This window comes from Salvelinus fontinalis, chromosome 25 (assembly GCF_029448725.1).
Source record: "Salvelinus fontinalis isolate EN_2023a chromosome 25, ASM2944872v1, whole genome shotgun sequence".
In the NCBI taxonomy this organism is placed as follows: domain Eukaryota; kingdom Metazoa; phylum Chordata; class Actinopteri; order Salmoniformes; family Salmonidae; genus Salvelinus; species Salvelinus fontinalis.
The window spans coordinates 677,192-749,280 of NC_074689.1; the positions used below are offsets into that span (position 1 = coordinate 677,192).

At 42.5% G+C, this 72,089-nt stretch overlaps 2 protein-coding genes across 9 annotated transcripts; one reads left to right on the forward strand and one right to left on the reverse strand.

Annotated features, from left to right (window-relative positions):
* Positions 1-9,950: 9,950 nt before the first annotated feature.
* On the reverse strand, positions 9,951-31,042 carry LOC129822719 (inositol monophosphatase 1-like). 5 transcript variants are annotated; one of them, XM_055881054.1, is made up of 9 exons: positions 30,906-31,042; positions 21,428-21,502; positions 14,502-14,635; positions 14,071-14,175; positions 13,738-13,783; positions 13,500-13,608; positions 13,109-13,217; positions 12,692-12,843; positions 9,951-12,462 (listed from the first exon to the last, which is right to left on the reverse strand). In XM_055881054.1, the coding sequence occupies exons 2-9, from the start codon at positions 21,488-21,490 to the stop codon at positions 12,344-12,346; spliced, it is 837 nt and encodes a 278-aa protein (XP_055737029.1). In that variant the 5' UTR covers positions 21,491-21,502; positions 30,906-31,042; the 3' UTR covers positions 9,951-12,343. The 5 variants fall into 5 exon arrangements, with proteins under 5 accessions (XP_055737029.1, XP_055737027.1, XP_055737025.1 ...); XM_055881052.1 differs by having other exon boundaries at positions 30,893-31,042; XM_055881050.1 differs by lacking the exon at positions 30,906-31,042 and adding an exon at positions 30,729-30,884.
* LOC129822718 (uncharacterized) lies at positions 27,200-50,144 on the forward strand. 4 transcript variants are annotated; one of them, XM_055881049.1, is made up of 18 exons: positions 27,200-27,288; positions 33,663-33,920; positions 34,187-34,261; positions 37,885-38,115; positions 38,820-38,960; positions 39,195-39,431; positions 39,640-39,744; positions 39,978-40,223; positions 40,408-40,503; positions 41,682-41,906; positions 44,780-44,894; positions 44,979-45,002; positions 45,450-45,493; positions 45,591-45,830; positions 46,026-46,151; positions 49,294-49,536; positions 49,624-49,728; positions 49,885-50,144. In XM_055881049.1, the coding sequence occupies exons 2-18, from the start codon at positions 33,885-33,887 to the stop codon at positions 49,912-49,914; spliced, it is 2,319 nt and encodes a 772-aa protein (XP_055737024.1). In that variant the 5' UTR covers positions 27,200-27,288; positions 33,663-33,884; the 3' UTR covers positions 49,915-50,144. The 4 variants fall into 4 exon arrangements, with proteins under 4 accessions (XP_055737024.1, XP_055737022.1, XP_055737021.1 ...); XM_055881047.1 differs by lacking the exon at positions 27,200-27,288 and having other exon boundaries at positions 33,107-33,920; positions 49,297-49,536; XM_055881046.1 differs by lacking the exon at positions 27,200-27,288 and having other exon boundaries at positions 33,112-33,920.
* Positions 50,145-72,089: the final 21,945 nt, after the last annotated feature.

Here is a 72,089-nt window from a genome sequence, read left to right on the forward strand (position 1 = left end):
TTCGTCCTCAGGAATCCCAGAAAAAAAATGATTTTCACGCATGCTACGACTTTGTATTTCTAGTAGCGACTCCTTCATCACCCTATTCTCCCTGAGTAGACAATTCATGTTGGAACTGTGGATTTTTACCTTGGCTGTGAGTGCCTTGTTCTCTGCTTGGAGAGTTAGAATTTCACAGTGGCTAAACTCCAAACTCCCCCTCAGCTCTGCTACCTCCTCACACAACTTTTCCAGTGTTGCATGGATTCCAGCCAGAGCATTAGCCTCTACTTCAACAGTAAGTACATCGTCTGTGTCTGTAGATGAATCTGTTTCTCTTTTTTTGTCAGGTTAAAGATATTTTCACTTTCCATGATGGCGTATGTTGTTCCTCCATAGCATAAAGCTGTTGGTACTCGTCAGTTTCCTTAAGGATCTCCTTAGTATCCAGGTTGGCTCTTTACTGCAACCAGTTGTTTTACAAAAATATAAAAATGAGTCTTTCCCACGACAACGACAGGTGTCTGTAATACACCCAGCTAGCACTCGTGGAATCCACGCAAAAAAATGAAACACAAACTTGCAGTCCCAGCCATGAAGGCTAACCGCGTCGTGGAATCCTTAGTAACAAAACTTTAGTTCTGAATAAAATCGATTTAATGAAAAATATTTCATATAAACAACAAACCGAGTGTATACAGTACAATGTTCTGTTGTGTGCTCTGATGACGTATCAGCCTGCCTGCTTTGATTTTGGGGTCCACTGAAGCAGAAAGTTGGGCTCTTAGCACATTCCCTGCATGGGAATTAGATGGAAGCTTTTTCCTCCTCCTCTGACTGACTGACTGTCAAAAAAAAAAAAATGCTGCTGCCTAAAGCATCCTTGATTGGGAGCTAATCGTAAGAAGATCCTTAACTGCTTTGGGATGTTTTATCATCAAGTAATTATGAACTCCTCCAATACACAGGTGCTCAATATAACACATTTTACGGAACATGATTGCCTCAATCAAATATCTTTTGTGTTTCCTAAAATACCCTTTCCATTTTATTATAATAAACTCAACAGAAAACACCTGCTTTGCATCTTGAAGTGTTTATAGCAGTAACCTGGATCTCTTGATCAACCGCTGCAGAGTTTTTAAATGGGGGGAATATGTCTGATATCAAAACCAAACTGGATGTGTCATTTGAAAGACATGCAATATCTCTTTTGCAACATCATAGACTTCATCTGCGCTACAGAGAGACATCAACAAGTGGTAGATAGGCTCATACTTGAAAAGCAATATTTCAGTGTAGTCATAGACACTATACAGTATGTTGTTTCAAATCAAATATCAAGGGCAAGGAATACCAGCATGCTACAGTTGGCTAATTTACATTTCTAAGCTACTACTTAACATGTCTATCAATCTTCTTATTCAAACGATCTTTGAATACAAATGTGCAGTGACAGATTTGGCCAGACTTATGGCCAATGGCAGTCTGTTTTGTTTATTTTGTATGTTTCAATAAGGTTGCTTTGTGTATAGTGATGAGTAAGTGAAGATAATATGTCTATTGATCTCTCTGATTCTGAACGTACTGCTGCCAGTTTGGGAGCCCTCCTATAGAATGTTTTTTTCATGTTTTTTTGCCGTACAGTTGGTTAAGAGCATCTATCTAGCGCTGTGTCTCTCTCACCTCTCAGTTTCCTCCTCAGGAGCAGAAAACAAGTTGACTCAGCAGCTCTGAAGAACTTTAGAAGATGCAATATCATTTAGACTTAATGATTATGACAAACTACCGATAATACAAGTATTATTCATTATCCTTGTGATTTAAAACAAATACTAAGTTCAATGACTAGTGTAACGTTGTTAGGTTTTCGGGGCTATTCAAAATGGCTGATACACTACTGCTCTCTAGTGGTTGGAAGCTCACTGTGCGAGTCAAGGAAGCAAATATCTGAGAGTTGAAACACTAAAGACTAATATTAGTTGCTGGGCCAAGGACAAGAGCACTGGCAAAAATAGCACAGCTCCAACTGCAATGCTGTCTTTAGGTTTTCAAACATTGGCAATCTCAATTACCCCTCTGCAGACCAAATTATCTACATGGTACGGAAAAGTATTAGGGCCAAGTGAAGAGAACATTTTTATAAACGGTGATGGGTGGTGGTACTAAAGTTCAAATGGAATGTTGTGAATAAAATGGCAGTATTTTGAGAATAGTATTTTGAGAAACTTCAAGAATACAGTGGCAATATTTCGAGAATGAAGTCTAAATTAAATTCAAGAATAAAGTAGAAATATATTGAGAATAAACTTGACATTTAATTTAGAGAATTCACATTTTGAGAATATAGTCGCAGTTATATTTCAAGATTAAAGTAGGGGATTAGGTTAATTGCATGCCTCCCTGGCTTCCTGTTGCTGTGCAATGTGAAAATGCCTTAGATGACCTGGTGAAACTATACTTAATAATTGGCTTTAGTAACAAGCTGTACTGTTAGATTTCAGTGCAGCCTTTGATATTATTCACCATAACCTGGTATGGCTTTTCAAACTCTACCATATCGTGGATTCAGATCTATCTAATAGAACACAGAGGGTTTTCTTTAATGGAAGCTTCTCTAATGTTAAACATTTTACATTTACGTAATTTAGCAGAGCGGCTTACTGGGGTTAAGCACCTTGTTGTTCTCTTAGGGATTCGAACCAGCATCTTTCCGGCTACTAGCCCAACATTCTTAATCACTAGGCTACCTGCCACCAATATAAATGTATGTGGTGTATCGCAGGGCAGCACTCCTGGTACTCTACTCTTTTCTATCTATGGCTGTCTAGCAATGATCAACAACTAACTTGACAGAGCTTGAAGAATACTCCAGGGGGGAAAATACTCTATGAAACTTACCCAGAAAGACTCACAGGTACTAAAGCAAAACTTGAGTGGTTTAAGGGGAAACATTTAAATGTCTTGGAATGGCCTAGTCAAAGCCCAGACCTCAATCCAATTGAGAATCTGTGGTATGACTTAAAGATTGCTGTACACCAGCGGAACCCATCCAACTTGATGGAGCTGGAGTAGTTTTGTGTCACAACCTCTAGGATTACTGGGTGGAGGAGTCAAGCGCAGAGAGCAGGTTAGTTCAGAACGTGGATTTTTATTCCTGACGACAGTGAAAACGGTCATGCCCAAACACACAGGCGCATGAAAAATACCAGTCCAAACACACATGACTAAACTGTCCGGAAAAATAGCATCCACCTAAATTCCAACACCAACGAACAGAAAAACAAAGATAACTAAGGCCAGGGCGTGACATTTTGCCTTGAAGAATGGGCAAAAATCCCAGTGGCTTGATGTGCCAAGCTTATAGAGACATACCCCAAGAGACTTGCCGCTGTAATTACTGCAAAAGGTGTCTCTACAAAGTATTGGCTTTGGGGGGGTGAATCGTTATGCACGCTCAGGTTCAGTTTTTTTGTCTAATTACTTGTTTGTTTCACAAGAAAAAATATTTTGCATCTTCAAAGTAGTAGGCATGTTGTGTAAATCAAATGGTACAACCCCGCCCCCCCCCCAAAAAAGCTATTTTAATTCCAGGTTGTAAGGCAACAAAATAGGAACAATGTAAAGGGGGGTGAATACTTTCGCAAGCCACTGTATATAACATTCTATTGGTTGCAAGAATTTTGTATAATAATTTGCAATGAAAAACTCAATTTTGTAAATGTTTTGATACTAAAATGAAACTGGTATACTTTTCAATTTATCACAACTTTCTTTAACCCATTTTGGTCTTTAATGCAGTGCCAACAGACAAGTTCCTTACCTTCCCCCTCTTCCACTTCCCTCCTCCATTTTTTAGCTATTCTGTAATCAATTTGGTTGTAATTTTGGATGGAGCAGACATTTCCATATATTTTTGTTAACTGCATGTGTGACATAACTCCACCGGTCCTATTTATGATATAATTGACAAAAATTATACAGTTTTTAACATTTGTTTTATTTTTTTCAAACCTAATATTTGTTGTAATATCTTTTCTGGTGGATTAAACAAAAATGTCTTTCTATGGCTTAAAAATAGTTATATTTTGTAGATTATTTCATTTTCAAATAATTGAAAGTGAGAGGTTGTAATCTGAATAAAGGTAAAAATGACATTCTTGAACACTGGGTGAGACATTGTTACTAATCTGCTAGAGGACCAGTTCAGATTTAAGTATATAGTTTTTGTATGACTGAACCCTTTAGTGAGAGGTCCAACGCTTTAATTAATATTTAATAATTTCTTCCCTCCGAATTCATATTCATCATATAAATAGGCCAGTTTAATTTACCTGGCTTGCCGTTCCAAATAAAGTTGAACATTTTGTGCTCATATAATTTTAAAAAACAGGTGTAGGCAGGGCCATAAGCCAGCAGTTGTTCCCCAGCCAATCGCAAACACGTGGCCGACAAAGAAATTCGCTTCTGCTGCAGCCTTCGCTGTAAAATATAACGTATAGCGGAGGTGCTTTGCAGGGAGGTATTATTGCCAAACCTGTGTCAGCGTGATTTATTTTAGAGAAAATACAATGTTTCAAACCTTGTGTGTGTGTATCATTCTGCCTTGTGTGTTTTTGTGTTTCATGCTGTGTGTATATATAATGTTGGATTTGTGTGTGTTGTCAGAGTGTCGGGGACGTTCTACAGGAGTGGTTTGCGGTGGAGATGAAGTGTAACACTGCACTGCGTCTGGTTGCCCTGCACATGCACGAGAGACTGAATAGTATAGGCTCCACCCGGACTTCTATCAAGAGCATCACGTGAGAGACGCACGCACGCACTCTGGATTACTGACCTCTGCTTGCCCTTGACCTGTCGTTTGCCTGCTCCCGTTTTTGTAATAAACTTTTGTTACTTCGAAACTGTCTGCATCTGAGTCTTCTCCTGAGCCTTGACAGTACGAACTGGCCCCATGTGGTGGGGTTGGCGGAGACAAATATTTTAGATCAAATCAAAGATATCTTAAATCATTCCCCCCAAATTCGTGAATAAAGATTACTGACCTTCGTCTTGAAGACTGGGAAAAGCAATGTTGCCTGGATCCCGTCACCGTCTCTGCCGACCTTAGATATATACCGGCCTGTTATGGAACCCTAATGTCAGGGGACAGATCTTTAATTTACGGGTCATCAACCCGCCCGTGCACGGTTTTTCGGCGTGGTACCATCGGACGGCAGGGACAGGTATTCTTATGGCTGCAATCCCGGTAACGGGATGATATGACAACAGCCAGTGAAAGTGCAGGGCGCCAAATTCAAAACAACAGAAATCTCATAATTAAAATTCCTCAGACATACATGTTTCTTATACCATTTTAAAGGTAATCTTGTTGTTAATCCCACCAAAGTGTCCGATTTCTAATATACTTTTCAGCGAAAGCACTACAAACGATTATGTTAGGTCACACCAAACCACAATAAGCACAGCCATTTTTCCAGCGAAAGATAGCAGTCACAAAAAGCAGAAATATAGCTAAAATTAATCACTAACCTTTGATGATCTTCATCAGATGACACTCATAGGACTTCATGTTACACAATACATGCATGTTGCTTTATAAAGTTCATATTTATATAAAAAAATCGGAGTTTACATTGGCGCGTAACATTCACTAGTTCCAAAAACATCCAATGATAGTGCAGACACATCGTTTCAACAGAAATACTCATCATAAATGTAGATGATAATAAAAGTTATACACATAGAATTATAGATATACCTCTCCTTAATGCAACCGCTGTGTCAGATTTCAAAACAACTTTACGGAAAAAGCAAACCATGCAATAATCTGAGACGGATTTCAGAACAAGAGTCAAATTAGCCGCCATGTTGGAGTCAACAGAAACCAGAAATTACATGATAAATATTCCCTTACCTTTGATGATCTTCATCACAATGCACTCCCAGGAATCCCAGGTCCACAATAAATGCTTGATTTGTTCGATAATGTCCGTTATTTATGTCCAATTAGCTACTTTGGTTAGCGCGTTTGGTAAACAATTCCAGTCACAAAGCGCGTTCACTAAAACGTGACGAAATGTCCAAAAGTTCCGTAACAGTCAGTAGAAACATGTCAAACGATGTATTGAATCAATCTTTAGAATGTTGTTAACATACATCTTGAATAACGTTCCAACCGGAGAATTACATTGACTTCAGTTGAGCGATGGAACGGAGCTGCCTCTCACGTGAACGCGCGTGGTCACCTCATGGCAGTGGTTACTCATTCCTGTCTCCTTCGGCCCCCCCCCCTCCCTTCACAACAGAGTCATCAGACAAAGTTCTATTGACTGTTGACATCTAGTGGAAGCCGTAGGAAGTGAAAAGTCCATATCTCGCTGTAATTTCAATGGGAGCTTGGTTGAAAATCTACCAGCCTCAGAAAAAATCCAAACAGGAAGTGGAATTTCTCAGGTTTTTGCCTGCCATATGAGTTCTGTTATACTCACAGACATAATTCAAACAGTTTTAGACACTTCAGAGTGTTTTCTATCCAATACTAATAATAATATGCATATATTAGCAACTATGACTGAGGAGCAGGCCGTTTACTCTGGGCACCTTTCATCCAAGCTACTCAATACTGACCCTGCAGCCATAAGAAGTTAACTACTCAGTCTGCAACCCAGAATTTATAAGATACTGGTTGAAATGAATACAAACAGAGGCCCAGCCTACAATAGTCAAATGTTTATTCACGAGAGCACTCTGAAGTCCATTATACAAAGACATCCATTTTATAGCTGTGCACATACTTCCACACAAACAGTAGACATCCTACGCACATACATACAAGTTCAAATCTTAAGCTACGCCTTGCTCAGACAGTCTGTGTTTTTCCACTATACAGATACATTGTTTCTTTAATCTGCAACATGTTTCATAATCTTCTGCAAGCCTAACAGTTTCTCCCCTCCACGGGTGGAGACAGAATGTCCTGTAAGGAACACAGTGGTCCAGCTTGTCTGTTGATAGCTCCTCTTACCATTTGTTTCCCACATGCACCCTGCTTACATACTAAAAAGGAACAAAAGGTCCTTGTTCTAATTCTGACTAGAACTACACACATCATCAGATTACAGTTTTATGATTCTAATAAATGTCATACAATTATATGGTTTCAGGGTGGAATATTCTAATCATTAATTTAAACATATAAATTCCATTATCAATCACATCTGGCCGTGATTGGGAGTCCCATAGGGCGGCGCACAATTGGCTCATTGTCGGCCCGGGGTAGGCAGTCAATGTAAATAAGAATTTGTTCTTAACTGACTTGCCGAGTTTAATAAAATAAAAAAACGGATGTTGGGTAGTATATTTATTGAATATTATCAGAATCCCATCAATTAAAATGGCTAATTTGGGTGCAATTAATAAGCTTAATTTCTTCAAGATAACATTTTTTTTTCAACAATATAATATTTCAGTGTTGCCAATCTTACCTGTTTCTAACTACAGAGAGAATTTCAGAACATTCTGATGGTGGGTGTCATGGCTTGCTGAAATGACTCCTCAGTATCTAGTATGTTATCATGCACAATTATGTTCTAGAAAAATTACAAAAAAATATACATAGTCAAATCTTTACCCACATTTTGTTGGCACATTGAGCAGCCCCTGATCAATGTTCTACAAGTGCATTTTGTTTTCACATTTTAAGTCCACTTTCCCCAACACTGAAGATAATCACCTTCTTCCCATGTAGGCTTTAGCACTATGCTGATATACACATTATTTAGCAAAACCTATTTCAGCAACATATGCACATTCTTATGTTGGCAGCTGTAATTCATTCCTGAAGAAATTGGACAAAAACTTACCTGAGAAAAGTTGAGCGGGGTCCTCAATAGGTAGTCAGTGGATGCTGCTATCCTCAAATAAAGGTGTGAATACTCAAAGAGGAGATATTAAGTAGCTAGCATGAGACTATGCACAGGAAAAGTACCAGAACCGTCCCTACACACATTTCCGCATAGGCAACCCATGATGGTCACCAATCTGAAAAAACAACTCTCGTAAAAAGGAGACTTGAAACAACATGATGAGTAATGTGAGTAAGCTACTGAAAAGGGTATTGGTGGTATGGAAAATGAGGTAATACATAAAAGCATCCAGGTATAATGTATTATGATGCAGTTATAATGCATTGGAAACCATGTCAGGAGCATCTACGACCGCTATGTAATGTCTAGACTTGCACGCATAAGTCAGACACACCCAGACATGTAAACTGTCTTTTCAAGAGCTCTGTTAAGATGGTACTGCTGGATGGCATGTTAAAACTAGTCTCCATTCTAAATGCAACATGCATGTTATTAAACCCAGTTGGAACTTACATCATATTATAATGCATTATATGGGGAATTCCATGTTCAGTTCAACTGACTTGAAATGGAGTCAAACCCAACTTTGGTCCACACAGGTTTATGTATTATTTGTACCATTATTCTAGCTGTTTTCTGTGTAAACCGTGGGATTTGTATGAGTTTGGTCCTAGGATGTGTCCTGCTTCCTGACTGTGCCAGTTACAACGTAGGACATGTCTTGTATTGTCTTTTGTGTGAACATCAATGCATGCAAAGAAAATCAATGGTGCCAACAAATCCTCTCCATCATTCTCAATGTGCGACGCTCTTGTAATTGTTTGAGCAGGAACAGGAATGATCAAACCCAATAACTGTGAAGCAGATGGATTGTGTCATCGCATGCTCGTGGCCTGTTTCTACAAGAGAGATACAGTGCAACTTCTCCAGAAGTGAATGGGAAATAATGATCAGAAATCCCATAATCTAATGCCAAAAAGCCATGCAAGCAGTCTTTCATTCCTGCCCCCTTTGACGTAAATGGACCCATGAGACTAAAGAGTAAAACTACCTTTAAATCATGCCACTCCTCAGCTATAGAGGCCATCTGAGTCATCACAGATGGCCCCTATAGCACAAAACTGTGGTACCATTTATTACACAATAGTTCCACTAATTCCAGAGCATTAGGCTCTATTATATGAAAACTAGTAGAGTCATCCTATGTGGAGTACACACAATATTGAATAATTTATCCTGTAATGCCCAAAACACAAACAAGGAGAGGCTTAAACAACTAAGTAAAGCCTCTTTTCTTTCAATATCCAATTGCAACTGTGTGATAAACAATCTTCATGAATGCAAAACTATCTGTGCTGGTTGTCATACTAGTTGTGAAGAAACAATGACATGAATCCTCCATTAAAGGGGAACTGCCATTGATACATCAATTTTGGGACTTTTAAATTAATTATAGCCAACGATTCTTTAATAATATAACTTACAAATGCCTCATGAACTTAGTTAAACTGTTTAACCCCATCAGAACCCAAAATATTAACTTTTGAAAACAAAAAAGGTGGAAGGCTGAACTGCATATTGCCCCTTAAAAGTAAATAAGCACTTTACAAATAAACACTTTACAATTATGGTATGTATTACTATGGCAATACATATACACTGAGTATACAAAACATTAAGAACACCTGCTCTTTCCATGACAGACTGACGAGGTGAATCCAGGTGATCCCTTATTGATGTCACTTGTTAAATCCACTTCAATCAATGTAGATGAAAGACAGGTTAAAGAAGGCTTTTTAAGCCTTGAGACAATTGAGACATGGATTTTATATGTGTGCCATTCAGAGGGTGAATAAACAAAATATTTAAGTGCCTTTGAACGGGGTATGGTAGTAGGTGCCAGGCACACTGGCTTGTGACAAGAACAGCAACGCTGCTGGGTTCTGTACTTATTTCTAGAGGACATTTAGTAGGGCCTATGTTTAGACTGGTTCAGACACACAGCGTTGCCACACCTTGCATAACTCAACTGCATGCATGTCGAAACACACATGCCCATATGTCCTGTTTGCTGTGCACAAAGAAGATTGACATCACTGACAGTTGGTGTGAATGTATGTTCTTTATAAAATAATGTATTGACCCTTGATAAAACATTCCAAAATAATTAAATGTAAACCTAATTCAAAGAGCTTATTATCAAGACCTTCTATCCTCAGGTTGGCTGTAACACAAATTGGTTTTATCAGGCGACAGTTCAGACAGACAACGTGATTCTTAGCCTTCCCGTGATAACTAACCATTGCTACATATTCTCATCTCTTGTGACTTTCCTGTTTGGGCATGGGCTTTTTTAAATTACCGATTTATGTGATGTGAAGATCTTTCTTCCACCTCGCTGTTAGCACAGACAACAGCGACTACATAAAGGAACAAAAATACAAAACACTATACCCATCAGTTATTCATAAAGAAATGTGTGGCAATATCATTATTAGTATAGAAATGACATTTTTTTTATTTATTTTTTTACTTCCCTCTTCATACATCCTAAGAAAACATTACAGAACATCACTTCTCAAAACATGTCTTGATTTAGTCACTAAATCATACAAAGCTACACTCATAGTAAGATATCTGCAATACTCTTTATGGCTTATAAGCTAACGTCAGGTATGTATGTATGGTATGTTCTCTGGGAGTGAGGATTCAATGTATGGTCACTCCAAATATGAGAGGTTTGTAAAATAATAAAATGTGGGTAACAAGTTATTGTGAAAGCATTAACATTTTATACCAATACCTGCAATAAATAAATATACCTCACAGTACATAACATATCAAGTATTTAGCACTGTAGTAGAGTAGGAAAATAATTACTTACAATTCAGATCTAAATAAATACAGATTTCCCTATATATATATTGTGGAAAGTCAATGGATGTCTTTGTAACTCAAGATTCTAAATCAGTCAAGGAAGCCATATACTGCTGAGGTTCGTGTTATTTGTTCAAGTTATAATACAGTTACTTAAAAGATGCAACTTACACTACATGACAAAAAGTATGTGGAGAACCTGCTCGTTGAACATTTAATTCCAAAATCATGGCCATTAATATGGAGTTGTTCCCCCTTTGATACTATAACAGCCTCCACTCAGCTGGGAAGGCTTTCCACTAGATGTTGGAACATTGCAGCAGGGACTGGCTTCCATTGAGCCACAAGAGCATTAGGAGTTAGGTCATGCACTGATGTTGGGCGATTAGGCCGGACTCGCAGTCTGCATTCCAATTCATCCCAAAGGTTTCCGATGGGGTTGATGTCAGGGCTCTGTGCAGGCCAGTCAAGTTTGTCCACACTCATCTCGACAAACCATTTCTGTATGGACCCCCCTTTGTGCACGGGGGCATTACCATGCTGAAACAGGAAGCACAGAATCGTCTATAATGTCATTGTATGCTGTAGCGTTAAGATTTCCATTCACTGGAACTAAGGGGCCTAGCCTGAACCATGAAAAACAGCCACAGACTTTATAGTCTGTTGCTACAGACTTTAAAGTCTACAACTTTATAGTTGGCATAAGGCATTGGGGCAGGTAGCGTTCTCCTGGAATCCGCCAAACCCAGATTCGTCCATCGGATTGACAGATGGTGAAGCGTGATTCATCACTCCAGAGAACACGTTTCCACTACTCCAGAGTCCAATGGCGGCGAGCTTTACACCACTCCAGCCGACGCTTGGCATTACGCATGGTGATCTTAGGCTGGTGTTGCGGCTGCTCTGCCATGGAAACCCATTTCATGAAGCTCCCCTGACGAACTCGGCGGTCCTGTTCTGTGAGCTTGTGTGGCCTACCATTTCGCGGCTGAGCCGTTGTTGCTCCTAGACGCAATGGTTCACAATAACAGCAATTACAGTTGACCGGGGCAGCTCTAGCATAGCAGAAATCTGACAAACTAACTTATTGGAAAGATGGTATCCTATTACAGTGCCACGTTGAAAGTCACTGAGCTCTTCAGTAAGGCCATTTTACTGCCAATGTTTGTCTATGGAGATTGCATGGCTGTGTGCTTGATTTTAAACACTTGTCAGCAATGAGTGTGGCTAAAATAAACAAATCCACAAATTTGAAGGTTGTCCACATACCTTTGGCCATGTGGTGTATGATTGAGACAGAAAATGTCTTGGTCTACAATGACCACATTTCCTAATCTTGTTCTCACTTAAATACCCCCCAAAAATGAGATACAAGTCAAAGCCCTTGAGGGGCAAACAGTCAATTAAATGAATAAAGTTGGTCTTCATTGATAGGTTTTCGCAAATCCACTGAGGTGCATTCAGAGAAAAGTTAATACCACCAGTTTAACAATTAAGGCGCAGAGAGGATCCTGACTCATCTAAATGTGTGTATGTGTGTTCTGCTGGGTGCTTCCTGCTGGGTGTGCATGCACCTGCAGCCATCTGTCATTCCCTCTGTGCGTGCATGTGATGGTACTCTATCCCTCGATGTCGTCCCTTCCTACAGGGAATGCTTTTATCACCTGGGAGATGCGCTCTGCGATGGTTCTGCTGCTGGCAATGATCAGCCTCCTGGACATCAGGTCAAATGGGCCTCCTGGGTAGGACAACAATACAATAGATCCATGTTATAGCAAGTGCCCAGTACTCATTTTAACCTCATTGAGAACTTTAAGGTATAATTAATTAAAATAGAATTAATAAGATCAATAAAATAATTTACTCATGACTTGGAGGCCTTGATCATGTACCATCTACAATCCACACCACATCCTGGTTACAACTATGTACAGTAGGTAGCATCGCTGCAGTGCACAGTGAATCACCTGAGATGTCCATGATGACACCCCCAGCCTCTCTAATGATGGCAGCTCCTCCAGCCATGTCCCAGCAGTGGATGCCCATGTGGTAGTAGGCATCAGCCGCTCCGCACGCCACCAGGCACATGTTGACTGCCGCACTGCCCGGCGAGCGGATGCTACGGGAGCAACATTTGCTTGTTAACCTCATACATATCTAAACCACTGTAAGTCAAACAACAATCATGTGTGGCTCAATGGGTAGAGCATAGCACTTGCACTTTTGATGCACTACTCTAAGTCGCTTTGGATAAAAACGTCTGCTAAATGGTATATATTATTATATTACATCTCTCTTTCTGTGGCCTTATTAATGTTTGATGCATTGCAAGCTCACAATATTGAGATGATGTTTAAACAGAGAGTGTGGGAAGTAATGTTTACCCGTGTACAGGGATGGTGAGGATTGTCTCGATGTTGCCCATCATGGTTTTGAAGTGCTCTGGATCCTTCTTAAAGCCCATCTCTGTCAGGACCAAGGACTTGGTGATGTCTACACAGAGAGTGTCATGAGTTATGACTACTCATTGAATCCATTACACAACAAACTAGCATAACGCTAACCAAGCTAAATCTCATACAATCAAATGAGATACAATTCATCTGTATATCTTCCTAGTGTTATCATGATCAATTGACCAGACCCTCGATCAGCACTCCTACTCTAGAACGCTTTATGAATACCAGCCCTGATGTTTGGTACTTGGTGAATGACTCTCCCTAGTTGATATTATCTCAATTGGCTCAGCCAGACAGACAAGGCTGTACAACATACCTTCCTGCCCAGACACTTTGATGGGTTCTCCATTACAGAATGACCCTTTCCCCTTCCGTGCTGTGTACATCTTGTCCTCTTGGCAGCTGTAGACAATGCCAAACTCTATCTGAGTCAAAGACATTGCATAGAGAGAAGGATGACTTCAAATGCAAAGTCAAAACCTGCTGAGTTCCTGCTACTCAGTTATTACTGTCTTATAAATCTCATGACGTTGCCAAACACAGAAAACCTTTACCTCTTTCTTCACAGCAAAACCAATCGACATAGAGACAAAGGGGAATCTGAGGTAAAAGAAAAGAGAAAATGTGTTAAGGTATTAAATAAGTGAACTCCTAGAGGAACTAAGCACATAAAAATCTATTTCTATTAAAACCCTTGAGGTCACGCCAGGAAAAATCCGGTTAAAAATAAAAAATTTAATATGAAGCCTCTTATGCCCCCCCAAAGAATACTATTGATGTAGGAGGCTATAGCTTCTTTGGTTATGAGGACATTAGATGCTTTCATCATATGTTAGGCTATATAATGGGGCATGTTTGCAATACAGAACTGTAACATTGTGCAGCACCTGTGGACAAAGTTGGTGGTCCCATCAATGGGGTCAATGATCCAGGTGGGATTATCAGTTAGGTTGCTGGATGCTCCCGCCGCTACAGACTCTTCACCTATAAAACTGGTGAAAGAGGAATTGGAAGAAGATGGTGGATAATGAATATCAGAGACAGAAGCACAGTACCACACCTTTCAGGCACTTAGGAACCAGACCTGGATCAAATACAAATAATTGATGTGTGCTTGACCTGCATGCAAAGTGGGCAAAATGTGCACTTTCGGGACTAATGAATCGGGTTCCATTATACCACGCAAGCTAAATCAATTTCAAGCATTTTAGTTATGCATTTGACCCATGTCTGCTGGGAACAATGTCAAGAAATAGACTCTCGAAAGCAGCAAATGGTGGTGGTTCAGGCTTTAAAGCCCTGCAGTGAGCTACTGTACCTGTGTGTGGGGAACTTCTCCTTGATGGAGGAGATGATGAGTTGCTCCACCTTCTGGTCGGTCTCAGTGACCAGGTCCACAGGGGAGCTCTTCTGCATGATGGAGATGTCCTTCTGCAACGCTTCTTGGATCATCTGACAGAGAGAGATTAGAAAGAGAGAATGTCAGCCAGCTAGTCTCATGAGGGATTAATTAATAGGGATGATAATAATAACAATAATTGTTTGAATCAAATTTTATTGGTCACATACACATGGTTAGCAGATGTTATTGCGAGTGTAGCGAAATGCTTCTAGTTCCGACAGTTCAGCAATATCTAACAATTAATCTAACAATTCCACAACAACTACCTAATACACACAAATCTAAGTAAAGGAATGGAATAAAAATATCTAAATATATGGATGAGTAATGACAGAGCGGCATAGGCAAGATGCAACAGATGGTGTAAAATACAGTATATACATACGAAATGAGTAATGCTAGATATGTAAACATTATTAAAGTGACATTATTAAAGTGACTAGTGTTCCATTTATTAAAGTGGCCAATGATTTCAAAACTGTATGTAGGCAGCAGCCTCTCTGTCTTAGTGATGGCTGTTAAACAGTCTGACGGCTTTGAGATAGAAGCTGTCTTTCTGTCCCAGCTTTGAAGCACCTGTACTGACCTCGCCTTCTGGATGGTAGCGAGATGAACAGGCAGTGGCTCGGGTGGTTGTTGTCCTTGATGATCGTTTTGGCCTAACTGTGACATCGGGTGCTGTAGGTGTCCTGGAGGGCAGGTAGTTTGCCCCCGGTGATACGTTGTGCAGACCGCACCACCCTCTGGAGAGCCCTGACGTTGTGGGCAGTGGAGTTGCCGTACCAGGCGGTGACAGGATGCTCTCAATTGTGCACCTGTAAAGGTTTGTGAGGGTTTTAGGTGACAAGTCACATTTCTTCAGCCTCCTGAGGTTGAAGAGGCGCTGTTGCGCCTTCTGCCCCACACTGTCTGTGTATGTGGACCATTTCATTTTGTCTGTGATGTGTATGCCGAGGAACTTAAAAAAACATTCCACCTTCTCCACTACTGTCCCTTCGTGGAAAGCGGGGTGATCACTCTGCTGTTTCCTGAAGTCCACGATCATCTCCTTTGTTTTGTTGATGTTGAGTGAGAGATTGTTTTCCTGACACCACACTCCGAGAACCCTCACCTCCTCCCTGTAGGCTGTCTCGTAGTTCTTGGTAATCAAGCTTACTACTGTTGTGTGTCTACAAACTTGATTGAGATGGAGGCGTGCATGGCCATGCAGTCATGGATGAACAGGGAGTACCGGAGGGGGCTGAGCACGCACCCAAGTGTGGCCCCAATGTTGAGGATCAGCGAAGTGGAGATGTTGTTTCTTACCTTCACCACCTGGGGGCGGCCCGTTAGGAAGTCCAGGACCCAATTGCACAGGGCAGGGTTGAGACCCAGGGCTTAAAGCTTAATGATGAGCTTAGATGGTACTATGGTGTTGAATTCTGAGCTATAGTCAATGAACAGCATTCTTACATAGGTATTCCTCTTGTCCAAATGAAATCGGGCAGTGTGCAGTGTGATGGCGATTGCATTGTCTGTGGCCTATTGGGGTGGTAAGCAAATTGAAGTGGGTCTAGGGTGACAGGTAAGGTGGAGTTGATATAATCCTTGACTAGTCTCTCAAAGCACTTCATGATGACAGAAGTGAGTGCAACGGGGCGATAGTCATTTAGCTCAGTTACCTTTGCAGTCTTGAGTACAGGAACAATGGTGGCCATCTTGAAGGATGTGGGGACAGCAGACTGGGATAGGGAGACATTGAATATGTCCGTAAACACACCAGCCAGCAGGTCTGTGCATGTTCTGAGGACGCGGCTAGGGATGCCGTCTGGGCCGGCAGCCTTATGAGGGTTAACACGTTTAAATGTCTTACGTTGGCCACGGCGGAGAGCGCATAGTCCTTGGAAGCGGGCCGCGTCGGTGGCACTGTATTATCCTTAAAGCGGGCAAAGAAGGTGTTTAGTTTGTCTGGAAGCAAGACATTAGTATCCATGACGTTGCTGGTTTTCCTTTTGTAGTCCGTGATTGTCTGTAGACCCTGCCACATACGTCTTGTGTCTGAGTCATTGAATTGCGACTCCACTTTGTCTCTATACTGACATGTTGCTTGTTTGATTGCTTTGCCGAGTGATTAACTACACTGTTTGTATTCGGCCATATTCCCAGTCACCTTTCCATGGTTAAATGCGGTGGTTCGCGCTTTCAGTTTTGTGCGAATGCCGCCATCTATCCACGGTTTCTGGTTAGGGTAGGTTTTAATAGTCACAGTGGGTACAACATCTCCTATACACTTCCTTATAAACTCACTCACCAGATCCGCATTTATTCTCTGAGGCTAGCCGGAACATATCCCAGTCTGCGTGATCAAAACGGATTGGATTTATATAACGTTGTTCCACCTACAGTTGAAGTCGGAAGTTTACATACACTTAGGTTGGAGTCATTACAACTCGTTTTTCAACCACTCCACAAATTTCTTGTTAACAAACTATAGTTTTGGCAAGTCGGTTAGGACATCTACTTTGTGCATGACACAAGTAATTTTTCCAACAATTGATTACAGACAGACTATTTCACATATCATTCACTGTATCACAATTCCAGTGGGTAAGAAGTTTACATGCACTAAGTTGACTGTGCCTTTAAACAGCTTGGAAATTTCCAGAAAATGATGTCATGGCTTTAGAAGCTTCTGATAGGCTAATTGACATCATTTGAGTCAATTGGAGGTGTACCTGTGGATGCATTTCAAGGACTACCTTCAAACTCAGTGCCTCTTTGCTTGACATCATGGGAAAATCAAAAGAAATCAGCCAAGACCTCAGAAAAAGTCTGGTTCCTCCTTGGGAGCAATTTCCAAACGCTTGAAGGTACCACGTTCATCTGTACAAACAATAGTACACAAGTATAAACACCATGGGACCACGCAGCCGTCATACCGCTCAGGAAGGAGACGCGTTCTGTCTCCTAGAGATGAATGTACTTTGGTAAAAAAGAAAAAGTACAAATCAATCCCAGAACAACAGCAAAGGACCTTGTGAAGATGCTGGAGGAAACAGGTACAAAGGTATCCATATCCACAGTAAAACGAGTCCTATATCAATATAAGCTGACAGGCCACTCAGCAAGGAAGAAGCCACTGCTCCAAAACCTCCATAAAAAGACCAGACTACGGTTTGCAACTGCACATGGGGACAAAGATCGTATTTTTTGGAGAAATGTCCTCTGTTCTGATGAAACAAAAATAGAACTGTTTGGCCATAATGACCATCGTTATGTTTGGAGGAAAAAGGGGAAGGCTTGCAACACCATCCCAAACGTGAAGCATGGGGGTGGCAGCATCATGTTGTGGGGGTGCTTTGCTGCAGGAGGGACTGGTGCACTTCACAAAATAGATGGCATCATGAGGGAGGAAAATTATGTGGATATCTTGAAGCAACATCAAGACATTAGTCAGGAAGTTAAATCTTGGTCGCAAATGGGTCTTCCAAATGGACAATGACCCCAAGCATACTTCCAAAGTTGTGGCAAAATGGCTTAAAGACAACAAAGTCAAGGTATTGGAGTGGCCATCACAAAGCCCTGACCTCAATCCCATAGAAAATTTGTGGGCAGAACTGAAAAAGTGTGTGCGAGCAAGGAGGCCTATTAACCTGACTCAGTTACACCAGCTCTGTCAGAAGGAATGGGCCAAAATTCACCCAACTTATTGTGGGAAGCTTGTGGAAGGCTACCTGAAAGGTTTGACCCAAGTAAAACAATTTAAAGGCAATGCTATCAAATACTAATTGAGTGTATGTAAACGTCTGACCCACTGGGAATGTGATGAAAGAAATTAAAGCTGAAAAGTCATTCTCTCTACTATTATTGTGACATTTCACATTCTTAAAATGAAGTGGTGATCCTAACTGACCTAAGACAAGGAATTGTTAGTAGGATTAAATGTCAGGAATTGTGGAAAAAAACGGAGTTTAAATGTATTTGGCTAAGGTGTATGTAAACTTCCGACTTCAACTATACATACAATAGAGTAGGTGCTCAAAGCACTTTACATAGTAAGGCGTGAAACTCACCTCTTCCACCACCAATTTGTAGCGCCCACTTGGGCGATGACAGATCACTGTTTCATTACTGTAACGTTTCATTATAATGGTTTATATAAGCACAGCACCCTGATGAGAGTATGATAGCCCACTATGATAGACTACAAGGCATTGATAAACCATAATGCTCTACAGCTCAGCATTTAACACCATAGTACCCTCCAAACTCGTCGTCAAGCTCGAGACCCTGGGTCTCGACCCTGCCCTGTGCAACTGGGTCATGGACCTCCTGACGGGCCGCCCCCAGGTGGTGAGGGTAGGTAACAACATCTCTACCCCGCTGATCCTCAACACTGGGGCCCCACAAGGGTGCGTTCTGAGCCCTCGCCTGTACTCCCTGTTCACCCACGACTGCGTGGCCATGCACGCCTCCAACTCAATCATCAAGTTTGCGGACGACACTACAGTGGTAGGCTTGATTACCAACAACGACGAGACGGCCTACAGGGAGGAGGTGAGGGCCCTCAGAGTGTGGTGTCAGGAAAATACCTGCCCTCCAGGACACCTACAACACCCAATGTCACAGGAAGGCCATAAAGATCATCAAGGACAACAACCACCCAAGCCACTGCCTGCTCACCCCACTATCATCCAGAAGGCGAGGTCAGTACAGGTGCATCAAAGCAGGGACCGAGAGACTGAAAAACAGCTTCTATCTCAAGGCCATCAGACTGTTAAACAGCCACCACTAACATTTAGTGGCCGCTGCCAACATACTGACTCAACTCCAGCCACTTTAATAATGGGAATTGATGGAAATTATGTAAAAATGTACCACTAGCCACTTTAAACAATGCCACTTAATATAATGTTTACATACCCTACATTACTCATCTCATATGTATATGTATATACTGTACTCTATATCATCTACTGCATCTTGCCATCTTTATGTAATACATGTATCACAAGCCACTTTAAACTATGCCACTTTGTTTACATACCCTACATTACTCATCTCATATGTATATACTGTACTCTATACCATCTACTGCATCTTGCCTATGCCGTTCTGTACCATCACTCATTCATATATCTTTATGTACATATTCGTTATCCCTTTACACTTGTGTGTATAAGGTAGGAGTTGTGGAATTGTTAGGTTAGATTACTTGTTGGTTATCACTGCATTGTCGGAACTAGAAGCATTTCGCTACACTCGCATTAACATCTGCTAACCATGTGTATGTGACAAATAAAATTTGATAAGGCAGGTTTCCCAACTGGCGGCCCACAGGCTAAATTTGGTGCGAGGGTGATTTTATTTGGCCCTCAAGTTTTCTAGGTAAAATTTTTAGAAATAAAAAAAGATTGAAATTCTTGTACATAAAGACTGTAAAAACCAGCTCCAAGTGATTTTAATTTAGGACATCTGTTCCAAAGTATTCCCATGCATAATAGAGAGATGAAGTGCCTTCTTCAGAAAGTATTCACACCCCTTGACTTTTTCACATTTTGTTGTGTTACAGCCTGAATTTAAAATGGATTAAATATTGATTTTTTTGGTCACTGGCCTTCACATAATACCCCATAATGTCATAGTGAAATTATATTTTTTGAAATATTTACAAATTAATTAAAAATGAAAAGCTGAAAAGTCTTGAGTCAATAAGTATTCAACCGCTTTACGGCAAGCCTAAATAAGTTCAGGAGTAAAGATGTGTATGGAGTCACTGTGTGCAATAATAGTGTTTAACATGATTTTTGAATGACTACCTCGTCTCTTTACCCGACACATAAAATTATCTGCAAGGCCCCTCAGTCGACAAGTGAATTTCAAACACAGATTCAACCACAATGACCAGGGAGATTTTCCATTGCCTCGCAAAGTAGGGCACCTACTGGTAGATGTGTACAAATAAAACAGACATTGAATATCCCTTTTAGCATGGTATTAATTAGACTTTGGATGGTGTATCAATGGTGTATCAATACACCCAGTCACTACAAAGATATGGGTGCCCTTCTTAACTCAGTTGCCCGCAGAAGAAGGAAACCAGGGATTTCACCATTAGGCCAATGGTGTATTTAATGTCTGTGATAGGAGAAAACTGAGGATGGATCAACAACATTGTAGTTACTCCAAAATACTAACCTAATTGACAGAGTGAAAAGGAAGCCTCTACAGAATACAAATATTTCAAAAGATGCATCCTGTTTGTAACAAGGCACACAAGTAATACTGTACAAAATGTACAAAGTGTTATGTTTGAGACAAATCCAACAAAAACACATAACTAAAAAACACATTAAAACTACTTGAAAATCTATGGGAAGACCTGCAAATGGTTGTGTAGCATTGATCAACAACCAATTTTACAGAGCTTGAAAAGTTTTGAAAAAAACGAATGGGTAAATATTGCACAATCCAGGTGTGGAATGCTTAGAGATTTACCCATAAAGACTCAGTTGTAATCACTGCCAAAGGTGCTTCTACAAAGTATTGACTCAGTGGTCTGAATACTTATGTAAATTATTTATTTCTGTATTTCACATTCGATACATTAAGGGGTATGAATACTTTCTGAAAGCACTTTGTGATCGTATACAAATGTAAGCAAGGTTTGAAATTATTATTATTTAGTATAATATTCTATCTGTTTGGGCTTTTTGCGGTCAATTTGCATTCATGTTCCGGCCCCCTTGACTATCCTCTCAAGAAAGAAATCGGCCCGCGGCTGAATCTAGTTGATGATCCCTGACATCATGTGATATTATTCACCGTAACCTAGCTAGTAGGGTATTATGCTGTTTTCTCACCTTCCCAGCCTCTTTGGTCACCTCAAGGCAGTGGTCCATGCACTCTTTCCAAGGGTCTGCCATGATGACGACAACCTAAACAAACAAGTAACAACACCCAATATGAGAATTATATTCAAACCGGCGCTGGATTTCCCAAAAGCACTAAAATCATATTAATTCCATTGAAACTAAATGGCCAAAATATTATATTTGTACTACGATGCTTTTCGGAAACCCAGCCCTGGAGAATAATTTGCAAGAGGTTAACAAATTATTCTAGCTAAATAGAAAAATAAATAATCAACGTCGAAAATGTTACACATAACCAAGCTAACGTTAGCTAACGTTAGCCAGCTGACAGGCTATGAGGTCTTCCCGGCATTGAGCACTAGCAAAAATCAGCAAGGATACACAACAGCTAGCTAGTGACCAGATAACCGCCCTATAAATTGTAACAATAATCGATTTGCCAGCAAAGACAGTTTGAAAACCGAAACTTACTGTATTGTTTCCCTTTTCTAACCTCTGCACTACTATTCTGCCAGCAGCACAAATTATGACATCATTTTCCTATAGCAATGACAAAACCTTCAAAATAAAAGCCAGCATTTGAATACCGTTGTAATATCATTTGCTGATTAAAAGGATATTGCAATTTAATTATTGGCCGTGTTTATTTTGGCATCAAGAAAGGCAATTAGTAATTTCTGAAAACGGATTTAAACATACGTTTAAAAAAAATACAATGTTGACACTGGTATGTTGAGAATATTGGGATGTAGAGAAAAAAACGTTACTACCTGTATCGGCTAAGTGGGATGGGAAATAATCAGTAGGGTCTCTACTAACCAAATAGGGGGCAGAGAAAAGCCAGCAGCAGACCATGCAACACAGTCCCCCTCAAAAACGAAACATATTTGGTTACCCTGCTGAGTATTTCCCAACCCCACTTAGCTGAGACAGTTAGAAATGTCAACAACCCAATATGTATTACAGAGTATTGCATTGGGTGCTATGGAGGGTTGTAAAAAGGGCCAGCAGCAGGCCGTGTGACACAATCCCCCTCAAAAGACCCAACTGAGGATTTTTCCACCCCAGGCATGTTGGCATTTATTGACATGAATCTTGCCCTGGTGGCAGCTCTGCTGAGTAGTCACCCTAACCCTAACTGATTTTAAACCTAACCTTAACCACACTGCTAACCTTAAATTAAGCCAACTTTTGTTTTCATAACCTTTTACAAAAAAGACAATTTTGACTTTGCAGCTGCCCCATCTAGTGGAAATCGCTCAGCTCTGCCTCCAGGGCAAGATTCATGATAACAACTGTCAACCAGGGGATAGCCAGGGGGTGGAGTGAGAAAAAAATGCAGCAGGCCATGTGGCACGTCAAAAAGTAACCATGTTAGGTTAGTAGATACCCTACTGAGTATTTTCCACGTCAGTTTATATGAGATGGTAGTCATTTCTTTTCTCTACAACACAAAACGTATCGCATATACAGCAGTGGAGGTTGCTGAGGGGAGAACGGTTCATAATGGCTGGAACGGAGTAAATGGAATAAAACACATGGAATACTTTGTTATGTGTTTGATACCATTCCACCTATTCCACTCCAGCCATTACCACAAGCCCATCCTTCCCAATTAAGGTGCCAACAACCTCCGAGGATCTACAGTATATTGCATATGGAGGGAGCAAAATAAGGTGCCAACAGCATTATGTATAATGTCGCGCTCACATGCCAGTTGGAACTTGGAAACAATGACTTTTCTAACTCGTTGTACTAAGATGATCCCAGTTTCCAACTATCAGAATCAACCAATCAGAAGCTCTACGCAAATAACTTACATTCATTTTAACTTGGAGGTTCCGAGTTTCCGATAGCATATGAACACGGCATAAGACCTGTTGCCCACCAGAAGAGATCTAGTTTAATTCTATTGATTCTATTGAGTAATTAAAGTAATATACACTGCCGTTCAAAACTTTGGGGTCACTTAGAAATGTCCTTGTTTTTGAAAGAAAAGCTAATTTTTTGGTCCATTAAAATAACATCAACTTGATCAGAAATACAGTGTAGACATTGCTAAATTGTAAATGACTATTGTAGCTGGAAACGGCTGATTTTTAATGGAATATCTGCATAGGTGTACAGAGGCCCATTATCAGCTACCATCACTCCTGTGTTCCAATGGCACGTTGTGTTAGCTAATCCAAGTTTATCATTTAAAAGGCTAATTGTTCATTAGAAAACCGTTTTGCAATTATGTTAGCACAGATGAAAACTGTTGTGCTAATTAAAGAAGCAATAAAACTGGCCTTCTTTAGACTAGTTGAGTATCTGGAGCGTCAGCATTTGTGGTTTCGATTACAGGCTGACTTCGCCTGGTATATAGGTCCTGGATTCCAGGAAGCTTGGCCCCGCAGATGTATTGGGCCGTACACACACTACCCTCTGTAGCACCTTACGGTCAGATACCGAGCAGTTGCCATACCAGCCGGTGATGCAACCGGTCAGGATTCTCTCGCTGGTGGAGCTGTATAACTTTTTGATGATCTGGTCTATACCAAATCGTTTCAGTCTCCTGAGGGGGAAAATGTGTTGTCGTGCCCTCTCCACGACTGTCTTGGTGTGCTTACACCATGATAGTTTGTTGGTGATATGGACACCAAGGAACTTGAAACTCTCGACCCGCTCCACTTCAGCCCCGTCGATGTAAATGTTCTGCCCTCCTTTTCCTATAGTCCACGATCATCTCCTTTGTCATGCTCACAATGAGGTAGAGGTTTTTGGCCTGGCACCGCACTGACAGATTTCATCGTTGTTGGTGATCATGCCTACCAACGTTGTGTCATCAGCAAACTTAATGATGGTGGTGGAATCGTGCTTGTCCACGCAGTTGTGGGTGAACAGGGAGTACAGGAGGGGACTAAGCACACACCTGAGGGGCACTGGTGTTGAGGATCAGTGTTGCAGATGTGTTGTTGCCTACCCTTACCACCCGTCGGTGGCCTGCCAGGAAGTCCAGGATCCAGTTTCAGAGGGATGTGTCCCAGGGTCCTTAGCTTAGTGATGAGCTTTCTGGGCACTATTTTGTTGAACGCTGAGCTGTAGTCAATGAACAGTATTCTCACATAGGTGTTCCTTTTGTCCAGGTGGGAAAGGGCAGTATAGTGTGCGATTGAGATTGCGTCATCTGTGGATCTATTGGGGCGGTATGTGAATTGGAGATGGTCTAGGGTTTCCAGGATGATGGTGTTGATGTGAGCCATGACCAGCCTTTCAAAGCACTTCATAGCTACGGACATGAGTGCTACGTGGCGGTAATCATTTAGGCTTCTGGTTGGGATATGTACGTACGGTCACTGTGGGGACGACGTTCTCAATGCACTTATTGATGAAGCCGGTGACTGAGGTGGTATACTCAGCAATGCCATTGGATGAATCACGGAACATATATTAGTCTGTGCTAGAAAAACAGTCTTGTAGCGTACCATCTGCCACATCGGACCACTTCCATATTGAGCGAGTCACTGGTACTTCCTGCTTTAGATTTTGCTTATAAGCAGGAATCAGGAGGATAGAGATGTGGTCAGATTTGCCAAATGGAGGGAGAGGGATAGCTTTGTATCCATCTCTGTGTGTGGAGTAAAGGTGGTCTAGAATTTTTTTACTTCTTGTTGCACATGTGATATGCTGGTAGAAACTAGGTGGAACAGATTTAAGTTTGCCTGCATTAATAAATCCTCTCAGGGATAGGCGTCCCGCTAGCGGGACAACTTCCGGTGAAACTGGAGGGCATGCAATTCAAATAAATAATCATAAAAATGATGGATATTAAACATTTATGTTCATACAAGTGTCTTATATCGGTTGAAAGCTTAAATTCTTGTTAGCCTAACTGCACTGTCTGATTTACAGTAGCTAATACAGCGAAAGCATGCCATGCCATTGTTTGAGGATGGTGATCAAATATTTTTCCACCGGCACAGGTTTCATAAATTCACAAATAGCGATGAAATATTCACTTACTTGCTGAAAATCTTCCTCTGATTTGTCATCCAAAGGGTCCCAGCTATAACATGTAGTGTCGTTTTGTTAGATAAAATCCTTCTTTATATCCCAAAGTCAGTTTAGTTGGCAACATCGATTTGACTAATCCACTCGTTCAACATGCAGAGAAAATAATCAGAAAATCTACCCCTAAACTTTGTTTCAAAAAGTCGAAATACATTTTTATTTACTCCTCAGATACCCTAAAATGTAATCAAACTACACTGCTCAAAAAAATAAAGGGAACACTTAAACAACACAATGTAACTCCAAGTCAATCACACTTCTGTGAAATCAAACTGTCCACTTAGGAAGCAACACTGATTGACAATAAATTTCACATGCTGTTGTGCAAATGGAATAGACAAAAGGTGGAAATTATAGGTAATTAGCAAGACACCCCCCAAAACAGGAGTGATTCTGCAGGTGGTGACCACAGACCACTTCTCAGTTCCTATGCTTCCTGGCTGATGTTTTGGTCACTTTTGAATGCTGGCGGTGCTCTCACTCTAGTGGTAGCATGAGACGGAGTCTACAACCCACACAAGTGGCTCAGGTAGTGCAGTTCATCCAGGATAGCACATCAATGCGAACTGTGGCAAAAAGGTTTGCTGTGTCTGTCAGCGTAGTATCCAGAGCATGCAGGCGCTACCAGGAGACAGGCCAGTACATTAGGAGACGTGGAGGAGGCCGTAGGAGGGCAACAACCCAGCAGCAGGACCGCTACCTTCGCCTTTGTGCAAGGAGGTGCACTGCCAGCGCCCTGCAAAATGACCTCCAGCAGGCCACAAATTTAAGTGTTCCCTTTATTTTTTTGAGCAGTGTATAATATTTCTTATGGAAAGAAGTATGTTCAATAGGAAACTGATTTTAGCAGGTGCGCCTTGTCATGGCGCGCCCAAACACTGTGTTCCTGTACTAAAACTGATATTTCTTATTTGTTTTAGAGGTTACAAGCCTGAAACCTTGAAGATGGACTGCTGACACCCTGTGGAAGCCATAGGAATTGCATCCTGGCAACTAGAATTCAGTATGCCCCTTTCCATTGTAAGAGCATGGCTTCTCAAAAAAAAAACTCAGGTTGGTTTTTCTTTGGATTTTCTCCTACCATAGCTATTGTGTTATAGTCTCCTACATTATTTTAACATTTCCAAAACGTCAAAGTGTTTTCTTTCCAATGGTACCAATTATATGCATATCCTGGCTTCAGGGCCTGAGAAACAGGCAGTTTACTTTGGGCACGTTAGTCAGGCGGAAATTGAGAAAAAAGGGGCCTAGCCCTAAGTTAAAGTCCCCAGCTACTCGGAGCGTCGCTTCTGGATGAGCATTTTCTTGTTTGCTTATGGCCTTATACAGCTCGTTGAGTGCGGTCTTAGTGCCAGCATCGATTTGTGGTGGTATATAGATGGCTACGAATAATATAGATGAGAACTCTCTTGTAGATAGTGTGGTCCACAGCTTATGTTATAAAAGGGAAATTCCTTAAATATACCTAATTGGTTTAAAAATACCAGTATTTATGTAAACTTTTTTTAAACTCTGGAATTAATAATAATTGAATCTGTATTTGTTTCCTATGGGGTTCCAATGCTGTGCAACACAGTTGTACTGCACTAGTGCAACAATAACAACAAAAATCGATATTCCCAGGCTTAGCATTTTTGCAGGATGACTCTTATTTTGAAGAAAATAAATCCGTGTTTGCACTGCCAGCAGAATGGGTAATACCAGACTAGAAAAGGCAAAGCGAGAGGGTTTACTCCCCCGGAATCTGTCCATGAAAAGAAGACCAAGAAGTCAATGAGAGTGTCAACAACAAAAAAGTAATTGCTAATTTGCTACGTGAGGCTTATTTGATCGAATAAACGTTGTGTAGGGGTTAGGTTGTTAGGAATGCACTGGTATAAGTGGACGCACGTGGCATTTCGGCAAAAATATTACAAACTTGAATTCGGAGTTGTGCTGTTGTTTACAAGCGTATCTGCCGTCTCACTGACTAGAGAATGATCCCATATTTCCATTGTTAGTCGCGTTACCGCTCTGTCAATATAATATTAACTCTTAGGTAATACCAGAGGTAGAAGAATAATGAGCCTGCCTTCCATGTATTTCCATTGTTAGTCGCGTGACCGCTCTATCTTGTCAATATAATATTTTATTTATTTTATCGTTATTTTACCAGGTAAGTTGACTGAGAACACGTTCTCATTTGCAGCAACGACCTGGGGAATAGTTACAGGGGAGAGGAGGGGGATGAATGAGCCAATTGTAAACTGGGGATTATTAGGTGACCATGATGGTTTTGAGGGTCAGATTGGGAATTTAGCCAGGACACCGGGGTTAACACCCCTACTCTTACGATAAGTGCCATGGGATCTTTAATGACCTCAGAGAGTCAGGACACCCGTTTAACGTCCCATCTGAAAGACGGCACCCTACACAGGGCAGTGTCCCCAATCACTGCCCTGGGGCATTGGGATATTTTTTAGACCAGAGGAAAGAGTGCCTCCTACTGGCCCTCCAACACCACTTCCAGCAGCATCTGGTCTCCCATCCAGGGACTGACCAGGACCAACCCTGCTTAGCTTCAGAAGCAAGCCAGCAGTGGTATGCAGGGTGGTATGCTCTTAGGTAATACCACAGGTAAAAGAATAATGAGCCTGAGCCAGACGTTTAGCCAAATGTATAAATCTGAAGCATCCGTTTGGCAATTCCGTTCCCCACCAAATATGGTGATGAGAAGAAGCCCAGTAGACGGCTGTGGGAGAAGATGGATTTTGGCCGAAATTCTGCACATGAGACATTTGATCTCAATACAGTTTTCTGTTCCCAAAAATACAATATGTTACGAACAGACTTTTTCCTTTGCCAAAGTTTTTTTTAAATGGTGTTGTTTGGAAGGAGTACAAGAGCGAATTGAGTTATTGCACACGCAATAAGATCAGAGTAGGCGTGTCCTAATTGAAATATGCTAATATATGCTAGAACGAGCCAATACGAGAGATCACCATGATGTCACAATAGCAAACAAATTTAGTTCCAGATGGAAAAAGTTGCGTTCTGTGCATGGTTTTATTAGGGTTCTCTGCATGGTTGTGCTCTGTATTCGAAAATCAGTAATCGCATAATGACATTACAGTAAGGAGCTGGTGTAATCGACTTTCCAACTAACATGATCATTGTAAATGTCGTAGTGCTATTTCATGGTGTAATCTCGAAATTACCTCGCAGATGGCAGTTGTGAGCCAATAGATCCATTCATTACCTAGCTATGTGAGGTTAGTGAGCCACGTCCAAAACTGTTAGTTCGCAATCAACGAGCAATATGATAGGCTGCTTGTTTATTCATATATAAAGGATATCAGTCAAGCAATAATGTCGTCTGTTAAACAGACGTTATTTTCTGTGTAAAACATTAACTTCCAAAAATCAAGCAGGCAACTAGTTCAAATCTGGTAGCTAGATGAGGAAAACAATTCTCACATAAAAAGTGTAATTATTACATATCGACTATGGTGTACTGTATGTATGCCAGACAAGTAGCTAGCTACAGTAGTACTCTTTTTGATGACCTCCTAGCCCCAGCAACTCACGTATGGCAGGTTATGGAACCGTTATTGGCATCGGATTATGAAATAGGTGTGTGCTGATGTAGCTACCAAGCCAGTTTATTCAATGAAAACGAGGGTTGTTTGTCTATGCTCGATAAAGTTACATCTGTATTCATCCATACGTGCTGACAAGATAGCCAATGCAATGGCTGAGGCAGGAATATCTACCTAGCAGGCACCTTGTGGTCATGGTGTTCAAACGAAATATCTGAAAAATAACGAAACAATAACTGGAGCAGATTAGCTATTTATCCAAAATTGCAATTAGAGCTAGCTAGCTGGCTATATGTATTATTCTTTTTTACACATACATGGCTCTGGTTAGCATACAGGTTAGCTGCAAACAAGGCAATGTAGTCATTACATTTTTTTTCAAGCAAAGTATAAGGGAGTTGTACTCTACCACCATCTAACACTACACTCAAAAATAATTCTAAAAATAAATAAAAAGAATACCCTACTCAAAAATATTTAGTCCTACCTTATGCCAACAACCTGAAAGGATGGGACATCACCACACCCTGTAACTCTTCTGATGTAAAGTCTTGCACACCCAAATACCTCTGCAGCTGCCACCACAACTTCAATTTTCTGCGACTTACGTTCCATCCTTGCAGTACAGTTGATAACCACTGTTATAAATGCTAAAAATCCAATCTTACTGAAACATATCACTTGTTGGCCTACCCCTCTGTACTGGCACATATCTACTACTCACACCACTCCTCTCCGGATCCCTCCCCCTTGACCCACCTTCCTCTACTTTCTTCACTGCCTCAGCATATGACAACTTCTGCACTACTCTAACCCTGGAAACCTGTCTCGCATGGGACATTTCTGATCCCCAGCCCCATGGGCACCCCTACAATTAACACATATCTCTACTTACCCCAATGCTACACATTCCTTTGTCTCATGCCCTTCTGCACACCTAGGAACCTCCCTCCTACACACTGCTGCCCCATGCCCATAAGCTTGACACCTGTAACAATGTAATGTATTCGGCACATCATACAGGATAACTTATATATCCTAACATCACATTGTTGGGCAAAGACTCAACATCAAAACTCAAAAGAACAGATAACGACTCTTCTGTTTCACCACTCTCGCCACCCTGTCTGCGTCACACCAAACAACGAGCATCACAAACACCGGGAATCTTCTCCTTCAGTTGGTCAACTTTTACATTTACCGCTACCCCAGTAATCACTCCTTTCGCTCTCATTTTCTTGAGAGCGAAACAATTCACATTTCTTGCCCCCATTCGTTTTTAACGCCGAACACCTTCTCCCTCTGACCAGCAGAAACACAAACAATTATCACAAGACCACTTCTGGTTACCTTCACCGATTCCACAGTACCCAACTCTGTTTTCACCCACCCTGAAACCACAAATGGATCAGCCAAAAGGCAAGGGTCCACTTTTTCCAAAAACTTCACTCTTACTGACACAGACTCATCTTTGTCTTGACCCTCAGTGCAAGCCCCGGGTTCTGAGAACTTCACCACACCTACCACCTCTGATACTTCGACCTCATTCACTTCAATTTCTCCTCCTGCCTTCAGCTCACTCTGCTTACACTTTCTACCATTCTTCTTTAACAAACCATCTCCCTTTTTCCTGCCACTTTTAACTGACTCAAGCTCACCGCCTTCTTCCCTCTCTCTTCGACCTCCTCTGCCTTTTTTCCCCTCCATTCCTCCGTATTCCAAGTATTCGTCTCCTTATGATAATACTGCATTTCTCCTGACATACATCTTGTTCTTGCTTTCTCAAGGGACGCCATTTAACCGGCTGTCACAATCTACGTACAAGCAGCACGAACCCCTCGGGATGTAGCGCTCAACAGTGCATCCCACTTATAAAGCGTCTGTTTCGTCTTGATGTTATTCTTTATCAAAAGCTACCGCGACGCTTTTCCATTTCAAACTAGCTTGCTCTTCCAACCACCATCCCTGTGTTGAGCTTCCAAAATTGTTCCAGGGGAGGGAATACCTGTATAAACGGCCACTATTGGTTCAATGGAATTATTGACAGTAAAAGAACCACTGAAGTGCTGAACCGTCATTCACAGCATGAAAAAAACTCTACTTACTAGAAGGAGCTCAGCCTTCCTTGCAATACCAGTGGCAGCAGAGGGTGCCATTCAAGCTAAATACAAAATGAATGGTGTCCAACTGAGCAAAACAATTTTTTCCCATGTTATGACTAAATTAAACATTGTTGCAGTGTCATATTTATATTTTATTACACAAATTAAGGCCTGATTACTATTAAAATATAACTTATGTTTGTAAGAAGCTAGTTCCTCTCTCTTGTGCCTTATTGCTTAATCATAGCAGTCAAACTAGTTAAATCGACATCCATTGATGGAAAATGATCTGGCGAGTTTAATAAGGACAAATTATATTTTCTCATCACATATTCAAATTCCTTTATTATGCCATGTCATAGCTTGCAATGATTATTATTTTGAGGAAACCCAAATTTAGCTTCTAAAGTCGTTACAAGTTACTATGATATTCCTTCTTAATTGGCTAGATAGCGTTATGGGAAAAAAAATATTATATAGATATGGCAACTCCTCTCTTGCTGTAAAAAAAATGTTTTCAGGCCTTTTGGGCAGGTTTTGAGTGCTTATTGGGCTAGAAATTTTAGCTTGACTTGGGAACCCTGGTGAGCAGTGCTACACCTGTTGTATTCGGCGCATGTGACAAATAACATTTTATTGGATTAGAATTCTAAATAAATCACAGACAGTGTCACCAGCAAAGCACCCCCACACCATCATACCTCCATGCTTCACAGTGGGAACCACACATGCGGAGATCATCCGTTCACCTACTCTGCGTCTCACAAAGACAGCAGTTGGAACCAAAAATCTCAAATTTGGACTCATCAGACCAAAGGACAGATTTCCACCGGTCTAATGTCCATTGCGCATGTTTTCTTGGCCCAAGCAAGTCTCTTCTTATTATTGGTTTCCTTTTGTAGTGGTTTCTTTGCATCAAATCGACCATGAAGGCCTGATTCACACAGTTTCCTCTGAACAGTTGATGTTGAGATGTCTTTTACTTGAACTCTGTGAAGCATTTATTTGGGCTGCAATTTCTGAGGCTGGTAACTCCTAATGAACTTATCCTCTGCAGCAGAGGTAACTCTGGGTCTTCCTTTCCTGTGGCGGTTCTCATGAGAGCCAGTCTCATCATAAGGCTTGATGGTTTTTGCGACTGCACTGAAATTTTCCAGATGGACTGACCTTCATGTCTTAAAGTAATGATGGACTGTTGTTTCTCTTTCCTTATTTTTGGCTCCCGAGTGGCGCAGCGGTCTAAGACACTGCATCTCAGGGCAAGAGGTGTCACTGCAGTCTCTGGTTTGAATCCAGACTGCATCACATCTGGCTGTGTTTGGGAGTCCCATTAGGGTGGCGCGCAATTGGTCCAGTGCTGGCTGTGGTAGGCCATCATTGTAAATAAGAATTTGTTCTTAAATTACTTGCCTAGTTACATTTTTTAAAAGCTGTTCTTGCCATAATATGGACTTGGTCTTTTACAAAATAGGGCTATCTCCTGTATGCCACCCCTACCTTGTCACAACACAACTGATTGGCTCAAACGCATTAAGAAGGGAATAAATTCCACAAACTAACTTTTAACAAGGCACACCTGTTCATTGAAACACATTCCAGGCACCTACCTCTTGAAGCTGGTTGTGAGAATACCAAGAGTGTGCAAAGCTGTCAAGGCAAAGAGTGGCTACTTTGAAAAATGTGTTTAACACTATTTTGGTTTCTACATGATTCTATGTGTTATTTCATAGTGTTGATGTCTTCACTATTATTCTACGATGTAAAACTAAAGAAAAAACCTTGAATGATTAGGTGTGTCCAAACCTTTGACTGGTAACAGTATGCGCTCCAGTGCGCCCAAAGTCGTTTTCTAGTGCTTTGTCTCCCTTATTTCTTGATGTGCATCAGTTCCAGCGTATTAATATGTTTTCTGGAAATAGCTGTCACCATAAGGACAATCTAAATAGTCTACCTACATCTGGTCAAAAGTTGTCACAACGTGTGCGCCTGTTGCTCTCTCCTCTCGATCACGTGCCTCAGCCTGTATCACTGCTTGACAGTGAAGAGCAGGTCACAGTGAAATATATGTATTGATAAATGCCATGGCGGCCGCGGTGCAACTTAGAAATAGCCCAAAAACCCTGTACCAATACATTTTCACCCGCGACATCGTTTTCAAAGTAGCCCAATATACAGACAACTACGAACATGGCAACACTGCAGCTCACCCCCCTCTTTCTGACATATGAAAACCACTCCCCTCTCACTCTCACGATTCCGGAGAATTGAAACCAACAGCTGAGCTGAGACATTAGCAGTAGGTTACACCGAGTCTTAGTAGTAATATCAAAGATCTTCCTCTCTGGTATGTCTCGATTTCGCTGGGCTGAAACTCTAGAAGTTTTGAACCAAAAAAAGTTAAGTTGTCTAATCTGTGTAGGTTTACTGGATCCGCTGTGTATTCCCTGCGGACAGAGTTACTGTAAAGTCTGTATTTCTAACTGGGTTCAGGACCACCAAAATGATCCCTACCACATCTGCCTTACGTGCAGACAGACCTACACCCCAAGACCTGCACTATATACAAACACCAAGCTTGATGAAGTGGTGGAAAAAATAGAAAAGACTGGACTGCAAGCTGATGACACTGGATCTGGAAGCATAGTCACATACTCCAAGTCATATACTGAGGAAATACTGAGGAAACATACTGAGGAGATACTCCGCAAACATATGCTGAGAAATCAGCACCTGGTCAGCATGAACAAGGTATGGATAAGAACTATTTCCTATCTGCGGTGACTCAACTACATGGAGTAGATGTAGAAAGAAATGTGGCGTATTATGAAATCATAGCTGTAGCCTACTTTGTACAATGTACTTTAGATGTAATGTGAAGCTAATGCAGGCCCCACCCATCTACCAGAACAGGCAGAGACACAGTTCAAGATTCAGGAAGAGTGTATATCACACCGAGAACAATGTACTAATACCACAGTATTATTGCCTCAATACCAGTGCGTGTTTGCCAACAGAAAAAGATGAGTGGGAGCAAGACACGCAAACAAGAAGCCCAGTCACCAGCTCCCTCTTCCAGCGGACAGGACTTGGTAAGCTCTGGCAAGTGTGTACAGTGGTTCCTCCTTTAAAAGTTGCGAGCTTACACCACGGGACTTAGAGGTCATTTGTGGTTTAGTAAGGTACCCTGCGTCACCACTTCATTGCTCCAGACCAGAGCAAGGGGGAGTTAGAGCACTGATTATGCTTTTGGGTCCCAATGCACTACTGTGTCTCTAACTGACAATGAATGGGTGACATAAACCTAAATAGAAACTGGTAATTGTGCACGACTTCAGTATTACTTACTAAAACTGTTGTTACACTTAGGTTTTTATTACTTTATTTTGTTAGGATTATTTTTCTCTTACTGTAGTGTTGTAGGCCACTCCCGACAGGTCACATTGTACAGCGCCTGAGTGGCGCAATGTTCTAAGACACTGCATAGCAGTGCAAGCTGTGTTGCTACAGATGCTGGTTCAATACCTGTGCCGGTCTTGACTGGGAGACCCAAGATATGACAGTAGATTTTTCTCCCTCTTAAAAACAGAAATGAATCATTCTAAATAACAAACTGGCTTTATTTACAAATTAGTAACAATGTCTCACCCCATGTTCAAGAAATGCCTTTTTCTCGCTCGTTTTATGTTATTTGAAAACAAAATCATCTCCAAAATATAATTTTTTAAACAAAGCAATTATTATTATTAATTTAGAATTATATAAAAGCTCGTTGGATATTCTCACAGATATATTATTAACCCTGTTATTAGCAGGACAATATACACTGCTCAAAAAAATAAAGGGAACACTTAAACAACACAATGTAACTCCAAGTCAATCACACTTCTGTGAAATCAAACTGTCCACTTAGGAAGCAACACTGATTGACAATAAATTTCACATGCTGTTGTGCAAATGGAATAGACAAAAGGTGGAAATTATAGGCAATTAGCAAGACACCCCCAAGAAAGGAGTGGTTCTGCAGGTGGTGACCACAGACCACTTCTCAGCTCCTATGCTTCCTGGCTGATGTTTGGGTCACTTTTGAATGCTGGCGGTGCTTTCACTCTATTGGTAGCATGAGACGGAGTCTACAACCCACACAAGTGGCTCAGGTAGTGCAGCTCATCCAGGATGGCACATCAATGCGAGCTGTGGCAAGAAGGTTTGCTGTGTCTGTCAGCGTAGTGTCCAGAGCATGGAGGCGCTACCAGGAGACAGGCCAGTACATCAGGAGACGTGGAGGAGGCCGTAGGAGGGCAACAACCCAGCGGCAGGACCGCTACCTCCGCCTTTGTGCAAGGAGGAGCAGGTGGAGCACTGCCAGAGCCCTGCAAAATGACCTCCAGCAGGCCACAAATGTGCATGTGTCTGCTCAAACGGTCAGAAACAGACTCCATGAGGGTGGTATGAGGGCCCGACGTCCACAGGTGGGGGTTGTGCTTACAGCCCAACACCGTGCAGGACGTTTGGCATTTGCCAGAGAACACCAAGATTGGCAAATTCGCCACTGGCGCCCTGTGCTCTTCACAGATGAAAGCAGGTTCACACTGAGCACATGAGCACATGTGACAGACGTGACAGAGTCTGGAGACGCCGTGGAGAACGTTCTGCTGCCTGCAACATCCTCCAGCATGACCGGTTTGGCGGTGGGTCAGTCATGGTGTGGGGTGGCATTTCTTTGTGGGGCCGCACAGCCCTCCATGTGCTCGCCAGAGGTAGCCTGACTGCCATTAGGTACCGAGATGAGATCCTCAGACCCCTTGTGAGACCATATGCTGGTGCGGTTGGCCCTGGGTTCCTCCTAATGCAAGACAATGCTAGACCTCATGTGGCTGTAGTGTGTCAGCAGTTCCTGCAAGAGGAAGGCATTGATGCTATGGACTGGCCCGCCCGTTCCCCAGACCTGAATCCAATTGAGCACATCTGGGACATCATGTCTCGCTCCATCCACCAGCGCCACGTTGGACCACAGACTGTCCAGGAGTTGGCGGATGCTTTAGTCCAGGTCTGGGAGGAGATCCCTCAGGAGACCATCCGCCACCTCATCAGGAGCATGCCCAGGCGTTGTAGGGAGGTCATACAGGCACGTGGAGGCCACACACACTACTGAGCCTCATTTTGACTTGCTTTAAGGACATTTCATCAAAGTTGGATCAGCCTGTAGTGTGGTTTTCCACTTTAATTTTGAGTGCGACTCCAAATCCAGACCTCCATGGGTTGATAAATTTGATTTCCATTGATCATTTTTGTGTGATTTTGTTGTCAGCACATTCAACTATGTAAAGAAAAAAGTATTTAATAAGAATATTTCATTCATTCAGATCTAGGATGTGTTATTTTAGTGTTCCCTTTATTTTTTTGAGCAGTGTATATTGGTCATATTGTTCAAACTAAAACATTTAACTAATAATGGCATCTTTATGCTTTCATTAATAAAATAATGATAAAAATACTCTTTCAAATGCCAATGTTTATGTAGTTATGGATCCATAACGAATTACAATGGGAATAAATATCACTGAATTACAGAAATATCCTCCAATCCTCTATATGCAATTATTGGCAGAGAGTCACGTCATATTTTTCGATATGCTGTAGACCTACCGTAGGCAACATGATTCTCACTAGTGTTGTGTAATGTGCTGTTAAAAGTGGTGTAGGTCTTATTTATTTAAAGAGCATATTGAAGATAGAAGCAATAGGATTTGAAGCAATGACCTTCAACTATTTTAGCACCGTTTTGCTCTGCTCTGAGACAAGCATGGGGACTGGTCTTGATAAAGCAATAAGATTTTTAGTTTCACTGAATCTCCGTTTGGGTATTGGTTAGACTACAATTAGAAAATTAGGGTGTAGAAATGTTATGCTCTTAGTGTAACCTTTTTTTTAACTAGGCAAGTCAGTTTTGAACAAAGTCTAATTCACAAGGACAGCCTACTCCTTCCTCCCTGTCAGGGAATTGAACCCCGGTCTCCCGCGTGCACGCAGGAGACTGGATTTTTTAGCTAAATAGCCCAGTACTGTAATCCCAACCGTCACGTTGTACAGCGCCATGATTTCTGTTTCATCCTAATGGAAACCCAGAGGGTTTTTCGTTTTCCTTGGAATAGAAACACCATAATATTAATCAAATTAATTAAGCAAGTACCAGTCAAAAGTTTGGACACACCTACTCATTCCAGAGTTTGTCTTTATTTTTACTATTTTCCATATTGTAGAATAATAGTGAAGACATCACAACTGTGAAATAATACATATGGAATCAGTTAAGAACAAATTCTTATTTACAAGGACAGCCTACTCCTTCCTCCCCATCGGGGAATTGAACCCCGGTCTCCCGCGTGACCGCATTCTCTAGTACAGCTGTTATTGAAGGCTATCAAATGCTTCTCAAAGATGCCCTCTGGTGGTCAAACTAGCACTAACTTAGCATTAATGGTACCAGTGGTGCACACTTAAATAACGTGCCATAGAATTCTGCAGCACCATACAAGCTGCGCCGCAGTACGCTGCAAGTTGTAAAGGAGGAACCACTGTATGTACACAGTCGGTACATGTGTTTTCAGTAATACGCTCCTGATTTAATATTGTTGGTGATATCATGCTCCCCCCTTTTAACTTGAATGTCTGTATGTGACTGGCTCACCTGCCCCCAACTTATAACTTTAAGGAGTTTCAGGATCCAGAGCCAGGGAAGACACAGGAACTGTATGCCCAAATGGATGACATCCTGGATAGGGTGACTCAAAACAACTTCCAGCAATCAATGAATGCAATAACTGAGCTCACCATTAACACAGAGGGCAGACTGAGGGCCATCACTGACCTCATATATGAGAGGGCCATAGCACGCCCTGCCAGCTCTGTGGTCTACGCCAACATGTGCCACTACCTCATGGGGGTAAGTCTGTATCTGTACAATTCTCAATCTGTCTGTATTTTGTCTGTCTCTCACAGAGGTGATTGCTATTTCTTTTGTCAAATGCCAATGACCAGACATGGAGAACAGTTGGAAATCTTACAGATTTTGCCTTTAATCATCTGTTACAGTGCAAAGGGTTTAACACTTTCTCGGGCAGTGTTCCCCAACTGGCGGGTCTTTTATTTATAATGACATTTTATTCATAAAATCTGTTTTTATTGTTGGGCACAAGACTGACTGTAGAAACACCAGGAAATCAACTCTAAGTCATTTTAATTTTGGATATCTGTTCAAGTGTTTCCACGCATAATAGATACACGTGATCATATACAAATGTAAGCAAGGTTTGAAATTAATGTTTTAGTCTGGTTTCTTTCGGTCACTAATACTAATTATATGTAATTATGTTCCGGCCCCACGACCATCCTATCAAGACAAAAAAATCAGCCCGCGGCTGAATCTAATTGCTGACCCCTGGTCTAAGGGGTCGGGCATAGGCAATGATTCAAGTCTTTAGGCAGTCAATTAGAGTGTTGCCACACCCTTGTAAGGGAACAGTGCTCAGCTAGAGCACTGTTCCAACATTCCAACACCCCTAGCCAACATTCCTGGTGCTGGCTTGGCCCTGCTGCACCACACCCACCAATTCGTTTTTACCCCCCCTGCATATCTTCCCCCCTCAGCTCAAAGTACCCAAGGCTGCCATACCAGGAGTGACAATAAATTTCCGCAAGATACTTCTGAACCGAGTCAAGACAGACTTTGAGAACATGGGGAGGGACAGTCATGAAATCTTGCAGAAGAAGATGGACGCCATCACCAAGGTATCACATTCATCTCTTTAGACGCACTGCCCATTACGTTATAGACCAACGCTTTGAGAAATTCTGATCTAAATTATATTAATACCTCAGCATTTTACTGATGCACTAATGCATCATTGATTATGTGCCTTAACCTTGCATGGTGTTCTTCCCCTGAATTGATCATTGGAAAAAGTTTTCTTATCTAACTAGTCACAAATTGTATAGTTTAATTTGTTTACTGATTCCTTCCAGGAGGAGGACGGCCAGCAACTGAGAGAAGAGCTGGAGGAGGTCAAGGCTAAGGGGCGGAGGCAGTCTCTAGGCAACATCCAGTTCATGTGCGAGTTATACAGGTTGAAGATGATTACGGAGGGCATCATGCACGACACCATCGTAAAGCTGTTGAAGAACCACGACGAGGATTCGCTGGAGTGTTTGTGCACCTTACTCTGCACCATCGGCAAGGAATTGGACTTTGAGAAGGCCAGGGTACAGCATTGTCTCTCTCTGTCCATCCTCCCGTCTGTCTGTTTTTTAATCTTTTTTATTTAGTTTAAATCCATGATCGCAAAATCAATGGCATTTAACAAGTACAGTGCATCATTTTTTTTGTCACAAATGATCTGATAGATTAATCCAATAGATTCAAATCTATAAATCAGTCAAAAGCATTCACTTGGACTGTCTACTTCCACAGCCCAGAATGGATGAGTACTGCAACCAGATTGAGAAGATCGTGAAGAATAGGACAACCTCTCCCAGAATCACAAGCATGCTGCAAAATGTGCTGGATCTCCGAAAGGTATGACCAGTTATTCTTCTTTCCTCTTTTAACGTCCATATCTAACTTCTTGGTTGTCTCTTTTTTTGCTCTACGCTCTAAAGCCGTAGTATGTAGTTGATATGCATCAATTTCAGGAATTACAGTTCTGTAAGTTCCATAATTGATTCATTATTGCATTGTCTTTTATGTAATATTAGTAATGTTGTGTGTGTGTGTGGTGGTGGGGGGGTGTGTATGCATTTTCTCTCTAGACAGAAATACCCCAGCTTGCTGAAAAGATGGAGAAGACCAGACTGCAAGCTGACGATGATGCTGACGATCACACTGGACCTGCAGATACGGAACCTGTTTTGCGACCTCATTATAAGTCATCACCCATGAAGCAACAGGAGCTGGTTAGCATATTGACACCACTACAGGAGAACGTATGTCCTCATGATGATAACCTGAAAGCTGAAGACCATGAGACAGACTCTGCAGGGCGGGCTACCAAGAAGGTATTCATGGGATACCGTTATAGGCTAAGGATAAGAGAGAAATGTTGCAGGCTTTACCCATCAGCTAGTCTAGATAGACATATTTCAACCTGAATAGAGACCATGCTGATGTATGTATCACAAAGGGATATGTTTTGATCCATTGTGTGATGCCAATTACAGCTGTCTGTATGTTTGTCCACAGAAAAAGGTTAGTGTGCCCTTTAAAACATGCCAGCAGATAATCCAGGAGAGAGAGGAGGAGCTACAGAAACTGAGACAAGAAGTGGAGTCTCTAAAGGTCAGACATCAGGGGTGTATTCATTAGTCGGATTCCATTGCAAAACGTTTTGTAACGAAAACAAGAATTTCTGTTGGACAGAGTTAAGCGTTAAAAAGAGGGGCAAAGTTCTGTTTTTTTTGTTTACCGATTTGCCTCATGACTTGTCAACTCTCGCACATTTTCTCTGACCTTCACATTGGAGTGCTGCTGCAGGCTCTTTGCATATCTTGACCAATCAGATTCACGGGAATCACAGGTCGCGCATACCGGTCACAACGCAAAAAGCTCAAGTCGCGCTCTCCACTTTGCTCTGGAATTTATTTAACAAGCTGATAACACATCACTCCCAATAAACACAAGCAAGAACTCTTACATATATGTGGCAGCCTATACACCTATATATATATAGGGGCGGCAGGGTAGCCTAGTGGTTAGAGCGTTGGACTAGTAACCGAAAGGTTGCAAGTTCAAATCCCCGAGCTGACAAGGTACAAATCTGTCGTTCTGCCCCTGAACAGGCAGTTCCTAGGCCGTCATTGAAAATAAGAATTTGTTCTTAACTGACTTGCCTAGTTAAATAAAGGTTAAAAAAAATATATATATATATATTTGCGATCTGACATGCTGTATTGCATGGAAACAAGACAATTTTTTAGTCCGATCAACTAAGCTACTTACAACAGCAGCTGCGTAGTCTAACATATTATGCACCCTGTCCTCCCCCAGTCCTGCTTTTAAAAGATGATTCATATGAACAAGTTCAAGGTTGCAGCAGTTTGACAGGGTTTTCATCTTCCCCAAGGCCAGGAGTTTTTCCAGAAGTTTTTATAAAATGTGACCTGATTAGGAAAAACTCTGGTCCCGTCAGGTGAATCGCGTCATACTGTATAAGGTCTGGAGTTTCTTCTCCTTCAATGAGGAATCAAGCAAGTACAATTGCTATTCATCCTATGGCTCCGTTATTCTCCACCGTTCTCCCAAAGTGTGCAGTTGCACACTCCCCGTAATGGATTTAACAATGATGGATTTAACTCCCTCCAGCCAATGCATTTCAATTATAATCTAGACAAGGAGTGTGCAAGTCCATACTATGGGAGAAGTGTGGAGAGTCGGAACAAAGCATATGCTTACCAAACTTTCTGAGACAAACACCTTGAAACGGACGACTCTTTCTCTCTCTCTCTGTCTTTTGACAGTGCTTATCTCAGGCTACACTGGAGGACGGTGAGAGGTTCTTCACCAAATTGATTGAGACAAGGTGCTCAGAGGTGAGAGAGTGGATCCAAGCAAAAGAGAAGGAGATGGTGAGTGAGGCTGAGGGACTCATACAGACACTCGAGAAGGAGCTTGATGAGCTGAAGAGGACTGAAACAGAGGGTAGGCAGCTTCCACACATAGAGGACGTCCCCCATTTCCTCCAGGTAAGATCAGGAGCTCTCTAATAAAGTGTTACAGGTTTTCATAAGTGTTCACCCCCTTGGATTATTTTGCGGTGGGTAATATTTCCATATACGGTACCAGTCAAAAGTTTGGACACACCTACTCATTCATGGGTTTTACTTTATTTTTACTATTTTCCACATTATAGAATAATAGTGAAGACATCAACACTATGAAATAACACATGGAATCATGTAGTAACCAAAAAAGTGTTAAACAAATCAAAATATAATTTATATTTGAGATTCTTCAAAATAGCCACCCTTTGCCTTGACAGCTTTGCACACTCTTTGCATTCTCTCAACCAGTTTCATGAGATAGTCACCTGGAATGCATTTCAAATTAATTGTGCCTTGTTAAAAGCTAATTTGTGGAATTTCTTTCCTTCATAATGTGTTTGTGCCAATCAGTTGTTGTGACAAGGTAGGGGTAGTTTACAGAAGATAGCCCTATTTGGTAAAAGCCCAAGTCCATATTATGTCAAGAACAGCTAAAATAATAAGCAAAGAGACAGTCCATCATTACTTTAAGACATAAAGGTCAGTCAATCCAGAATATTTCACGAACTTTGAAAGATTTTCAAGTGCAGTCGCAAAAACCATCAAGCGCTATGATGAAACTGGCTCTCATGAGGACCGCCACAGGAACGGAAGACCCATAGTTACCTCTGCTGCAGAGGATAAGTTCATTAGAGTTACCAGCCTCAGAAATTGTAGCCCAAATCAATGCTTCACAGAGTTCAAATAACAGACACATCTCAATATCAACTGTTCAGAGGAGACTGTGAATCAGACCTACATGGTCAAATTGCTGCAAAGAACCACTACTAAAGGACCAATAAGAAGAAGAGACTTGCTTAGGCCAAGAAACACAAGCAATGGACATTAGACCGGTGGAATGTCCTTTTGGTCGAGTCCAAATTTGAGATGTTTGGTTCCCACCACTGTCTTTGTGAGACGCAGAGTAGGTGAATGGATGATCTCCATGTGTAGTTCCTACCGTGAAGCATGGATGAGGAGGTGTGGTGGTGCTTTGCTGGTGACACTGTCTGTGATTTTTTTAGAATTCAAGGTACACTTAACCAGCATAGCTACCACAGCATTCTGCAGCGATATGCGATCCCATCTGGTTTGCGCTTAGTGGGACTATCATTTGTTTTTCAACAGGACAATGACCCAACACACCACCAGGCTGTGTATGGGCTATTTGACCAAAAAGGAGAGTAATGGAGTGCTGCATCAGATGACCTGGCCTCCACAATCACCCGACCTCAATCCAATTGAGATGGTTTGGGATGAGTTGGACCGTGGAGTGAAGGAAAAGCAGCCAACAAGTGCTCAGCATATGTGGGAACTCCTTCAAGACTGTTGGTGAAGGTGGTTGAGGCAATGCCAACAGTTTGCAAAGCTGTCATCAAGGCAAAGGGTGGCTACTTTGAATAATCTACAATATATGTTGACTTGTTTAACACTTTTTTTTGGTTACTACATGATCCCATATGTGTTATTTCATAGTTCTAATGTCTTCACTATTATTCTACAATGTATTCAGACTTTGTTACATTAACGCCTTGTTCTAAAGTTTATTAAATTGTTTTTCGCCCTCATCAATCTACACACAATACCCCATAATGACAAAGCAAAATGTATGAAATGTTTTTTATGCAAATGTTTTAAAAAAAGAAATGGAACTATCACATTTACATAAGTATTCAGACTCTTTACTCAGTACTTTGTTGAAGCACCTTTGGCAGCGATTATAGCCTTGAGTCTTCTCAAGGCTTCTCAAACCTTGGCACACCTGTATTGGAGTTTCTCCCATTCTTCTCTGCAGATCCTCTGAAGCTCAGTCAGGTTGGGGAGTGTCGCTGCACAGCTATTTTCAGGTCTCCAGAGATGTTGGATCGGGTTCAAGTCCGGGCTCTGCGGGCTGGCCCACTCAAGGACATTCAGAAAATTGTCCCGAAGCCACTCCTGCGTTCTCTTGGCTGTGTGCTTAGGGTCATTGTTCTGTTGGAAGGTGAACCGTTGCCCCAGTCTGAGGTCCTGGGCCACTACCATGAAGGCCTGATTGGTGGAGTGCTGCAGAGATACTCTTCTGGAAGATTCTCCCATCTCCACAGAGGAACTCTGGAGCTCTGTCAGAGTGACCATCGGGTTCTTTCATATAAGAATGATGGAGGCCACTGTGTTATTGGGGACCTTCAATGGTGCAGAAATGTTTTGGTATCCTGCCCCAGATCTGTGCCTCGACACAATCCTGTTTCGGAGCTCTACGGACAATTCCTTCGACCTCATGGCTTGGTTTTTGCTCTGACATGCACTGTCAACTGTGGGACCTTATATTTAGACTGGTTTACGCCTTTCCAAATCATGTCCAATCAATTGAATTTACCACAAGTGGAATACAATCAAGTTGTAGAAACAGCAAGAATGATCAATGGAAACATGATGCACCTGAGCTCAATTTCAAGTCTCATAGCAAAGGGTCTGAATACTTTTATATTTTCGCATTGTCATTATGGGGTATTGTGTGTAAATTGATGAGGATTTTTTTTATATAACATTTTAGAATAAGTCTAACGTAACAAAATGTGGAAAGGGGGGGATTTTTTTACATTTTTATGTTTAGAATTGATCTTCCACTTAGATTTTTTACAGAGTGACAATTTAATCCATTTTAACCCCACTTTGTAACACACAGGGTGAATACTTATGATGGGCTCTTAGGTTTCACTGTAACTATTTATATGGACACCTGTTGTGTTTTACCATTTCATCAGTGTATTTACTGTCTTTCTGAATTGGATTTGTACAGTTTCTGATTTACTGAATGTTTATTTGTCTGTCTGTAGAAATTGCCCAGCATCACTGAGGCTTTTGGAAAAGTGAAGAGGATATATGCCACTAAAATCCAAAAGCTATTTGAAAATACCTCCAAGAGACAATTTAAGAGGTTTTATGAAATAGGTACTCATTAAGGATTATATCTGTACTATTTGTTTTAGCATAAACCAGATTCCTTCAGACATAACATTCTTTTTTTTTCAACAGTTGAAGACATGCTGGAACCATACAGTAAGCATTACCATTACAGCACAATTGGCCCAAAGTAAAGTATCTCAGTGGTTCTCGACCTCTAGCTTACCTTTTTTAAAGGTGCAATCGGGGGTAACAACTGGTCAACCAGCCACTTTTTGGGGTAAACAGCTGAGGGATGGAGCTGGAGAAATGTAACTTCTCTCAAACTCTTAGCCAGTGCTATGGAGGACGAGGACTGACCATCCATGAGATCAAAATGACTGTGTTTTGTTTTTTGAAGCTATGTGTTTATTTACAAACAAGTTTTTATATAAGCTCATATTTTGGTTTGTGGTAGAACAAGAAAGTTGAACTAAGCTCACATGGCATTTCTAACTCATGTTCCTGAAGAATCAATGGCTATATTTATAATTTAATTCAAATGGATGTGCCAATCCCAGATTCTCTCTCTCTTGCCCCTCTCTCCCTCGCCCTCTCTCACAGCCATCACTTCTCTTGACAGACCCGAGGTGGAAGAAAAGGACCTGGTAAGATCTGTCCAGAAAATGTGTGTTTTAGAATAATCTCCTGGTTCTATATTGTTTGTTTACTCCCCCACCTGCCCCCTAATTTATGACTTTGAAGGAGGACTTTGTGGACCTAGATACAGTGAAGACAGAGGAAATATATGCACAAATGGATGACATCCTGGACAGGCTGACTCCTAAGAACTTCCATCAGTCGATGAAGGTAGTGAGTGCATTTACCATTGACACCGAGGACAAACTCAAGGGCTTTATTGACCGCATATATAAGAATGCCATTGAATACCCTACCTACGCTGATGTCTACGCCAAGGTGTGCCACCATCACCAACTCATGGGGGTAAGTCTACATGTTAAAGTTTTCTGTCTATTTCTCACCATCTCAATCCCAGAGGTGATAGCAAAAAAACAAACGTATTTTTGTATTTTTCCTTCTCTCTGTCCATCTTGCTCTCTCACTTGCTCTCTCTGACACAATAACAACAACCCATCAACCTTCAATGAGTTTTACCTGCCACATATCCTGCCTTTTCAGCTGAAAGTACCCGGAGTGACAGTACCCTTCCGCAAGCTGCTGCTGAACCGATGCCAGAAGGGCTTTGAGAAAGACAATAGTAAGATCTTAAAGGAAATGCAGAGAGAACTGGACTCGATCACTGAGGTAGACCAACATTTTGATGTCAAAATTACTTGAACTTGATCTATACTGAACAAAAAAAGAAAATGCAACAAGCAACAATTTCAAAGATTTTACTGAGTTACAGTTCATATCAGTCAATTGAAATAAATTCATTAAGCCCTAATCTATGGATTCCACATGACAGGGAATATTATACCTTACATGACTTGTCACCGATACCTGAAAAACATTTTAAAAAGTAGGTGCATGGATCAGAAAACCAGTCAGTATCTGGAGTGACCACCATTTGCCTCATGCAGCGCGACACAACTCCTTCACATAGAGTTGATCAGGCTGTTGATTGTGGCCTGTGGAATGTTGTCCCACTCTTCTTCAATGGCTGTGCGATGTTGCTGGATATTTGCGGGAACTGCAACAGGCTGACGTACACGTCGATCCAGAGCATCCCAGACATACTCAGTGGGTGATGTCTGAGTATGCAGACAATGGAAGAACTGGGACATTTTCAGCTTCCATGAATTGTGTACAGATCCTTGCGACATGGGCCCATGTATTATCATGCTGAAACATGAGGTGATGGCGGCGGATGAATGGCACGACAATGAGCCTCAGGATCTCGTCACGGTGTCTCTGCATTCAAATAGTCATCGATAAAATGCAATTGTGTTTGTTGTCCTTAGCTTGCCTATACCATAACCCCGCCGCCATCATGGGGCACTCATTTCACAACATTGACATCAGCAAACTGCTCGCCCATACGCCGTACATGTGGTCTGCAGTTGTGAGGCCGGTTGCACATACCACCAAATTCTCTAAAACAACGGCTTATGGTGGAGAAATTAACTTTAAATTCTCTGGCAACAGCTCTGGTGGACATTCCTTCAGTCAGCATGCCAATTGCACCCTGCTTCAACTTGAGACATCTGTGGCATTGTGTTGTGACAACTGCACATTTCGAGTGTCCTTTTATTGTCCCCATTACAAGTGGCACCTGTGTAATGATCATGCTGTTTAATCAGCTTCTTGATATTCCACACCTGTTAAGTGGCTGGATTATTTTAACAGGGATGTAAACACATTTCTGCACAACATATGAAATAAGATTTTTGTGCATATGGAACATTCCTGGGATCTTTTATTTCAGCTCATGAAACATGGGACCAACACTTTACATGTTGCGTTTTATATTTTTGTTCAGTATACATTACATGAACATAATTTCTCCTCATAATGCCTTATGCTTTCTTAACAATTGTAATTGATTTAAAGGGATAGTTTGAGATTTTGCCAATGAAGCCCTACTTTCCCAGAGTCAGATGAACTCGTGGATACCATTTGTATGTCTCCGTGTTCCGTTTGAAGGAAGTTGCTAGGTAGCATTAGCGCAATAACTGGAAGTCTATTAGACTTTGTCATTGCGCTAAAGCTACCTAGCAAATCAAAAAGTTTTGAGAATGACACAAATATAAATTTCACAAAGTCTGCTGCCTCAGTGTCTTTAGATATTTTTGTCAGATGTTACTATGGAATACTGAAGCATAACTACAAGCATTTCATAAGTGTCAAATGCTTTTATTGACAATTACATGAAGTTGATGCAAAGAGTCAATATTCGCAGTATTGACCCTTCTTTTTCAAGACCTCTGCAATCCACCCTGGCATGCTGTCAATTAACTTCTGGGCCACATCCTGACTGATGGCAGCCCATTCTTGCATAATCAATGCTTGGAGTTTGTCAGAATTTGTGGGTTTTTGTTTGTACACCCGCATCTTGGGGATTGACCACAAGTTCTCAATGGGATTAAGGTCTGGGGAGTTTCCTGGCCATGGACCCAAAATATTGATGTTTTGTTCCCCGAGCCACTTAGTTATCACTTTTGCCTTACGGCAAGGTGCTCCATCACCAAACTTGTTCATCACCAAACTGTTCCTGGATGGTTGGGAGAAGTTGCTCTCAGAGGATGTGTTGGTACCATTCTTTATTCATGGCTGTGTTCTTAGGCAAAATTGTGAGTGAGCCCACTCCCTTGGCTGAGAAGCAACCCCAAACATGAATGTTCTCAGGATGCTTTACTGTTGGCATGACACAGGACTGATGGTAGCGCTCACCTTGTCTTCTCCAGACAAGCTTTTTTCCGGATGCCCCAAACAATTGGAAAGGGGATTCATCAGAGACAATGACTTTACCCCAGTCCTCAGCAGTCCAATCCCTGTACCTTTTGCAGAATATCAGTCTGTCCCTGATGTTTTTCCTGGAGAGAAGTGGCTTCTTTGCTGCCCTTCTTGACACCAGGCCATCCTCCAAAAGTCTTCGCCTCACTGTGCGTGCAGATGCACTCACACCTGCCTACTGCCATTCCTGAGCAAGCTATGTACTGGTGGTGCCCCGATCCTGCAGCTGAATTAACCTTAGGAGACGTCCTGTCGCTTGTTGGACCTTCCTGAAGCCTTCTTCACAACAATTGAACCGCTACCTCCTTGAAGTTCTTGATGATCCGATAAATAGTTGATTTAGGTGCAATCTTACTGGCAGCAACATCCTTGCCAGTGAAGCCCTTTTTGTGAAAAGCAATGATCCTTGCAGATCCTTGCAGGTAACCATGGTTGACAGAGGAAGAACAATGATTACAAGCACCACCCTCCTTTTGAAGCTTCCAGTCTGTTATTCGAACTCAATCAGCATGACAGAGTGATCTCCAGCCTTGTCCTCGCCAACACTCACACCTGTGTTAATGGGAGAATCACTGACATGATGTCAGCTGGTCCTTTTGTGGCAGGGCTGAAATGCAGTAGAAAAGGTTTTGGGGGATTCAGTTAATTTGCATGGCAAAGAGGGACTTTGCAATTCATCTGATCACTTTTCATAACATTCTGGAGTATATGCAAATTGCCATCACCCAAACTGAGGCAGCAGACTTTGTGAAAATTAATATTTGTGTCATTCTCAAAAAAAAATTCCACGACTGTAGATAGTTCGGGATTGTGGTCATGAAGCCCCCTATCACTTTTGGTCTACTAGCCGTTAACCTTACATTGAAGAATTTATTCCCTTCAACTGATAATTGTAACGCTTGTAACAACTCACTAACTTGTACCTTGTTTAGTCCAATGCAATTTTGATTAGTTCAAGGCAGGCTCACCAAATCTCCCTGATTCCTTCCAGAAGGAGGACCGACAGCGACTGAGGGAGGAGCTGGAGGAGACGAAGGCAGAGGGGCAGCGGGAGTTGCTATGCAACATCAGGTTCATGTGCGAGTTGTTCAAGCTAAAGATGATTATGGAGGCCGTCATGCACAACTGCATTGTAAAGCTACTAAAGAATGGTGATGATGGTTCACTGGAGGGCTTGTGCACATTACTCTTCACCATCGGCAAGGACTTAGAGGAGGATTCTCAGGAGGCTGAGGTACAACTACATATCGTCTGTCTCTTGTCTGTTTGTCTTTCTGATTTTATAAATGTGATCACTAATAGCCAGTCTATACTTCCACAGTCCAGAATGGATCAGCACTACAGGCAGATTGTGGTGATCATTAATAAAAAGAGGACATCCCCCAGAATCCGCTACATGCTGCGTGATGCGATGGACCTCAGAGAGGTATGACACGTATTAATGTCAATTGACCTTCAACTGCTGTTTGTCTTTGGTTGTCTGTGTCTGTCTGTCTCGCATATCCTTTAATCTTATATGGCTGATATTAGATTGTCATTTTTGTTAAAGTCTGATGTTTTACACTCTGTTCTCTTTCTCTAGCTCAATTTGGAGAAAAATGAAGACAATTGAAGCGAAGAACCAGATCTTTTCTATGAGGTTTAATGATGTCCCATGTAGCTCAGTTGGTAGAGCATAGCGCCATCCACTGGCACTAAGTGACACGACACCCACACACTACCTGGTTTGCAATCCACCCATTTTTCAGCCTCATTCTAAGAAATTCACTGCCATTCAAAAGTTTGGGGTCACTTAGAAATGTCATTGTTTTTGAAAAAAATAAAAAAAATGGAACAGCTAAACTCAGCAAAAAAATTAATATCATCTCACTGTCAACAATAACTTTTTCTTTGCAACTCTGCCTAGAAGGCCAGCATCCCGGAGTCCCCTCTTCGCTGTTGACGTTGAGACTGGTGTTTTGCGGGTACTGTTTAATGAAGCTGCCAGTTGAGGACTTGTGAGGCATCTGTTTCTCAAACTAGACACTCTTATGTAAACTTCCGACTTCAACTGTAGCTAAGTTCAGTCCGCCATCTTGAATTAGGACTGGTCGGGTCACACTTAAGTGACGATCCAGGAGTGGTGCGCAACCTTTTCCCCACCAAGGACAAAAGATTTTCACTCTCACTTTCACAATCTCTTACGCTTTCCTAAGCGACCTGCAAATTCATCCCTTCTCTGATACACTTCCTCGGCACAGAAAAGTGATATTATACAGGGGTTTTCGCCTGCATATGCAGCCCTATATTGATTCACTTCCTCAACAAAGCGGTATCCACAGGACTTTCTGCCTATCCGTGTAGTCCCCCAGTGATACATTTCCTCAACACACTAGAGAGTGATCCATAGGACTTTTATTTATTTTTATTCGATCGTGCATACGGACAGTTGCCGCCCCAGAAATGGATTGAGCGGAACAGCCAAAAGGGCAGACAGATGTATTGTACGAGATCCAACAAATGCCCCAGATGAGCTGGATGAATTGAGTGACCAACCCGACTCGGACCGATTGAATAACATGAATGAATTGCATTTGCAACAAGTTGCGTTCACAACCTCAAACAGGTTGAACAAACAAGTCCGGCCAAACTGAATCAGAAAAAACTATCCAAACTCAAACAGCCTGAACAAACTGGTCAGATGAACTACCCAAATAAAACAGGTGAATAACCTCACTCAACTGAGCCAATCAAAACAGATGAGGCACACCAATATTTCAATTATATTTTCACTGTTGCAACCCTCAAAGCTTTTATCCCTTCATTGTTTTGCATGCACTTTATTGAACTCAAAAGCTTTTAATATCCTTAGTTTGTTCAATTTGGAGAGACCTACTTGGTGTTATATTTCTGAGGCAGGCTCTTGAAACGAACCACACAAACTTTATACTATAAGTAACAACTTTGCTTAACTATTTTTAGGTGGCCACTTGTTTGTGTAATTCATCCAAAATGACCCCTCTGCAGCTACAGAGTTTTCCACCCATTATTGGTCCCTTGTAGCCACTCCTGGCTAACTCGCCATTTTATGTCGTAGAAATATATGAAGTATCTCTTAGACACCGGAGCTTGTGAAAAAACCCTGTGCTACCCAGGAGCACGAGTACAGGACATAACAAGGCTGCCTCTGACTGTTCTACCACAGATGCCAGGAGCTGACACTGTCGTAGTCCATGTGGGTTCAAATGACATCAGAAGGTCTGGCTCGGAAAGTTTGAAAATTGATTTTAAAGAACTGATTTTAGCATTAAAAGACTCCAAAAACAGGCCAATAATTTCAGGTCCAGTACCATCGTTGGGCCGCGGGTGTTAAAGATTCAGCAGACTGCAGGCATTACACATCTTGCTAAAAGACTACTGTAGCTCTGCTGGAGTCATTTTTATTGATAACTTTGACGCCTTCTGGAAACAAAAGATACTCTACAGGGATGATGGAGTCTATCCAAATCATCTTGGCTGCTGGATGCATTTCAAGGCTGCGTTGAAACAATGACTGGTAAATGATCCAAGACCAGCTCCGTTAATCCCTACCATTGTGACAATGAGTCGTCATAATGCTGCATCAAATGTACATGATCTTAAGGGCATTGTCAAACACAATGTAAGTAATTTTATTTATGTACCCATAATTGCACCGAATGCATCTGTTTTTTCCTACAGCTATTGTAAGCAGTAATCATGAGCCTATAAACCAGAGTTACATTGTTAGCACTGAGGCAGTGTGCAGTAGTAGGAAGACCACTTCATGCAGGTCACCCTGCACCATCAGCTCCAATGTAAATAACATGAGTAAGTCTACCTCTGATAAGCTTCCCAGTAAAGCATTAAAAACAATCAAGCAACCCAGAAAAGGGTTGAAAATATCCCATATTAACATATGTAGCCTAATTGACATTCATATTCTGACTATCTCTAAAACTCACTTAGATAATACCTTTGATGATACAGTGGTAGCAATACATGGTTATAACATCTACCGAAAAGACAAAAATGCCAAAGGAGGCGGTGTTGTGGTCAATATTCAGAACCACATTCCTGTAAAGCTTAGAGACGATCTGATGTTAAATACTGTTGAAGTAATATGGCTACAGGTTCATCTGCATCACCTAAAGCCCATTCTTGTGGGAAGCTGCTATAGACCACCAAGTGCTAACAGTCAGTATCTGGATATTATGTGTGAAATGCTTGATAATGTAGGTGATATCAACAGAGAAGTATATTTTCTGGGTGATATAAATATTGACTGGCTATCATCAAGCTGCTCACTCAGGAAAAAACTTCAAATTGTAACCAGTGCCTGCAACCTGGATCAGGCTGTCAGTCAACCTACCAGAGTAATTACAAACAGCACAGGAATTAAATCAACAACATGTATTGATCACATTTTTACTAACGCTGCAGATATTTGCTTTAAAGCAGTATCCAAATCCATAGGATGTAGTGATCACAATATAATAGCCATATCTAGGATTACCAAAGTTCCAAAGGCTGGGCCTAATATAGTGTATAAGAGGTCATACAATAAGTTTTGTAGTGATTCATATGTTAATGATCTAAAGAATATTTGCTGTTCTGTGGTGTGTAATGAGGAGCAACCAGACGCTGCACTTGACGCATTTATGAAACTACTTATTCCAGTTACTAATAAGCACGCACCCAATAAGAAAATGACTATAAAAACTGTTAAATCCCCTTGGATTGATGAGGATTTGAAAAATTATATGGTTGAGAGGGATGAGGCAAAAGGTATGGCAATTAAGTCTGGCAGCCCAACTGATTGGCAAACGTTCTGTAAATTAAGAAATCATGTGACTAAACTAAATTTAAAATAAAGTACACTATGAAACAAAGATTATTTATATAATTTATGGTAGTAAAAAACTCGGCTCCTTCATTCATTGAATCAGATGGCTACAATTAGCTACTTTGGTTAGCGCGTTAGCGGTAAACAATTCCAAAGTCACAAAGTGCATCCACTATAATGTGACGAAATGTCCAAAAGTTCCGTAACAGTCAGTAGAAACATGTCAAACGATGTACTGAATTAATCTTTAGAATGTTGTTAACATACAGCTTGAATAACGTTCCAACCGGAGAATTAGATTGACTTCAGAAGAGCAGTGGAACGGAGGTCCTCCTCATGTGAAGGCGCGTGTTCAATGCGTGGTCACCTCATGGCAGTGATTACTAATTCCTGTCTCCTTCGGCCCCCCTTCACATTAGAGTCATCAGACAAAGTTCTATTGACTGTTGACATCTAGTGGAAGCCGTAGGAAGTGAAAACTCATCAATATCTCGCTGTAATTTCAATGAGAGCTTGGTTGAAAATCTGCCACCTCAGAAACAATTCAAACAGGAAGTGGAACTTCTCAGGCGCTTCTTAAGCATTACGCAACTTCTAATAGATCAAAATAACCTCACGTAGCAATTAAGCCATAAATGTTTTTATTGACCAAATTCAACACTCTCTCATTGACCTCCATACAAATACTAATTTCTTGGTCTGCAAAACAACGTGTTGGGCCTCTCTCTTCCTCTTCCAATCTGGCACTGCTCAGCATAGCTCCACATTGACATGATTGGTTGATGGTAGTTGGAGGCGGGAGGTTCTGTATAAACACAAATTCACTTCCTTGACAACATCCTTCACAACAGCTCTGCTCAGCGACGCGCACAAAGTATGAATGCCTTTTGCAGTCAATGCTGTATGGCCACTGCAGATGACGGATTGACCATGCAGAGCCTTTTAGTTACAGGCTAGCCAGAAGTCTCTAATGCTAGGTAGCTAACCAGCCATGTTATTTCAATGAAAAATAAGTTTAACTGACGCCCGGCCCAGAAAGACAATTTCCATACACGGGCATATAGAGAAGTCAGATTAGAAAATTCTTAAAAAGACACTAGTCATTACCTTGGTGCACAAAACATCCATTGAATTGTTCAAATAATTGTCACTGAGGCCGAATTTGATTTTTCATCATCACTCCCAGCTGAAGATATTAATATTTTATATTGATCCAATGTCTGTAATGTTTTTGGATGACATGATCACTGCTCACGCTGCTCCCTGTGAGCATGGAGTGCTAGTGCGCATGTGATGTTGGCTCGGTTAAACCAGATGCAACCTGAATATAGACGTACCATGAATCGGCGTATGCGTGACTAGATTACCTTGAAAACTAGATTACCTTGAAAACAACGGCAGACTTCTTGGACGCAGACTCCAGTTCTTATTGTACATTAGTGGCTAGAATGCATTGACCCTATTGCCAGGGTTAGAGGCAAAGTCATTAAAACCAGGTTAGAGGTTCCGAACTCCTTCTATTCATTCTAGTTCTATGTGTGCTGCTGCTGCATTGTGACCTAGGCAACCAAAGACTTGTTCGCTTGTTTCCGCAAGGAGCAACAAAGGAGAAGATTCGCAATTTGTCGCTTGCATGTCAATATCAGACGGGGTTATTTTGTAATCAAACATAACAATTACAAAAATAGTATAAAATCCAATATGTGCAGTATAACATTTACCAGACGCTCTTTTCCAGAGCGACTTTCAAATTGGAAAGTTCATACATATTCATCCTGGTCCCCCCCTGGGAATTGAACCCTGGTCCCCCCATGGGAATTGAACCCACAACCCTGGCGTTGCAGGCGCCATGCTCTACCAACTGAGCCACACGGGACCAGTAATATAACAGTAAGTAAGATAACAGTAAGTTGATGGCTGTAGATTTGTGATTCGTCTGTTAGCATAGAAACAACCGAATGAGCAGGGAACAAATGCGAGCATTACAATTAGAGCATGCTAGTGTAACTGGCTCTGTACCGGTACCTACATAAGAAACGCAAATGGCATTTGCTGTTTGATTGATGAGGATGTTTTTAAAATTCGCCGACGGCCTCGGGCCGTGCCCCAGGGCCAGGTCTTCCGAGAAGTCATCAAATAAAGCCTCTCTAAACATTTGGTTTCCATTTAGGTTTGGTAGGTTTGGTCTAATGGACTGTTAGCCCAGAAACAAGATGGCGTTGAGGCCTCAACCCTTTTTGAGTTAAGGCCATTCTTCTGGGATTAAAGGTCAAAAACGTGAATAGAGCGCTAATTTGACCGCTTCACGTCAAAGTACATGAACCTACGGTGTCAGGAAAAAAAGAACCAGCCATTTATCGGAAATTACGACCATTGATGATGGTTAAAGAAAAAAAAAAAAAAAAGTTAGATCCAGTTGCGGCGTGTTCAGACGAATCCATAAAGGTGGGTTTCGGGGGGCTACGTTGTTTCTGTGATTTTCTGAAATCACACACACTGTCACTGGGGAGTAACAGTGAGGGGCTTACAGGCACACAGAGCCTGCAATAGTTACATGCGTTCGAACTATCAAAGAACCGTCAGACCTAGAGCTCTGGAACTTTATATACATGTTCTTCAGCATAAGTTGATCGTGCACAGTGAGTTATGTGGCTCTAGAAGGTTCTCGGGCCGAGAAACAGCCTTATACATTTGCAATGATTTCAATTAATTTTGACCATCGCGAAAATGACAACATTTAGAAAAGTCACAGAATCACAAGTCTAGGTGCATTGAAACCACCTCGACCCATAGAGACAGACCCTAAAGTTTCTGAACAGAAGGCACTGTGAATTTTGGGTCTGCTCTGAAATATGTGATGGTTGGATTTTAAACGAGTTGGACAAAGTGGGTTTGGTGTCAGTTTGTATCCGTTTGGTGTCAGAATGATATCTTATTGACTGATAGACGCTTACTTGATGTGTGACTTTTGTACATTTGCAATATGTTTAAACAGTGATGAACCATCACCAAAATGACAGACTGAAATAAACACAAAAAATGGCATCACCATAGTCTCTAGGCCGTGCCGAGTTCAATGAGATACCCCGCTTGACTGTAGCTCGCTCTGAGCGCAGCGACCGTGAAAGAAAGTAGGCCCAAAATGAAGCCTGGCCTAAATTTCAGGTGCTTTTGGATGACCGCGGCAGAACCGTTAGGGTTAGAAGCATAATTCAACCACAGGAACATTCCTACGGTCCTCCCGATCTGTGCAAGCTGAACCATGACCATGTGGCATTAACCCTTAACAGTGAAAACAGGGTGTTTTCATCTAACAGTTTGCAATGACATCTCTCCCCATAGGAATACATTGCCTGCTCCCCCAACTTCAACCTGAAGCCTATGTGGGTTATGAATGCCATGTCAAACTGTCTTCGATGACAATCCATCAGGCCACTATGAGGACTACCTGTTGATTCTAAGCTTCCTGGAGCAACCGGAAGTGGTTAAAATCACCCTGAAAGTGTTTTGATATACCCAACCTGCAGTTTGTGAAAACACTGCACTTAACCCTCTGTAAATCAGTCAGTTCTTAACGTAAAGATTTAAATCTCAGGATTCTGTAAAAGCTTACCCCAAGGAGGATATGTGCTCACTTTCAGCTTCCTGTGCCTTAACCTCTCTAGGGTACATGGGACGCTAACGTCCCACCTTTTTTATTTTTTATTTTTTTATTTTACCTTTATTTTACCAGGTAAGTTGACTGAGAACACGTTCTCATTTGCAGCAACGACCTGGGGAATAGTTACAGGGGAGAGGAGAGGGATGAATGAGCCAATTGTAAACTGACCATCATCCAGTGAAAGTGCAGGGCGCCAAATTCAAACAGAAATCTCATAATTAAAATTCCTCACACATACATGTATTATACACCATTTTAAAGATACACTTGTTGTAAATCCAGCCACAGTGTCCAATTTCAAAAAGGCTTTACGACGAAAGCACACCAAACGATTATGTTAGGTCAGAGCCAAGTCACAGAAAAACACAGCCATTTTTCCAGCCAAGGAGATGAGTCACAAAAAGCAGAAATAGAGATAAATTACTCACTAACCTTTGATGATCTTCATCAGATGACACTCATAGGACTTCATGTTACACAATACATGTATGTTTTGTTCGATAAAGTTCATATTTATATCCAAAAATCTCAGTTTACATTGCCGCGTTTTGTTCAGTAGTTCCAAAACATCCGGTGATTTTGCAGAGAGCCACATCAATTTAAAGAAATACTCATAATAAACATTGCTAAAAGATACAACTGCTATGCATGGAATTTTAGATCCACTTCTCCTTAATGTAACCGCTGTGTCAGATTTCAAAAAAACTTTACGGAAAAAGCACACCATGCAATAATCTGAGTACAGCGCTCAGAAACAAAACCAAGCCATACAGATATCCGCCATGTTGTGTAGTCAACAGAAGTTAGAAATAGCATTATAAATATTCACTTACCTTTGACGATCTTCATCAGAATGTACTCCCAGGAATCCCAGTTCCACAATAAATGTTTGTTCGATGAAATCCATCATTTATGTCCAAATACCTCCTTTTCGTTCGCACATTTAGCCCAGTAAATGCAATGGAACTCAAGCTAATTGTCACGTGAACGCGCGTGGTCAGCTCATGGCACTCTGGGAGAGACCTTACTCAATCCCCTTCTCACAGTAGAAGCCTCAAAAAATGTTCTAAAGACTGTTGACATCTAGTGGAAGCCTTAGGAGGTGCAATATGACCCTATTTCCACTGTATCTTGGATAAGCAAAGAGTTGAAAAACTACAAACCTCAGATTTCCCACTTCCTGCTTGGATTTTTTTTCAGGTTTTTGCCTGCCTTATGAGTTATGTTATACTCACAGACATCATTCAAACCGTTTTAGAAACTTCAGAGTGTTTTCTATCCAAGTCTACTATTAATATGCATATCCTAGCATCTGGGCCTGAGTAGCAGGCAGTTTACTCTGGGCACGCTTTTCATCCGGACGTGAAAATACTGCCCCCTATCCCAAAGAAGTTAAATTGGGGTCAAAGGGACTGTTTCGAAGGGCTAAAAAGGTGACATCTTTACAAAACTTCATATATGTGATTAGGCAACCCTCATGAACTGTAATTTTTTTATTTTTTTATTTCACCTTTATTTAACCAGGTAGGCTAGTTGAGAACAAGTTCTCATTTGCAACTGCGACCTGGCCAAGATAAAGCATAGCAGTGTAAACAGACAACAACACAGAGTTACACATGGAGTAAACAATAAACAAGTCAATAACATGGTAGGAAAAAGAGAATCTATATACAATGTGTGCAAAAGGCATGAGGTAGGCAATAAATCGAATAATTACAATTTAGCAGATTAACACTGGAGTGATAAATCATCAGATGATAATGTGCAAGAAGAGATACTGGTGTGCAAAAGAGCAGAAAAGTAAATAAATAAAAGCAGTATGGGGGTGAGGTAGGTAAATTGGGTGGGTAGTTTACAGATGGACTATGTACAGCTGCAGCGATCGGTTAGCTGCTCGGATAGCAGATTTTTAAAGTCAGTCAAAACCAGCGTGCAACCTGGTTGGAGCAGCCACAACAGCCAGGAGCTCCCGCCGGGTGACACAGTAACGGTGCTCATGTTTGTCAAATGTTTTGCTGAAGTACGCCATTACTCTCTCCCCCTCTGGCCCCACCTGTGCCAGCACCCCATGCTCACATTGCTCACGTCCGTGTCCAGGATAAAGGGCAAGGTGAGGTCAGGGGGGTCAAGCACAGGGGCCTTGATCAGTGCACGTTTGAGGGTGTTGAAGGTCTCCTCGCACTCCACTGTCCAAGTGAAGGCCTTGTCCTTCGGCAGCAGGCGGTTCAGGGGAGCAGCGATGCTTGAGAAGCCCCATACAAACCTCCTGTAGTATGAGGCCGGGCCCAGGAAGCTCTTCAGCTGATGCTGGTCAGTGGGGGTGGTCCAGTCTCGGACAGCCCCGGCTTTGTCCTCCATGGTGCTGATACCCTCCTTCCCCACTTGGTGGCCCAAGGAGGACACCTCTCTCATTGTGAAGTGACACTTCTCGGGGTGGAGCTTCAGGCCCGCGGCACATTCCATAGCGCCCCCAGGGCTGACTGGAAGGAGCTGCCATTGGCCATGATGTCGTCGAGGTATACCAGACACTCCTGTCGGGGGATGCTATCCAGCACCCTGTCCATCAAATTCTCAAAAGTAACCGAAGCAAAGGACCTTGAACTGCTAGTGTCCTCTGTTAGTGGAGAACGCAGTTTTGGCTCTGGCCTCTGGGGAGAGGGGCACCTGCCAGTAGCGACTGCAGAGGTCTAGTGAGGAGAAATAAGAGGACCCCCTAACCAGGTCTAGCGACTCATTGATACGTGGTATGGGGTATGAATCCTTCCTGGTTACCTAATTCAGCCTCCTGTAGTCCGCACAGAACCTCAACTTGCCTCCCTTCTTAGGAACCATGACAACTAGTGCCGCCCACGGGCTATCTGAGGTCTCGATGAAGTCTGCCCGCTGCATCTCCAACACAGCCTTGTCTGCCGCCTCCTGGCGTGCCAGCGGGATACGGCGGGGATGCATCTTGATGGGCCGACCATCACCTGTGTTGATCTCATGCTGCACCAGATGAGTGTGACCCACCTCTTCCTCACTCAGCGCAAAGCTGTCTCTGAATTCAAACAGCAACTGCCACAACCGTTCCTGTGCTCAGGGTCAAGACCAACACAGTTCCTCCCCCATATCTCCCTCACTGCAGACAGTGTCCCCTCCCCTCCCATCTGGGGTAGCTGGGCTGGGGGGGCGCGGCCCGGGCTCACAGAGGGATGTGTCTTGGAGGTAGCTGGGGGAATGTAACACACAGTCGTAGGTGATAGAGGGGCTAGAGAAAAGTCACACACCAATGTGGGGGGGGAAGCTATGAGTCACTGCTGCTTTAACTGTTGGAGTAAGGGGGTAGTTGGGTTGTGTGAATGTGACATTAGGGGGGGCCATGGTGACTGCCGGCCTTCCCTAGAAGCTCAGTGTGAACTGCCGGCCTTCCCTAGAAGCCCTATGTAGGTCCAACTGGCAGCCTGTGCTCCTAAGAAAGTCCAACTCCAGAATACAAGGATCCTGCACTGCCGCCACCCACACAGGATCGTACAGTCCTGCCCCCTACTGTCAGTGTCATTATCCCCTTCCCTTTCATGGGTGCCAGCTCACCTGTGACTGTGTAGAGCTGCACAGTTGTGGGCCCAGTGTCCACCAGGGCAGAGCAGGGCACCCCCTCTACAGTGACAGGGACATGACAAAAGTCCCCAACACAGGTCAGGCTCACCACAACAACAGGCTCCATCTGCTTGCACTCGTCTGCTTCTGGGGAAGTGGATCCTTGCTCCCCTGTCCGTGCCGGTGGGCTCCTCCTGGCGATGGTGGTGGTTGAGAAAGAGAGCCAGGGGTCCGCACTGCCCAACCTATGCGGACCCCGAGCCGTTTCCCTGAGCTCTGGGGGACCTGGGGCAATTCCGGTGCAGATGGCCTTGCTGGCCACACCTCCAGCAGACCATCGGACAAGGGCGTGTGTTGCGTGCATTCTGTAACGACACAGCACGAATGAGTTCATTCATTTCAGCCATTCATGCAGGCTTTTCTGGCTCTGGGCTGCTCTGCCCCCCAGCACGCACTGTCGGTGTCATGGCATGTCGGACCCTTGTGAACACTGGGTACTGGTAACTACAACAAAACCAACGAACAGCATAACACACAGCTGTCTGTGCAGGTCGCTACAATATATATTGCACCTCACGCAACGCGCATCAACACTGCCTGGTTGGGGAGAGACAGGCAAAAATGTTGGTCTACTAAAGTGAGCCATTGCCCTTGTGTTTCTTGGCTATTTACATTGGTTTGTTCACAAGCTAGGTTGTTTTTCAACGTTTGAATGTATGCTTCAACAAAGACACATCGGCTAATAGTCAGATTCTCATATCTCACAAGCAGGCACACGGTAACCTCTTGCCCTTAAAGGGGCAGCTGAGCATTTGTCTCATTTGTTTTATTTTGGTTAAAAGACTCGTCACAAAAAATCTAATAAAATTGAGCAATATACCACCACTTCTTATTAGTAATGTTTTAGAAACATTACAAAGCATGCTCATCTATTTTTTGTTTTTGGTGTAATTATGGCGAAAATATATTTGGGCTTGCTAAAAATCTACCTGCCACAGGGGCTGGTGGAAACAACAAGTTAGTTTCAAGCCCTGAACTGATCTATTTTGTTTTCAAAGTTCGAGTTTTGAAGTATAATATGGTCTGAGAAGAACAATATTGACAATATGCTGTGATAATGTATTAAGCCTGTCTACTGCACAAACCTTATTTATACAGAACTGTTTTAATCAGATCAAATAAAATGTTGTTTGTCACATACACATGGTTAGCAGATGTTAATGCGAGTATAGCGAAATGCTTGTACTTCTGGTTCTGACAGTGCAGTAATATCTAACAAGTAATCTAACAATTCCCCAACAACTACCTAATACTCACAAATCTAAAAGGGGTGAATGAGAATATGTACATATAAATATATGGATGAGCGATGGCCGAGCGGCATAGGCAAGGTGCAATAGATGCTATAAAATACAGTATATACATAGGATATGAGTAATGTAAGATATGAACATTTATTAAAGTGCCATTATTTAAAGTGGCGTTGTTTAAAGTGAATAGTGATCCATTTGTTAAAGTGACTAGTGATCAATTTTTTGTGGCCAGTGATTTGGTCTCCATGTAGGCAGCAGCCTCTCTGAGTTAGTGATTGCTGTTTAGCAGTCTGATGGCCTTGAGATAGAAGCTGTTCTTCAGTCTCTCGGTCCCAGCTTTGATGCACCTGTACTGACCTCGTCTTCTGGATGGTAGCAGTGTGAACATGCAGTGACTCGGGTGGTTGTTGTCTTTGATGATATTTTTTGCCTACCTGTGACATCGGGTGCTAGAGGTTGTTTTCCTGACAACACACTCCTAGTGCCCTCACCTCCTCCCTGTAGGATATCTCGTTGTTGTTGGTAATCAAGCCCAATACTGTTGTGTCGTCTGCAAACTTGATGATTGAGTTAGAGGCGTGCATTCCCACACAGTCGTGGGTGAAGAGGGAGTACAGGAGGGGGCTGAGCACACACCCTTGTGGGGCCCCAGTGTTGAGGGCCAGCGAGATGGAGATGTTGTTTCCTACCTTCATCACCTGGGGGGGAGGCCCGTCAGAAAGTCCAGGACCCAATTGCACAGGGAGGGGTTGAGGCCCAGGGCCTCCAACTTGATGATGAGCTTGGAGGGTACTATGGTGTTGAATGCTGAGCTGTAGTCAATGAACAGCATTCTTACATAGGTATTCCTCTTGTCCAGATGGGATAGGGCAGTGTACAGTGTAATGGCGATTGCATCGTCTGTGGACCTGTTAGGGCGCTACGCAAACTAAAGTGGGTCTAGGATGAACGGTAAGATGGAGGTGATGTGATCCTTGACTAGTCTCTCAAAGCACTACATGATGACAGAAGTGAGTGCTATGGGGCGGTAGTTATTTAGTTCAGTTATCTTTGCCTTCTTGGGTACAGGAAAATGGTAGCCATCTTGAAGCATGTGGGGACAGCAGACTGGGATAGGGAGCGATTGCATATGTCTGTAAACACACCAGCCAGCTGGTCTGCGCATGCTCTGAGGACGCGGCTAGGGATGCCGTCTGGGCCAGCAGCCTTGCGAGGGTTAACACGTTTAAATGTCTCACTCAGGTCGGCCACAGAGAAGGAGAGGGGGGGGCGCAGTTCCTGTTAGCGGGCCGTGACGGTGGCACTGTATTATCCTCAAAGTGTGCAAAGAAGGTGTTTAGTTTGTATGGAAGTGTGATGTCGATGTCCGTGATGTGGCTGGTTTTCTTTTTGTAGTCCATGATTTCCTGTAGACCCTGCCACATACATCTCGCATCTGAGCCGTTGAATTGTGACTCCACTTTGTCCCTGTACCGGCATTTCACTTTTTTGAATGCCATGCAGAGGGAATATCTACACTGTTTATATTCAGCCATATTCCCAGACCTCTTTCCATGGTTAAATGCGGAGATTCGCGCTTTCAGTTTTGCGCGAATGCCGCCATCCATCCACGGTTTCTGGTTAGGGTAGGTTTTAATAGGCACAGTGGGTAAAACATCTCCAATGCACTTCCTTATAAATTCAATCACAGAGTCAGCGTATAAATCAATGTTATTCTCTGAGGCTGACCAGAACATATCCCAGTCCGCGTGATCAAAACAATCTTGAAGCGTGGATTCCAATTGGTCAGACCAGCGTTGAATGGTTCTAGTCACTGGTACATCCTGTTTGAGTTTCTGCCAATAAGACAGTAGGAGCAAGATGGGTGTCATGGTCTGATTTGCCGAAGGGAGGGTGGGGGAGGGCTTTGTATGCATTGCAAAAGTTAGAGTAGCAGTGGTAAAGTGTATACCCCCGCGCATAGTGCAATTTATATGCTGATAGAATTTAGGTAGTCTTCTCAAATTTGCTTTGTTCAAATCCCCACCTACAATAAATGCAGCCTCAGGGTATATGGTTTCCAGTTTACATAGAGTCCAGTGAAGTTCCTTGAGGGTGTCTGCTTGAGGTGGAATGTATTATATTATTGAATATAATATATATATGAATATATTATTTAGTATATGTAAAGACAATAACAAATCAAGAATAGCCTAATGAGTTTACATACACCTTAGCCAAATACATTTAAACTCAGTTTTTCACAATTCCTGACATTTATTCGGAGTAAATATTCCCTGTTTTAGGTCAAATAGGATCACCCCTTTATTTCAAGAATGTGAAATGTCAGAATAATAGTAGAGAGAATGATTTATTTCAGCTTTTATTTCTTTCATCACATTCCCAGTGGGTCAGAAGTTTACATGCACTCAATTAGTATTTGCTAGCATTGCCTTTAAATTGTTTAACTTGGGTCAAATGTTTCAGATAGCCTTCCACAAGCTTCCCCCAATAAGTTGGGTGAATTTTGGCCCATTCCTCCTGACAGAGCTGGTGTAACTGAGTCAGGTTTGTAGGCCTCCTTGCTCGCACACGCTTTTTCAGATCTGACCACAAATTTCCCATTGGATTGAGGTCAGGGCTTTGTGATGACCACTCCAAAACCTTGACTTTGTTGTCCTTAAGCCATTTTGCCACCACTTTGGAAGTATGCTTGGGGTCATTGTCCATTTGGAAGACCCATTTGCGACCAAGATTTAACTTCCTGACTGATGTCTAGAGATGTTGCTTTAATATATCCACATCATTTTCCTACTCATGATGCCATCTATTTTGTGAAGTGCACCAGTCCGTCCTGCAGCAAAGCACCCCCACAACATGATGCTGCCACCCCCGTGCTTCATGGTTGGGATGGTGTTCTTCAGCTTGCAAGCCTCCCTCTTTTTCCTCCAAACATAACGATGGTCATTATGGCCAAACAGTTCTATTTTTGTTTCATCAGACCAGAGGACATTTCTTTTGTCCCCATGTGCAGTTGCAAACCATAGTCTGGCATTTTTATGGCGGTTTTGGAGCAGTGGCTTTTTCCTTGCTGAGCGGCCTTTTAGGTTATGTCAATATACGATATAGGACTCGTTTTACTGTGGTTATAGATACTTTAGTACCTGTTTCCTCAAGCATCTTCACAAGGTACTTTGCTGTTGTTCTGGGATTGATTTGCGCTTTTCGCACCAAAGTACGTTCATCTCTAAGAGACAGAACGCACCTCCTTCCTGAGCGGTATGACGGCTGCCTGGTCTCATGGTGTTTATACTTGCGTACTATTGTTTGTACAGATGAACGTGGTACCTTCAGGCATTTGGAAATTGCTCCCAAGGATGAACCAGACTTGTGGAGGTCTACAATTTTTATCTGAGGTCTTGGCTGATTTCTTTACATTTTGCCAAGATGTCAAGCAAACAGTCACTGAGTTTGAAGGTAGGCCTTGAAATACATCCACAGGTACACCTCTAATTGACTCAAATTACGTCAATTAGCCTATCAGAAGCTTCTAAAGCCATGACATAATTTTCTGGAATTTTCCAAGCTGTTTAAAGGCAGAGTCAACTTAGTGCATGTAAACTTCTGACCCACGGTAATTGTGATACAATGAATTATAAGTGAAATAATCTGTCTGTAAACAATTGTTGGAAAAATTATATGTCCTAACCGACTTGCCAGAATTATAGTTTGTTATCAAGATATTTGTGGAGTGGTTGAAAAATGAGTTTTAATCACTCGAACCTAAGTGTATGTAAACTTCCGACTTCAACTGTATATATTATCATTTATGAATGATGCCCAGCATAACAAACAATGCCTTTTTTTTGCAACTTTTTCGAATCATAGTCGCATACCTCATGTAGCCTAGCCCATAGGCCTATATGTTTTAATAATGTCTGTATCACAACTAAAATGGCCAAATAACTTCTTAAAATGAAGCACATTAATCCACTTTACAAAGGGTGTAGTGCCTAACTGGCAAATATAAGCAGCGCATGAGTGTCAGGTTTGGGGAAACTCAAACCTGCACTAGGCTAGTGCTTTTGCTGTTCGTTATGCCTTCTCATCCTGTCATTTGACGAAAAGTAAATGTGGAACATTGTTCCAGTATCTTCAAAATGCACCTCGGAATTGGATAAGGACGCGTGCAGTTGTGTCTCGGATGTGTCACTTGTATGTAGCCTGTGAGAAAGACCGATCACGTGAACAAGAGCCATTTGAGTGAGAGACCTCGGATTGCGCAGCACATTCAGGGAGAAGGGCACAATGCACCACTCCAGGCTGCAAAAGGCATGTTTTTTTAGGGTGCATTACGGCCACAAAGGGGATGCGGCTGTGAAATTCGAGGCCTTATCAAGTGCTTGTCAAATTTGAATGACAGACTAAGAAGAGCTAATGCCTTTCAAGCGACTTTTTTCAAATCATTAGAGTCTCACCATGCAGCCTTACAATGTATTCAAAATCATAACATATAGCCCGATGTTTGTAGAACAACAAAAGTTACATTAATAACTCTAAATTAAGCTATAGGAGTACCTACTCCCTCAAATCTTTTGGAGAAAATATGAATATTTTATTCAGCTTTGTTCAATTGTATTCTTCATGCTATAAAATAAAATAAAATAATGCAATGAAATTATACACAAACCTTGTCTGTTAAATGAACTAGTGTAGCCCACAGCCATTTGGCATAGCCACATCAGTACCTAACTGTCACGCCCTGGCCATATTATTCTTTGTTTTCTTTATTATTTTAGTTAGGTCAGGGTGTGACATGGGTAATGTTTATGTTTTGTTGGTTTTGGGTGTTTATTTGGTAAAGGGGTTATGGGGTGTAGTAGATGGTTTTGTGTTGAGTGTATATGTCTAGCGTTGTCTATGTTGGTTAGTTATCTAGGAGAGTCTATGGTTACCTGAATGAGTTCCCAATTAGAGACAGCTGATTTCGGTTGTCTCTGATTGGGAGCCTTATTTAGGGTAGCCATAGGCTCTCATTGGTTGTGGGAAATTGTCTATGTAAGAACGTTTGTAGCCTGTTTGTATGTGCACAACGTTTGTAGCTTCACGGTCGTTTTGTTGTTTTGTTAAAGTGTTTTTGTGTCGTGTTCATCTTCGTGGTGTAATAAAAGAAGATGGCTTATTTTCCAACTGCTGCATTTTGGTCCGTTAATCCGCCACACGATCGAGACAGAATTACCCACCATAGGACCAAGCGGCATGGAAGGCGGCAACAGGACCTACCTACACAGGATTTCTGGAGTTGGGAGGAGGAATTGGAAAGAGATGGACCTTGGGATAAACCTGGAGAATATCGCCTCCCTCGTGAAGAGCTGGAGGCAGCGAAAGCCGAGAGGAGGCGATATGAGGAGGCAGCACGGAGACAAGGCTGGAAGCCCGTGAGTACAACCCAAAAATTTCTTGGGGGGGGCCTTAAAGGGAGTGTGGCGAAGTCAGGTAGGAAACCTGCGCCTACTCCCTGTACTTACCGTGGAGAGCGAGAGTACGGGCAGACACCGTGTTACGCAGTAGAGCGCACGGTGTCTCCTGTACGCGTGCATAGCCCGGTTCGGTACATTTCAGCTCCACGTATCGGCCGGGCTAGACTGAGCGTTGAGCCATATGTCATGAAGCCGGCCCAACGCATCTGGTCACCAGTGCGTCTCCTCGGGCCGGCGTACATGGCACCAGCCTTACGCATGGTGTCCCCGGTTCGCCTACATAGGCCGGTGCGGGTTATTCCACCTCCCCGCACTGGTCAGGCGACGGGGAGCATAGAACCAGGTAAGGTTGGGCAGGCTCGGCGTTCAAGGGAGCCAGTACGCCTGCACGGTCCAGTATTTCCGGCGCCACCTCCCCGCCCCAACCCAGTACCACCAGTGCCTCCTCCACGCACTAGCTATATGGTGCGTGTCTCCAGCCCTTTACCACCAGTGTCTAAACCACGCACCAAGCCTCCTGTGTGTCCCCAGAGTCCTGTGCGTCCTGTTGCTGCTCCCCGCACTAGCCCTGAGATGCGTGTCTCCAGCCCGGTGCCACCAGTCCCGGCACCACGCACCAGGCCTACAGTGCGCCTCAGCCGGCAGGAGTCTGCCGTCTGCACAGCGTTGACTGAACTGCTCGTCTCCCCAGCGCCATCTGAGCCATCCGTCTCCCCAGCGCCATCTGAGCCATCCGTCTCCCCAGCGCCATCTGAGCCATCCGTCTGCAATGAGCCTGCAAAGCCGCCCGTCTGCCATGAGCCTGCAAAGCCGCCCGTCTGCCATGAGCCCACTGAGCCGTCCGCCAGACAGGAGCCGCTAGAGCCGCCAGCCAGACAGGAGCCGCTAGAGCCGTCCGTCAGACAGGATCTGCCAGAGCCGCCAACCAGACAGGATCTGCCAGAGCCGCCAACCAGACAGGATCTGCCAGAGCCGCCAACCAGACAGGAGCAGCCAGAGCCGCCAGCCAGCCATGAGCAGCCAGATCCGTCAGCTAGCCATGAGCAGCCAGATCCGTCAGCTAGCCATGAGCAGCCAGATCCGTCAGCTAGCCATGAGCAGCCAGATCCGTCAGCTAGCCATGAGCAGCCAGATCCGTCAGCTAGCCATGAGCAGCCAGATCCGTCAGCTAGCCATGAGCAGCCAGATCCGTCAGCTAGCCATGAGCAGCCAGATCCGTCAGCTAGCCATGAGCAGCCAGATCCGTCAGCTAGCCATGAGCAGCCAGATCCGTCAGCTAGCCATGAGCAGCCAGATCCGTCAGCTAGCCATGAGCAGCCAGATCCGTCAGCTAGCCATGAGCAGCCAGATCCGTCAGCCAGCCATGAGCAGCCAGATCCGTCAGCCAGCCATGAGCAGCCAGATCCGTCAGCCAGCCATGAGCAGCCAGATCCGTCAGCCAGCCATGAGCAGCCAGATCCGTCAGCCAGCCATGAGCAGCCAGATCCGTCAGCCAGCCATGAGCAGCCAGATCCGTCAGCCAGCCATGAGCAGCCAGATCCGTTAGCCAGCCATGAGCAGCCAGATCTGTCAGCCAGCCATGGGCCGTCCCTCAGTCCGGAGCTGCAGTCCTTCAGTCCGGAGCTGCAGTCCCTCAGTCCGGAGCTGCCATTCCTCAGTCCGGAGCTGCCCCTTACCCTGGAGCTGCCCCTTACCCTGGAGCTGCCCCTTACCCTGGTGCTGCCCCTTACCCTGGTGCTGCCCCTTACCCTGGTACTGCCCCTTATCCTGGTACTGCCCCTTATCCTGGTACTGCCCCTGACCCTGGTACTGCCCCTTACCCTGGTACTGGTCCTTAGTCCGGAGCTGTCCCTTAGTCCGGAACTCCCCCTTAATGCAATGGGGTTAATGTGGAGGGGGGTCGTTTGGAGGAAGCCTAGGAGGTGGTTAGGTACTGTGGTGACGTGGGGACTACGACCAGAGCCGGAGCCGCCACCGTGGAGGGGAGCCCACCCAGACCCTCCCCTAGACTGTGTATGGTGCGCCCGGAGTTCGCGCCTCAAAGGGGGGGTTATGTCACGCCCTGGCCTTATTATTCTTTGTTTTCTTTATTATTTTAGTTAGGTCAGGGTGTGACATGGGTAATGTTTATGTTTTGTTGGTTTTGGGTGTTTATTTGGTAAAGGGGTTATGGGGTGTAGTAGATGGTTTTGTGTTGAGTGTATATGTCTAGCGTTGTCTATGTTGGTTAGTTATCTAGGAGAGTCTATGGTTACCTGAATGAGTTCCCAATTAGAGACAGCTGATTTCGGAGCCATAGGCTCTCATTGGTTGTGGGAAATTGTCTATGTAAGAACGTTTGTAGCCTGTTTGTATGTGCACAACGTTTGTAGCTTCACGGTCGTTTTGTTAAAGTGTTTTTGTGTCGTGTTCATCTTCGTGGTGTAATAAAAGAAGATGGCTTATTTTCCAACTGCTGCATTTTGGTCCGTTAATCCGCCACACGATCGTGACACTAACATAAGGACAACTCAGAGCATGCTATTCTTTTCTGAAATTGACTACATTTTCTTCATATAATGCTTCTTTAGACCTGTCTAAAATAAATAATACATTTATTGTGAAGGTGTAGGCTATATTACATGGATGTATTGTACTTTTTTTAAATGGCTTGTAGGCTGTGTGAAAACCAGGAGATGCTAAATGTGTTTATGTTAATTAAAGGTAAATTAGCTTGAGACTGTCAAGCAAATAACTGTCAATCACAGGCTGGTGAAATTTCGTTACCGCAGCACCAGTCAAGAAGATACAGACAGCTCAATAGGTATGTTTAGATATGCAGAAATATACATATATTTTTTCCATAGAATAAGCATAATGATAATAGTTCTAGATCACAGGAAAAAGCTGTCTCAGGATTTTTTTAAAGTACAAAATAAGGAAGGGGGACCTAGCCGCCCTCCGGACCACCCCCCCAGTCATCCTCACGTACTTTTGCCCCCTCAAATTTTTGTGGTGCTTGACACCTCTGTCTGTTTGTACTAGTGAAATTCTAACAACATCAGTGTACTCAAAATACTTATTTAGGAAAAGTCAAGGACGGAGGGGGACATGCCATAAAAAATGGCACAGATATAACAATTTAAAATTCCCATGCTTACTGGGCTTGTGGCTACTGAAATCTTTACACTAAATTTGAGCTGTGGAGCATGAATGTTGCATCACCAACTCCCGAACCCTCTCTTGCCACTTCGCATCCCATTGCTAATGTAAATAGAAAAGTTTATGTACAGTACCAGTCAAACGTTTGGACACAGCTATTGTGGACACAGCTATTCATTCAGGTGTTTTTATTTGTATTATTTTCTACATTGTAGAATAAGAGTTTTTTATTTAAACAATTTTTTTTTTAAACAAATCAAAATATATTTATATTTGAGATTCTTCAAACTAGCCACCCTTTGCCTTGATGACAGCTTTGCACACTCTTGGCATTCTCCATTTCCCCATTGACATGAAGGCTATGTTTTCTCCCCATCACACATTCAAAGTGTTATTGGCCCTTGCCCTGCGATCCAGTTCTTGGTCCATTCTTCGCTATAGGCGATATAAAGTAACAAAATCAGATATTTGGAATAAAAAATTACTTCAATGTTACATATTTTAGATTCATTGAAAATAATATTTTATTTACAATGTGGAGGAATTTGTAAACCATTCTGACTAGATGGAGTACAGCTACAACCAGAACTGACTTTTTCATAGCAGGTTAGGAGAATTTACACAGCTGATTTGGATAATTAACGTGGCAGGTTAGGAGGCTTAGGTTAGGGTTATAGGAAAGGTTTAGGGTAAAATGCTCTCCTAACCTGCTATTATAGTCACAACCGTTTGTAGTTTTCCGTTAATCTGTGTGCCAGGGGTTTCCTTTGGCAGTGATGTAACCACTGGTCTGGACTATGCACGTCATTGGATGTAACAACAGAATAGTAGGCCTTCTTTTTGCTTCATAAGTGGGATGCACTGTTAAACGCTACATCCCGAGGGGTTCGTGCTGATTGTAAGGAGATTGTGACAACCGGTTAAATGGCATCCAAGAACAAGATTTATGTCAGAAGACGTATACTTAGAATGCGGAGGAGGAATGGAGGGAAAAGAGAGGCAGAGGAGGTATAAGAGAGAGAGGGAGGAAGGGGTGAGCTCGAGTCAGTTAAAAATGGCAGAAAAAGGGAGATGGTTTGTTAAAGAAGTGTAAGTGTGACGATCGTCTTCGGGTGAAAGAGAGGGAGGAAGGGGTGAGCTCGAGTCAGTTAAAAATGGCGGAAAAAGGCTAGCCGCCTGGTGCCGATGGCTAGCCTTTTTTTTGTAAGTCTATGGTTGCCTAAATATGGCTCCCAATCAGAGACAACGATAGACAGATGTCTCTAATTGAGAACCAATCTAGGCAACCATAGACTTACATAAACACCTACACTGAACACAACCCCATGAACTCTACAAAAAAAACCTAGACAATACAAACACCATAAACGAGACAAACACACACAAACATCCCCCATGTCACACCCTGACCTAGCTAAAAATAATAAAGAAAACAAAGATAACTAAGGCCAGGGCGTGACAGTAAGCAGAGTGAACTGAACACTGGAAGAGAAATGGAAGTGAATGAGGGCGAAGTTTCCAAGGTGGTAGGTGTGGTGAAGTTCTCGTAGCCCGAGGCTTTGAGTCTGTGACAGTAGGAGTGAAGATTTTTGTAAAAGTGGACCCTTGCTTTTGAGTTTTGATGTTTAGTCTTTGCCCGACAAAGTGATGTTAGGATATCAAATCAAATCAAATTGTATTTGTCACATGCGCCGAATACCTTACAGTAAAATGCTTACTTACAAGCCCTTAACCACCAATGCAGTTTTAAGAAAATCCCCCAAAATGTAAGAGATAAAAAAAACAAATAATTAA

What these genes read in the sequence shown, in the direction of transcription:
- LOC129822719 (XM_055881050.1), bottom strand. Translation starts at nt 30,866, where the DNA reads ATGGCGTCCCTTGAGAAAGCAAGAACAAGATGTATGTCAGGAGAAATG. An exon ending in ACCACCAACTTTGTCCACAG is followed by an intron (nt 13,784 to 14,070) that starts GTGCTGCACAAT and finishes CTTTTACCTCAG; the next exon opens with ATTCCCCTTTGTCTCTATGT. An exon ending in CTCACCATCCCTGTACACGG is followed by an intron (nt 12,844 to 13,108) that starts GTAAACATTACT and finishes TTGCTCCCGTAG; the next exon opens with CATCCGCTCGCCGGGCAGTG.
- LOC129822718 (XM_055881046.1), top strand. Translation starts at nt 33,519, where the DNA reads ATGTCTCGATTTCGCTGGGCTGAAACTCTAGAAGTTTTGAACCAAAAA. An exon ending in TGTGCCACTACCTCATGGGG is followed by an intron (nt 38,116 to 38,819) that starts GTAAGTCTGTAT and finishes TTCCCCCCTCAG; the next exon opens with CTCAAAGTACCCAAGGCTGC. An exon ending in AGGTGGAAGAAAAGGACCTG is followed by an intron (nt 45,494 to 45,590) that starts GTAAGATCTGTC and finishes ATGACTTTGAAG; the next exon opens with GAGGACTTTGTGGACCTAGA.